General features: G+C 36.7%; 6 protein-coding genes, 2 long non-coding RNA genes and 2 other non-coding genes across 14 annotated transcripts; 4 read left to right on the top strand and 6 right to left on the bottom strand.

Moving 5' to 3' along the window:
• Window positions 1-8,855: 8,855 nt before the first annotated feature.
• LOC122024607 (B-box zinc finger protein 22-like) lies at window positions 8,856-12,133 on the bottom strand. Its single transcript, XM_042583263.1, has 3 exons — window positions 11,852-12,133; window positions 11,392-11,687; window positions 8,856-9,449 (listed from the first exon to the last, which is right to left on the bottom strand). The coding sequence occupies exons 2-3, from the start codon at window positions 11,605-11,607 to the stop codon at window positions 9,045-9,047; spliced, it is 621 nt and encodes a 206-aa protein (XP_042439197.1). The 5' UTR covers window positions 11,608-11,687; window positions 11,852-12,133; the 3' UTR covers window positions 8,856-9,044.
• Window positions 12,134-15,788: 3,655 nt separating this feature from the next.
• LOC122025184 lies at window positions 15,789-19,507 on the bottom strand. The gene is made up of 4 exons (XR_006123615.1): window positions 19,328-19,507; window positions 18,421-18,523; window positions 18,101-18,163; window positions 15,789-16,272 (listed from the first exon to the last, which is right to left on the bottom strand). It is a non-coding gene; the product is annotated as an uncharacterized LOC122025184 (long non-coding RNA).
• LOC122026034 lies at window positions 19,036-19,138 on the bottom strand. The gene has a single exon (XR_006124007.1). It is a non-coding gene; the product is annotated as a U6 spliceosomal RNA (small nuclear RNA).
• A 1,588-nt stretch (window positions 19,508-21,095) lies between the features above and the next one.
• Window positions 21,096-22,963, bottom strand: LOC122025699. The gene is made up of 3 exons (XR_006123811.1): window positions 22,851-22,963; window positions 21,970-22,045; window positions 21,096-21,223 (listed from the first exon to the last, which is right to left on the bottom strand). It is a non-coding gene; the product is annotated as an uncharacterized LOC122025699 (long non-coding RNA).
• A 219-nt stretch (window positions 22,964-23,182) lies between these two features.
• LOC122025270 (zinc finger CCCH domain-containing protein 16) lies at window positions 23,183-31,255 on the top strand. Its single transcript, XM_042584050.1, has 9 exons — window positions 23,183-23,624; window positions 24,293-24,433; window positions 24,523-24,660; window positions 24,791-24,949; window positions 26,839-26,931; window positions 27,800-27,916; window positions 28,071-28,145; window positions 29,340-29,557; window positions 29,844-31,255. The coding sequence occupies exons 1-9, from the start codon at window positions 23,271-23,273 to the stop codon at window positions 30,817-30,819; spliced, it is 2,271 nt and encodes a 756-aa protein (XP_042439984.1). The 5' UTR covers window positions 23,183-23,270; the 3' UTR covers window positions 30,820-31,255.
• A 1,214-nt stretch (window positions 31,256-32,469) lies between these two features.
• TRNAR-UCU lies at window positions 32,470-32,542 on the bottom strand. Its single transcript has one exon. It is a non-coding gene; the product is annotated as a tRNA-Arg (tRNA).
• Window positions 32,543-35,430: 2,888 nt separating this feature from the next.
• On the top strand, window positions 35,431-39,704 carry LOC122024477 (fatty acid amide hydrolase-like). The gene is made up of 20 exons (XM_042583113.1): window positions 35,431-35,727; window positions 35,808-35,917; window positions 35,991-36,051; window positions 36,132-36,319; window positions 36,421-36,550; window positions 36,857-36,934; window positions 37,009-37,156; window positions 37,285-37,397; window positions 37,478-37,553; window positions 37,627-37,698; window positions 37,789-37,837; window positions 37,929-38,000; window positions 38,089-38,169; window positions 38,294-38,397; window positions 38,483-38,575; window positions 38,698-38,766; window positions 38,858-38,922; window positions 39,009-39,070; window positions 39,155-39,250; window positions 39,426-39,704. Exons 1-20 carry the CDS (start codon window positions 35,562-35,564, stop codon window positions 39,486-39,488), a joined length of 1,896 nt encoding a protein of 631 aa, XP_042439047.1. The 5' UTR covers window positions 35,431-35,561; the 3' UTR covers window positions 39,489-39,704.
• A 1,474-nt stretch (window positions 39,705-41,178) lies between these two features.
• LOC122024012 (protein GrpE-like) lies at window positions 41,179-48,888 on the top strand. 4 transcript variants are annotated; one of them, XR_006123286.1, is made up of 4 exons: window positions 41,179-41,456; window positions 42,002-42,499; window positions 45,546-45,885; window positions 46,047-48,348. XR_006123286.1 is itself a non-coding variant. In XM_042582499.1 (3 exons), the coding sequence occupies exons 1-3, from the start codon at window positions 41,250-41,252 to the stop codon at window positions 48,576-48,578; spliced, it is 921 nt and encodes a 306-aa protein (XP_042438433.1). In that variant the 5' UTR covers window positions 41,179-41,249; the 3' UTR covers window positions 48,579-48,888. The 4 variants fall into 4 exon arrangements, 2 of the variants coding, with proteins under 2 accessions (XP_042438433.1, XP_042438434.1); XR_006123285.1 differs by having other exon boundaries at window positions 45,546-47,012; window positions 47,140-48,348; XM_042582499.1 differs by lacking the exons at window positions 45,546-45,885; window positions 46,047-48,348 and adding an exon at window positions 48,363-48,888.
• A 593-nt stretch (window positions 48,889-49,481) lies between these two features.
• LOC122025702 (probable carbohydrate esterase At4g34215) lies at window positions 49,482-52,044 on the top strand. Of its 2 annotated transcripts, none has more exons than XM_042584546.1 (2): window positions 49,482-50,105; window positions 51,615-52,044. In XM_042584546.1, the coding sequence occupies exons 1-2, from the start codon at window positions 49,581-49,583 to the stop codon at window positions 51,810-51,812; spliced, it is 723 nt and encodes a 240-aa protein (XP_042440480.1). In that variant the 5' UTR covers window positions 49,482-49,580; the 3' UTR covers window positions 51,813-52,044. The 2 variants fall into 2 exon arrangements, with proteins under 2 accessions (XP_042440480.1, XP_042440481.1); XM_042584547.1 differs by having other exon boundaries at window positions 49,482-50,109; window positions 51,615-51,920.
• Window positions 52,045-53,353: 1,309 nt separating this feature from the next.
• LOC122023762 (RNA pseudouridine synthase 7-like) lies at window positions 53,354-62,743 on the bottom strand. Its single transcript, XM_042582058.1, has 12 exons — window positions 62,557-62,743; window positions 62,421-62,464; window positions 62,252-62,329; window positions 61,919-62,019; window positions 61,602-61,689; window positions 59,352-59,430; window positions 59,104-59,186; window positions 58,843-58,908; window positions 58,266-58,322; window positions 57,730-57,855; window positions 54,925-55,160; window positions 53,354-53,808 (listed from the first exon to the last, which is right to left on the bottom strand). Exons 1-12 carry the CDS (start codon window positions 62,672-62,674, stop codon window positions 53,706-53,708), a joined length of 1,179 nt encoding a protein of 392 aa, XP_042437992.1. The 5' UTR covers window positions 62,675-62,743; the 3' UTR covers window positions 53,354-53,705.
• Window positions 62,744-69,706: the final 6,963 nt, after the last annotated feature.

Here is a 69,706-nt window from a genome sequence, read left to right as displayed (position 1 = left end):
CACCCCCTTGGCCTCAAGTAGCTACGCCTCTGCTTAAGTACATGGTCAGAATTTAGATTGTAAATATAAATTTAATATCATCTGAAATGTGTTATTTTGGAAGGGCCAGATTCATAGATAAGATACACGATGTTGTTTTCAAGTATTTTTTTTTTTTATTTTGGCAATTTGTAATAAAAGAAGAGTATGAAGGCCTCAAGTATTCAATTTGGGCCATAATTTTCAAAGTTCTAAATTTATTTTTATTCAGTTTTTTTTTACAAAAAAATCCGTTTTAACATTAAAGTATTTTTAATTCATTTGTCGTAGATTTTCTATAATTATTATTTTAATTATATGTTATAACACCTAATCTATTTTTTTTCAATATCTTTCAAAAATCCCAACCATAATCTCATATTTTTTTTTTTATTTTTTGTAAATTTTCAATTTTAACCCATGTGATAACAAAAAGTGATTTACTCACCTCAACACCTGTCAATCTATCCTTAGGTTGATACATAAGAGATAAACTATGGATGCCTATTAATTTTTAGTACAGATAACTAAGATATAAAGAAAGATATACTCAAATAAATTTTCAATTTTACCCAATCAATGTTAAGGCTGAAAATTTTATACCTTTATTATATGATCAATTTTATTATTTCATTTAGTCCTACAACCCTTCCAGAATGGTGGAAATAGCAGCCACACCAGTCTGGAAGATATTTTATCGTGGGCACATCTTTGCTAACTCAGACTCTGAACATAGCTAATAATACTATCACATTTGAATATATCTTAAAAAATCAAGGTAAAAAAAAATTAAAGAGCGCATCTTTGATATTTTATTAAAAAAAAAACACACTCCATCCATATACAATTAACCAATTGTCTTTCACTATAATATTTCTATTATTATATCTTTTATATTTTTCATCTAAATTCTGAATCAAACCAGTATTATAATAATTATAGTTTCATAGTTACTACAACTAAATTATTATACAATTATAGTCGTTACGATTTTATAATTACTACACAGTAAATATTAAGTAAGGTTTGAGAGGTTATAATTTTTGACTTGGATTGAATCACAGGACGTATAATATATCAAATCAAAACACTTTCAGAGATCTACATTCGTTATCATAACAGTTGGTCCAAAAACTATCGTTTAAAGTCTTTTCAGAGGCTTCAAAGAATTTTAGTCCTCTTTATTAAGATTACTTTCTATGTTGTATCAGTTATGAAATCATATCTGTTACAACTGTTATAGTTATAGTAGTTATAAAATCTTATGTGCTATAATTATTATAATTGTAGCAGTTATAAAACCTTAGCTGCTATAACTGTTGTAGTTATAATAGCAATGAAACCTTAGGTGCTACAACTATAAGCTACAACTGTTGCAATTGTAGCAATTATGAGACCATAGTTATTATAACTATTATAACAATTATAATTTTATAACTCTTACAATGCACCTAACCAGTTTAAGATTTAAGTGGGAAATATAAGTATAATAATAATGGAATTAGTACTGAAAGATAGTTGTGTCATTTTATAATAGGATGAAATGTCTTTTTGACTTAAAAGATAAAACGGACACCTCTTTTGATTTTTTACCTAAAAAATTAATTTCATATATAAAGCGAGCAGGGATCCTCTGGTCCACATTTAGCGGACCAGACCTTGCTCCACTACAGTGATTGGAGAGATTTAATGGTCCTCATCTGCTAAACAGCTGGGGACCATTCAATTCCTTCAATCACTGCCCCTGGTCCAGGAGCAAACCAGAGCAGATGGGACCAGAGGATCGCGTCTGATATAAAGCCTTAGCAAAAATAACTAACAACGTTTATTAAACGTCATTGACTATATCACGAAAGTCGATTATTATTGTCGACTATTATTTTAGACGACTCTTCAAATAACATAATCACAATAAATGTTATAACATCGTTACGTTAACAATACCAAACACTCTTCAAATAATATCATCAAACTAGATGTTATAACATTGTCATCTTAACAACACCATTAATTCAATATAACTTGTGATGCAAATATACCACTCGATTGTAGTAAAGATGATTATGATCATCCCAAACATTATTCATAGTCTATCCCTAAGTTATATAATGGAAAATAAATCATGGGGTCAGTTTATAAATGATCGCCAAGCGATTAAGGGGTGAGAGAGATTTTTTTTTTAGGAAACATGCGTCCGTCGGGAATTTACACGTACTATCATAGGCTATCTGTCACCCTCTAGCCAACTGAAAATCCCTATAGAGGCACAAATATATCACTCGAGTACCAACTCAACTACATCCATGGAAATTAATTCAATATAACATAAATGTATCAATCAAAGAGTTGATTGATTTAGGCATCCGGGCACAACACAGTGATAAGTAATAGGACAATTAACGATGCAATAAAGGTTCGATTCTCTAGCAGGACATATATATCATATGTTCGCGGTGTTCGAACTATTGATGATGTTGGGCTTCCATGTTAGAGTCGCTTGCACTTCTGGATTTACTTAGTGGGCGAACCAAAGAGAATGCCGCCCACCTCCAGGAGTAGTCCGACCTAAAGCCTGCTGTTCCAGCCAAAATATTGTGGATGGTTAATTCACCAATCAACGAACCTACCAACATGCATTTCTCCTCAAAGATCATTGGGGAAGATAAAGAAAGGACCTCTATCCGTGAGGGAAACTAGTGAGGTGTTGCTGATGTTGATGAAGTCATCATGATCTAGAGGAAGATAAGGCCAAATTATCCTCTATGTTGATGGAGTCACTATGAGCTGGAGGGAGGTGGGCCCATCGGAGATGCATGCGGAGCTGTAGAAGGGAGTCATCGTGCACTACAAAGAGAGCCGAATTATCTGGAAAGCCCTTGGGGAGTATAAGAGGGTAGGAGAGGGTTAGAATGGAGGTGGGGTGTCCTGTCAATCACCGACAGGGGAGATGAAGAATATGAACTATAGTAAATGCATGTATGTAGTCGTATGTAAAAGTATGTGTACCTTAGCCCACATGAGTGGGATTTGTTAGAGCACTAAGGAGTGGGGTGTACATCAGGGTGTCCAAATAGGGATGACCAAGGCGCTGAGCCAGATGTCCAAATAGTTGACTAGGCTTGAATTGGGTCAAGCTCGAGTCTTGATGTTTGAGTTTCGATGTTTGACAATACATGGAAACAAGACATGGAAATTGCAGGTGCGATTGTTCATGTGGTAAGATTGTGAAGGAGAGTCAAGTAGGTAAAGGGATTGACCGGATACTTGACTGGAAAATCCTGGTATGTGAAGCCAGGTGAAAAGTCCTGGTGAGTGAAGTCAGACAGTTGTGGAAAGTCCTAGTGAGTGAAGCTAGGCAGAAGGGAAGTCCTGGTGAGTGAAGACAGGCAGTTGTGGAAAGTCCTAGTGAGTGAAGCTAGGCAGGTGGAAAGTCTTGGTGAGTGAAGCCAGGCAGAAAGAAAAGTCATGGTGAGTGAAGCTAGGCAGATGGAAAATCCTAGTGAGTGAAGCTAGGCAGAAGGGAAGTCCTAGTGAGTGAAATCAGGCAAGGGAAATCCAGGTGGATCAAGGGTGATTGGACACCTGGTATTGATAAGTCCAAGTGGGTCAAGGATGACAGGACATTTTGCACGAGGAGAAAAGTCCAAGTAGGTCAAAGGGATTGACCGGATACTTGGCACGAGTAAATCCAGATGGGTCAAGGTTGACTAGACATCTGGTGGAAGTCCAAGTGGGTCAAAGGCATTGACCGGACACTTGGTAAGGGAGTCCTAGCAGGACAAGGTGACCAGAAGCTAGGCATGATGTACCGATAGGTCATGGAGGATCGTATATTGGTTTGAGGGATGTTTGGACTTGATTTGGCAAGTCTCACATGGACTGGATCGATCAACGGATCAATTGGCTCATGCCCAATCTATCGGTTGATCGATTGGGTGAGTCCTTTGGAAGGAGAACCTCCCAATCAATCAATGGATCGATTGGGGAGAATCGCCAATCGCACAGAAAGCCTCCCAATCGATCAGCCGATCGATTGGGAGCTGCGATTTCGCGCAATAAGCCTTGGATCGATCGGTCGATCGATCCAGGCAATTCCCAGAGAGCACAGAGTCGCTCTGGATCGATCAGTCGATCTATCCAAAGCCTCCCCAATCGATTGGGAGCAATCCAATCGATTGAGATTCAACCGTTAGCGCAGAATAAAGCCGTTGTCGAGCTCTTTCTCCGCCAACGCTTGCATTGTTCAGCTCCGATCTTCACAGCGATTCCAGAGCTTCTCCACAGAGTTCTCACCGCTAGATCTTGAAGGTTCTTGGAGGTATTTCCAAGTCAAGAGGCGGATCTACAGCAAGAAGAAGAAGCTAGGGTTAGGGTTTCTTGTGTAAACCGTGTAAGCTTCCCTTATATTTGCTTCTTTTTGTTTCTTGTTGTATTGAGAGTGTTGTAGGGCTTCTCCGCCTTCGGTGATTACCGTAAAGAAATGTTTTCATAGTGGAGAGTGCTCGTGTGTGTGGATCCTTGGATTAGTCACCTCATTTTGAGGTGGATACCAAGTAAATCCTTTGTGTTAGCGTTGTATGTATTATTTCTTGTATTTCCGCTGCATATCATTGAACAAAGAAACAAGCAATGAAGAGCATGAGGAGCGCAACGAGCTATTCACCCCCCCCCCCTCTAGCTACATTTTGGTCCCAACAGAAGTAAAAGGCACAAAGTTGGGGGCTGACTAGGCCAATCAAGGATTGTGCCAGAGGTAGGAGGCACAGAGCCAGGGGCCGACTGAAGGCTGGTCAAGGTGTTGAGCTGCAAGTAGGAGGCATGGAGTGAGAGACAATTGGGGGCTAGTCAATGATGCTGAGCCGGAAGTAGGAGGCACGGAGCTAGGGGCCAACAGGGGGCAATCAAGGATGTTGAGCTAGAGGTAGGAGGCAAGAGCTAGGTGCCGATTAGGGAAGTCAAAGGGCACAGAGCGGATGCATGGCAGTGAGTTAGTGGAGGTCGTGGAGGTGCTTGATGGAGAGCTCCTCGAGGAGGCATCCTTGGAGAACAACATCGATGCTCTGTGCGCCTAAGCTATAGGAGTCGATTGATAGTTTATGGGGGCTGAGCAGCGACCGAAGGCGATCATGTCTGCCTCGGTTAGGTTGCGGCAAGCCCAGAGCTTGAGGAGGTTGAGGCTGAGGAAATTGTAGCACCAGGAGGTGATGAGCGCGAGGGCATAATTGTCGATGCTTCAAGAGCGATGGCTTGAGAGAGACATAGGCTTGGAGGGAGAAGTGCGTGCGGGGGCGACTGTTGACGAGGACTCATCGGCTATAAATGAGGGTGAGGCATCCGTTGGGGAGGTTAATGGTTGGCAGTGTGGAGGGCGGCATCATCGTTGTCGACGTTCCTAGAGGCTCCAATGGGGAGAGATGTGTGGCCGGCTGAGGCGATGCTTGGAGGAGAGGAGAGGGAGGAGATTTGGCAGTGACAGAGATGAGGCAGTGTGAGGGAGAAGGCAATGGCATCTGGTTCATGGTGTGAGAAGAGAGGAGGCGACGTCGTTGTCGTGGAGCACTAGTGCAGAGGTCCGCGAGGAAGACGACATGGGGAAGAGGGAGATTGCCTCCTCTTCCCTGAGGGAGCGGCATCTTCGAGGAGGAGGCTACGGTGTCATGACAAATCCTGGCATTGCCGACTCTCGCATGGGGAGTCCTAGCGCCGCCGGTCCTTGTGTGGGTTGTGGAGCGACGTCGACCTTTACATGGGCTGTGGGGCAACGTCGGCGATCGGGCGTGGTAAGGGAGAAGGAGGAGAGGCGAGGCGATGACGATCTAGGGCACCCACGTGATGCGAGAAATGGTGAATGACAGAGAGGAGCATGGGGCTACGAAGGATGGTGGTGGCATCCTCAAGTGAGGGAGATCGCCTCCCCTATGTTGGAGGAGGTGGAAAAGACCAAAAAGCCCTCTCGCCACATGACTTGCTTATATACCTGCATCATTTCCATACCTGAATTATCCCAAAAAAAAATGCTCATTGATTATGTGTTTAAGTTAACCTATCCTTTTCCTTCGGACAACCTAACACCGAGGAAAGTACTGTTATAAATAAATGGAAAGGAAGAAGGCAGTTTCATTGTGAATGAGACTTTTAGTTTCACATTGGAAATCTCATGGCAAGCTTATTGGTTTAAATTGTTGCACATGCAATGATGATGTGAACAGATGCATAGGGAGAAACTCTCTCTTACCTGTGGGTGTGCAGGGGTACAGATCTAGATCTTGGATTGTACTGAGCCATATTGACTTGTGTACGAGCATGACCTGCATGCGTCGAATGTCGAACCGGTCAATTAATTGAGATTAATTTCATCGGATTGAAATTGATGAGGAGTAATGGCTGGCGAGTAATTGTAAGATCGGTGCAGTTGAGAAGGGAGGGTGAATCTTGATTCATTACTTTCTTTTCATTTTGTCATATGTTTGTTCTATCAGAGTTAGTATGCAGCAGAATATATAAATAAAATAATAAGATAGAACACATGGAATTTACTTGGTTCCCAACCCCAAGGTTAGTACATTCAAGGCCTAAACACGGGAGGCGTCCATCCACTAGTGGTCTCCTTTCCGGAACTTTCTGGAGGCGAAGAAATCCGTCTTACAGATTAGAGTACAAGCACAGATAAGATATAAAAAAATAAGCACAACCTGTAAACAGAAAATGCAAATAAATTATTATGTTTGATCTAGAAGTCATGAGCGCAACACACCCTTCTTTGAGCTTCCCCAGTCGTAAAGCTTCATAGTACATTATTTTGAGCGCAGCGATGAAGAGTAGAATAAAGAATGAATTTCTTAAACATAGAGTCTTCGTCTCCTTTTATAGAGTTGGATCATATCCTTATCTGGATCAACTTTTATCTGGATGAAGTCTTATCTGAATAAAGTCTTATCTCTATCTATATTATCTGGCTTATCCTTATCCTCATCCGAATCATAAAGATGAACTAGATCTTTTGCCATATTATCTTCTATGTCAACATTTCATAACTCAATAATTAAGACCGAACCGAGTAGGTCGACCAAACCGCTGGTTCAGTTTACTGAACCAGTTTAGGTCCAGTTCTATCCGAGTCAAATCCCGTTCACCCATTTGCGTCTTTCTGCTCTCTGTTTTGCTTCCAACCCCAAGTTCCTGCAAAACAACTATACAAAATATAAACATGCAACCTAGCATATATCTGTAAGTTTACCTAATTTACTAGGCTTACCTTTTGCTTAGAGGTCCCTCCTCCAAGTCTACCACTTAAAGGTCAATCCCTTAGAATCAAGTCGCACTCATGTAAGTATATCTAACCTACTAAGCTTACCTTTTACTTGGAGGTCCCTCCTCCAAGTCTATCATCTAAGGGTCAATCCTTTAGTATTAAGTCGTACTCCTGTAAGTCTACCTGACCTACTATACTTCATGCTTCGAGTTTACTCCTCCTAGACTTCTCATTACCTAATGTTACCTTCCCTAGGATTTTCCACTGTCTAGCTTTACTCACTAGGACTTTCACCACTTTGCTTTACTTACTAGGGTCTACGTTTACTCATTAGGACTTTCACTGTCTATCTTCATTTACTAGGACTTCCATCACCTAACTTCACTCACTAGAGCTTCTATTGTCTGACTTCACTTACCCAGGCTTCCCCTTGCTTAACCTCTAGTCCTAACTAGATTTCTCTCTTCCAAATATCAAGTCTTGTTTGGATCAACCCTTGCTCAAACTGACTAGATTTAGGTACATTGTCAAACATCAAAACCTTGGAAGCTAATTGCACCAACAGTAATGACATTAAATGACTTTTATTCGACCATTTACTACTACTAAAGGCTAAGCTCCTTTATAAGGAGGTCATTAGCGGAGAACACAGAGCAAACACTTAAACAAATCTTTCCATCTTCGTTCCCCATTTTTTCTCTCTGTCATGCACTCACTTGGCATATTCACCTGTGATAGCAATCGAGTATGTCCTCAATGCCCCATGACCATTAGTACTTGGTGGAGATCATAGTCTGCCATTGTATCATGAGAAATAGACAACTCAAGAGAACTTCGAAGTACAACCGAAGGTTAGGCGAATCTATTTCAAGAAAACTGCTTGAAAGTAGGTCTCGACATCTTCATTTCCCAACTCGACAATCCGGACCCTTCTTCCACTCAAGGGCACTTGGCTTCCGCTTGACATCCACTCAGGAGTACTTGGTGACATACACTCGGGAGCACTCGACGACGCCCACTTGGGAGCATTCGACGTCCACTCGAGAGTACTCATCTTTCACTCGGCGTCCATTCGAGAGCACTCAGCTTCCACTCGGCATCCACTCGAGAGCACTCAACTTCTGCTCGACATTCACTCGGACAACTTGCATCCAGACTCGACACTCAGAGCATTCGACTAACTTGACTTACAACTCGAACTTGACTGGGACTCGACGATACAAATCAACCATATTCTGAAAAACCTAATATCTCGGCCTACCTTTCAACTCGACATTCACTCGGACAACTTGCATCTAGACTCGACATTCAGAGCATTCGGCTAACTTGACTTACAACTCAAACTCGACTGAGACTCAACGATACAAATCAACCATCTTCCGAAAAACCTAATAGCTCGGTCTAACTTTCAAGACAAACAACCTAAGATTATATATGCTCAGATCATCTCACTAGATAAGCTAATATTAATTTTATGTAATTTCTATTTAGCTAAAAATCTCTAATTATCTCCCATGGATTGTCCAACAAATACCTAACCTAGTAAGTCAACCTAAATCATTGTAGATCGACCAAACTTAGTATAGAGGGTCAATAAATCATCAGTTTGAGTCACCAGTATTCGAATTTACCGATATCAACCATGAGAATCAACAAGACAATGACGTTAAATAGAACAATCTTAGACGAACACTTTAATATGCCTGTCACTCGGCTATCACTCTTATTTTACTTGCTGAAGGAAACCGAGGAATGAATTGTTCCTCAATCAATTTCAACTTGAGGAACCGGGCTCTGAAAACCCGTAAGGATCGAATTCAAAGTTGTCGAGAAGGTCATTCCATGGCCATTGCGGCCTTGAACCCTCCTCCACAGCGTACCCTGGTGTGGCCTCCGGAAGCTTCTTGTTGGCACTGGAATCGGCTGAGGCCGAGACCACTGGTGTTCGCGGGATGCTGTTGCTGTTGCTGTTACTGTTGCTACTCGTGTTGTTGCCATTGCTGCAGCTGCTGTTCTTGTTACCATCACTAGCAAGATGGTGTTCAAGTGCAACTCTCACACCGGTGATCAGTAAACGCTGATGCGATGACACGTAAGGGCTGGCTGTGTGGATGCCCACGTCGCACTGCCGGCACAGCAGTGCTCGGTCCTCCAAGCAGAAGAAGTACCCGGGTTTCTCCTGCAATGCAATACCAAAAGTTAGTAGTTTCAGTGATAAAAGCCAAATGTTCTTTCATATGTAGTTCCATCTGCCACGACAAAATTAAGAGTAGTGCCGATACAGAAACAACTAACAGAATTGCAAGAAAGTTAACAACTAACAAAAGTATAAGGGGAATCAAATAACCATCATGGAACATTCAACATGGTGTTGAACACATCGCCTAAGAAAAGGTAGTTTGTGCTGACAACAATAAGCTATACCAGTATGAACTCTTAGGGTCTACCACATTTGGATCTCGAAGAAAATTTAGTTTATATAAACTAGAATTTCCTTTGGTCTCCTATGTCTCACATTGCCTTTAGTGGATTCAACTGATCAATATAATGTATTGGTTGCATATTTCAGCATGGTCATACCATCTCAATTATTCTCTTAAATATGATCAATCGAAGTTGCAGTAACTGTTCTTTGTTAGTAATATCACCAACACAAAAATGAAAATTGAGCAGATGCTTTCGCCAAGAAGGTAGTCGAGTTATGCAACCTTTTGTCAACGGTATTTATGAAGGCTTATTTCTGCCAACTGCCTATCTAGACACAGGACAGTATTTACGAAGCCACTTGCTGTCATGAACAGCTTTAATAGACCCTTATTTTCCTTTTCTTATTTCATTTCTGATTAACTCATCTAAATTCAACATGGCACATTGAATTTTTAACTATGTTTTAGTCTACCGCAAGTTCATGTCTGAAAACAAAATCAGCCTAAATAGGTTTACTTATATGTTATCAGTAACTATCTTAGAACTTCCATAAGCTTAATATCATCACGCAAAGGAATTCATGTTTTCCTTTCAAAGGAAAATATTTAGATTTTAAAACGTGAAGGCTGATTGCCTCTTTGTAGCGAGCCAAAAGAATTGTACTTGAGGTTTAAAAGGAGACGAAGACCTATCAATCAAAGAGGCTAGGCAAATGACTTCTTACCTACCACACCAAAATGAAGTAACCTCGAAAATAAAGAGCATGCAAAGAACATGGCTGAAAATCCTGATCTTAGCTGATAAATATTGAACTTTAACATCCTCAAAGACGAGTTGCCTAACATTATCAAGGTACGAGTCATAAGACAAAACATCCATCCAAGTACATTGGATAATTAAAAAAGAGAAAACAGGAAAAATATCAAGAATGAAGGCTGAATCTTTGCAAAAGATGGAAGCATCTAAGTTTTTTTTGAAGGAATATATAAATACATGCACTGTTACACCAAATAAATTGTTTCTTCTAAAAAATAATTAAGAAACAGTTCGATTTTCTTAAAAATAAAACCGAAATAAAATGAGAAACCAAACATATCAAAATTTTAAATGCTGTCTTGCCACAAGTGCAAGATTAGCACATACAAACACTTCTGATCCACATGACTAGTGGGGCATGATGAGGGAGAGCGAGATTAGAGGAGTTAAAGAACTAGAAATACTAAGTTACCTAGAATTTTAAGAGCAAGTCATGCAAAATGCGATAGGGAAGGGGAGAAAAATACTCACTCCATCTCTGCCCCGCCCCACCGACAATTATGATTATTACATCCCATCCACTTCATGTGGGTGGCATGGGACAGGGTAATGTGGGTCTCTATCGAAGTAGTTTAAATTGGTACAACATAACTCTTTGGCAAAGGATGTCAAAAGGACCATTAAGCATGACTAGAGGAAAAAGTCTTAACAAAGGATGATATGAAACAATGAAGTTTGATTAAGCAAAGTTATCACTTCAAGGAAAGAAACCAAGATAATTTTGTTTTAAGAAAATCGATAGATATCAAACTAAAAAATATGCAATGTAAAGCACCAAATTAGCACTTGCCAAACTAGAGAACTCTGCGCCAAAGGCATGGAGAATAACCATCGATCATGACTGTGGCAAATAGCAAAATATTGAGAGATCAACCAACCTGACAGATATCACAAGTCGGGATTCGCAAAGGTGAATTAGAAGAAGACAAATCAGAGTTGGAGCTGGAGAAGAGCAGAGGCACTCGCTGGTGCTTCCCGGCGAGCTTGTTGGCGGCATGGACCTTCTCGTCGCAGTTCCAACAGAGCGCTGCCTCGTCCGCGCAGCAAACTACTGCCGCGGCCGCCCTCTCGCATACATCGCACAGTACCTTCATGGAAGACCTCTCTCCTCCTCCTCCTCCCCTCCGCCCGACCAACCAAGCATCACCTTCCTGGCGATCGACGCTTTCTTAGCCTGACCAACAAGCAAGTAGATCCATAAAAAAATAAAAACGATTTTTTTTCCGGATCAGCAGATCAAAATACGATTTTTAGTTTCCGTTGCAAGAATCCTTTCACTTTGGAAATAATCTTTCAACTGAAGAAGAAGAGGAAGAAGAAAAAGAAAACGAGAAAAACCTAGCAAAGATATTGCGCCTCGCGCACTGCTCTGCTGCTCTTCCTTCAGCCAAATCAAACCAAAGGAGAACTGAAATCGGTTCCAGACCACGAAGCAAGCAGGCCTCCACACCTCATAATCACAGCTCTGGTCTGCGAGAACTCCAATGCCTCCAACGTCCCACCGTCAGCCAACAGCCTTGCGGCGATGTCGAGGAGGCCGGGCTAGGGATTGGAAGAAAAAGAGGAGTTATAGCGTCGATTTGGGTGGGGAAGGAAGAGACTGGCGACTGTGAAAAAGGAAGCGACAAAAAAGTAAGAGATTTTTTCGAGCGACAGGGAAAGTAACGGTGAGAGTCGGTCACCGATGCCGTTTTTTCCCTTCACTTAATTTTATTTAATTAAATAAATAAGATTACAACAGAATTTTCTTCACTTTATTATTTAATTAATTTTCTACAGATAGTTTTTTTTTTAAAAAAAATCCTTCATTATCCATATCTATTAAAAGCATTGTTCATTTTAAAATTATTAAAATAACATCTTATATTTTAAACTACTATTTATTAAAATTGTTTAATAGAATAAAAAATATTTTAATAATATAAATAAAACGTGTTCTTTTAATTTATGTATTTTTTCTCATTTTGTTATTTAATTATTTAGTTAATAAAATCACCATGTGATTAAAAAAAACAGTGCACGAGTATTACTATTTCTCGTGGGGCATGTTTTCTTTCCAAAAATGATAGGTAATTTTTTTATTTTCATTTTCCCCTTATGAAATTATTCGTATAATCACATGACAGCTAAAATTTATGGATTGTGTGGGCCCCACTTTTCATAATTTATTAATTTTGTTTTCTTCCGCTTAACATTTGTCTTTGAACCGTTTAAGAAAACCCCATTAGAATTGATGTATTTTTTTTTTAAAAAAAAGAAAATAAATACAATTTTTGAAAATTTATTAGAATTTAGCTTCTCTTTGTAACGACTTATAAATTATTTATAGGTTCCCGGGGTCACGATGTCACGATAAGATATTCAAATAGTCACTTAAATATTCACGATTTGAACTTCAATTACGATGTATTTGTAAAAAAATTTCCTCCAAATGGAGGGCGTAATCAAAGAATGTTGGATTTCTGAATTGACGTGCGCTTCCCGATTTATCCTGGTGGTCGGTGGAAAACTTTCGTGGGATCAAACTGATCACTCCAGAAATAATTAATGAGACTAATTAAGATTATTATTATTTTTAATTATTTATAGAATGTTATAAGCACCTCTAATATTGCCGTAGCTAAAGAATGCTCGCTTCATATTGCAATTAGAGGTGTCAGTTTAGGTGATTAAGGCTCTGTTTACTTGGGAGAGTGGAAAGTAAAACTAAGGAAAAGTTTCCACGGTGGAAAAGTTTCTGTCGTTTACTTCATTAAAATTTTCCGAAGGAAAAGTAATGTAATCCATCCGCGGATAATTTTGGAGCCAAAATCAATCACCTCAAAATCGGATGGAAAGCAACGGATGGAAAAAAAAATGACGCATGTATCCCTTTTACATTCACAAAATTACACCATATACAAAAAAAAAATGACGCATGTATCCTTTTTAACTCACAAAATTACACTATGTACCAAAAAAAATGACGCGTGCACCCTTTTTTATTTACAAAATTACATCATAAGTATTCACCTTCCTCTATCAAGATAAACAAGTGTGCAAAGGAAAAGATTTCTTCACCCTTTCTTTTCTTTTCCTCCAAAGATAACTTTCTATCATTGATTCCTTTCCTTTCCTCATCCACCCTCTAGAGTAAACATAGCCCAAGTGAATTAGGAGAATATTATATTAAAAAAATTCAATCTGAATTTAATTTAACACAATCTAAAAATCTAAAATCCGAATAATCCAACTGATCTGATTTATTATTATTATTATTATTTTTATAATTCTTTAATTTATGTCAATATTTTATTATTATTATTATCATATTAACCTTCAACCCTAACTTGATTCGATTCTGATCATATTAACGTACAAGCCTTTTAATTTCTAAACAAAATTTGATTCGATTCTGAAAAAAACTTCTAAATTTTAAATTAATCCGAAATCAATCCGATCCTAACACAACTCAAAAATACTTAATCTAAATCTAAAAACTTTCAACCCTGACTTGATATTGTCTAGATCGACTTGGATCAGATTAATCGATCGGATTGATTTTTGACATCGTTATATTCAATTTATTACTTTAATTGCATATTTATAAATTAGATCGGTCCAGAGAAAGGATCAAATGAACCGTGTCACGTACTTACGAACATGAAGGTATTGTTAGTTTTAATTGATATTTGATATTATTAGTCTTATACTTCTGTAAAATTGATTGTAATTTAACCCTTTGTTTAGATGGAATGAGCGAAAGTTTATTATTAGAAGGGGAATAGAAGAAAATGAAGGAGAAGTAAAGTATTTATATTCTTTTTATTTGGGAGGGAGAGAAGGTTCATTAATATAACATGTATATTCGTGTTTGGAAGTAAGTGAGTGTAATGAAGGTTAAATATATAAAGATAAAATTATCATCACTTTTGTTAAAAACTTACGCGTTCAATAACCTAATATATTTTAAATACATTTATCGGTTAAGACTTACATGTTCAAGTAATTATAATTCATTTTTTAAAATTGGAGTTGGTTTTGATATCGAAATCAACATCGACGTTGAAGTTGATATAGGCATCGAAGTTGACATCAAAATCGACGTCGACGTCGACATTAAAGTCGATATCAAAGTCGACATCGACGAAGTGCGACTGTTTTTCGTCACAACACAAAAAATAACTAAAATAATCATTTTTAGAATTAATATAATAAAACAAGGATAAAATTTAAAAATATTTTTTTTCCTCTTACCCTTTCTTACCCTCCAAATTAGAGTATAAAAAATTCTTTCATATCATGGATAAGGAAGATTAAAGTTTATCCTTCCTTATTTTTTTTTTCCCATAGCTTACTTTCTTCTAAATAGGATTTCAAATCATAAGAAACTAATCATCTAAGAGATTTGCGAATTTAAGTAACTATCTTATTAACTTCCCCTTTCATCATCGCAATCCCAACATCACTCTCCACAAGGCTCATTGCAAATGCTTTACTTAAAACAACTTCGTTAAATACAAAATAATAATTGATCAAAAGACACATTTAAAATTATAAAATTCTCAAAAGGCATACTTAACTTTCAAATTTCTTCAAAAGACATAGTTTTCATTTTATCATGATTAGTCTATAACTGTTCTATTTCATTGTAGTAATTACACAGAAATGTCTTATGTCAAACCTTTTGGGACCATCGTATTATATGGCCACTATGACAGTACAGGATGGGCTGTGGGCATGGCTGTTTCTTGGAGTTAAGGGAGATCCTTTTCCTAGAGAGAGACTGGTGGTTAGGCATGACCTCGGTGGACTATCAAAAGAAAGCTCCAACACTCTCCTGGACTCTGACTGCTTCGTTTGTGTGGCTGCTAGGTTTTGCATGCCCTAGGAGTTTTCTTGGATAGCTTACCATCCTTCTTTTTATCAGTTTTGTCTTTCAGTGTTCCTCGTGATTTGCCTGCCTACCGAATAAATTTATAGCACGATCTATTCGCCCTCGGAAATTGACTTTCAAAACATATCGCATTTGAAATTTGAACTCTGATCTTCTTATTGAGTGCTTTACTAGTACACCACATCCAACATCTATCAGCGAAGATGCTCTTGTGGAACTTCAATTCCTACTCGGCGAAGATGCTAAATTTGTTTTCAATTCCACTTGATTCAGAAGCTTGTTAAGTTGAACATAAATTCATCAAGAACACCTTATGTGTTCATCAAATTTTCACGATAACTTAATTGACTCTCTCATTAGCCATAGCCATAACCCATCAGAGCCTCAACTATAGAAGGAATCCATGAAGCAATAGTGCCAAAATCATAAAACAAATATAGGCAAAATCCGACGTCTCATCGAACACTTTGTTCATCAAAACACACCATTGGAAAAACAAAGGTTTCGCGACAGAATCAAGCAACTATTATATTGGTGAGTTGAGGCAGTGACTTCAAAGCAAAAACCATTTTGAGAACTGCCGCAAGAGAAAGCATGATCTCTGCTGTATAACTAAAAGCCGACGATGCTACAAATCGTCAATTGAGTATCAGGTGGACTAGGTAAGTGATAGGGATAGTCCATAGCACAAATTTATAAGCAACAGAGTGATGCCTAAGGAAATCATGTTCACATCGGATTTCCCTCCATTTGATTTCGTTGCACCATTCAATATGGAGTTGCCTGATGATAGACAGTGAATCAATAGGGCAAAGCCGAAAAGAATTTGCCGAATATAGTGTCCAGTGATGGCCTCCTAGGTGACATACTACTCCGATCTTATCTGCTCATAGTTAACAGAGATTTAGTTACCATATTAAGAAAAGAAAGATGCTAGAAAACTAGGAACAATAATAAAGCCATTGAGATTAACTAAAACAGCAATTTAATTAAAGCAAAGCGACCTTAAAGTCGATCGTAATTAGCACTCCACGCTCTCAACTTGTAAGTATGCATCTGCCACTAATGTTGATCTTAGTATCACCTTTGCAAGTAGGTCTTTTAAAGTTATTGAATGATTTAGGAATTGTAAAATCTATTCTGTTTGAGTTACAGAACTTCTACTCAGAGTGACTGATTGCTGCCGTGAATCGTGATGAATAATGCAATGCATGCTTAACTTGGACGCAGACAAAAATGTGAATCTTATTCCCTTGCTTGCAACTGTCGAGCTTGATGTTTGTTTTGGTTAGGGTTTGCTTATGGTTTAAATGCACACATTTGCAACCAGTAAAAAAAATTCTGTAATTGTATGCTAAAGTAGAGAATTCAGCCCTTGTCATGCATGAGAGCCTGCTCGGTACCTGATTTACTTCTTCCCAATGGCTAAATGTATCATCAAATTAAACCTCCTAACTTGATTGACTCCTTTGTATCATTCATTCAATTGAGCCATTTGCCTAGTAAAAGCTAGTTGATATATATTATTACCATTCATGTAGCATAAGCAATCAATTAATGGATTACATCTAGTAGAAGCTAGAAAAGTAGAGCTTTTAAGTAGTGACTAAACTAAGGGAGCAATAAGTTCATCCTTCTTGATATTCAATCAACCACTCCTAGTTTCAATATCAAATCATACACATTCCTATAGAGAAAGCATTAGTTTGGAGATTGGATCAAGGATCTGTTGATTTGATGGTTTAATCGGTCGAGCAAGAGAATATCATAAATAAAATTCACACTTTTAGAAGTATCAAATATTTCAAAGAATTTTAACGAGCTAGTCACTTGGAGCTTTTCAGTTAAACTTTCTGGTCCAATTTTTGACACTATGGACATAACAAATTGGTCAGAGAGTAATAACATACAACCACCGTGTGCGCGCGCGGAAAGGTAAAATTTAGAGCAGTTAAACAGAGCTTCGCTTTCCTTTTTAGATCAACAATGTACTTCAAGTTTAAGTCATCTTCACGCCTGGCCTGATATGGTATACTGATTTCTTGAATCCAAACATGTTCCAGAACCCCTATAGTCCTAGTTGAATAGATGTTTGTTCATAAACTAGTAGACGCAACATTAAACATGGTGGCAAAAGGCGCCAAACCGTCCCAGGATCAACACGGAGGAGGTAAATAACGGGCGGCTACTAGCAGACGCAACATTAAACATGCACATTGACTAAATAAGAAATCTTCATATCAGTACTCCGATAAAACAAAACTGATCTTGATGCTTTCGTATCGGCTGCCTTTGCATGTGTTATTGAAGCTACTAACAGATAGTTAAGTCCCAGTTTGCTCCAAGTTTATAGACAGACACGTATGAACATCATTAACATTCAATCTATGCTAGAATGATGCTACAGCTATAGATCATAAAATCAAATATGAGAGAACTCCATAAATCTGGATTAAAGATCGCTAACCAAGATAACCTCAGTTGCAAGAAATACTTGCTTAATTAACAACGACAAAAATAATGGGAAAATGATGAAGATCAACTTATTAATTGCAGCTCAATGGAAGAATCCAGTATAAATGGCGGCCGGTAAGCTAAAATTCACGAACAACTAAAAAAAGAGTGCTTTCGGCTCCCACGGGTGGTAAAATATTTAGGGGAACAAATAAGAGGGACTAGAGTTTGAATCCATAAGTTGGTTCCGGATTTACCTGGTAGGCCAACTAGGGAGAAGGTCGTCTACCTCCAGAATTAATCGGGCAAAACTTGGACACCTGAATTATCAAAAAAAAAAAAAAAAGAAAGAGTACTTTCATCTAAGAAAGTCTCTCTTAAGCGAGTTAAAAGTCTCTTTATTCATTCAATCCATTTTTTTATTTTTGATATTAGGTTGACCTTTCTCTTGATTCACTATCGATAAATATCATTTTTTTTTAGTTTCTTTTTCTTATTTCATTACTTGGCAGTTGGCTGGCATGAACTAAATGAAACAATTTCTGAAATCAAATATTCATTCCCAATTAAAATTCACCTTTTAATAAGTCCCTTGGAAGAGATGCAATGAGTTTCCAAATCTGAGTGGTCCTGCAGCTTCTATTTCAAATGAACTACAAATGATCACCAGCTTTTACAATCTGTCATAAGAAAAACAAGAATTTAACTATAAGTAATTCAGCTCATTTGATAGATACAAACATAATCTATTAGAAATTTGGAAGCAAACAAAATATGAATATACTTCATGTTTCACATGAGATTCAGTTTTTTTTTCTTCTTCTTGGTTTGGTCTGTTTTTAGTTATTTATCAGTCATTGGTGACATTATATAAAGATATAATTCTAAAGCACACAATCTACTTCTTCCATATTCCAATTAGACTTTGCTATTGTAAAACGAACTCAAGAAAAGGATCCAAGAATAAGAATCAGAAAGCACAACAATGATGAAAAAGAACACACAAGGTAGGGTTTTGAACTCAAAAAGAAGGATGATCCAATCTAAATAGAAACAACAAAACATCGAAGAAACACGAGGAAAAAAAATCTACGATTGCAGGTTAGAAAAAAAAAATTTGAAACAACAAAACATGGAAGAAACAGGGGGGGAAAAAATCTAGGGTTCAGGGGCCGATTGCAGGTTAGGAAAAAAAAATTTGGACCATTTCTCGATTTATGCGTGTCATCCTTGCGCAGGGGCCATGCTAATCTTCTCTGTATCGTTCCAATTTTATCGGATGTCTCCGAAGAGACAACTCTTGGTGAACGAACGAAGTATACAATGGATCGAAGTTAGTTTGAATCTTCCGATGTGGGACTAAACTGCACTCGATTTTCAAATAGCACCTGCCCGAACCTCTTACTTCCGAAATGAAGAAAAAGGGCACGAGAACGATTCCCACAAGACGGAGACGACGAGAAACACTGCCGGCAATGAGATACCTGGAACAACATAGGAATAACGATGAAGCGGAGGAGAGCTACGTATGCGTTGACAGCATCGCCGGCGGCCTGAGATCGGCGAAGAAGGGCCCGTTGGAGTGTTCAAAAAGGTCAGCTTGAATCCCTAACCCTAATCGGCCAAACCCATTCACACTCTCCTTCTCACACAAACTTAGCTACTTAGTTATCACTTATGATCGATATTTATCATTTTAAAAAAGATTTCAATATTCAACAATCAAAAAAAAAAAAAACTTCGGAATAAGTGCCAAATAAAATTTACTTAAAAAATTTTAGGTGTTTTTTTAAAATATCCAGAGAATTATGTAGAAATTGTTCAAGAAATATGCACAAATAGCTTTTTAAATATAAATACAGGACAAATAACTTTAACCCCTCTCTCTATTTTCTATCTCGTAGTCTTTTATTCTTGTATTTTAAAAATAATATTTAATCTTCTTTTATCAAAGTCAAATGTGAAAAATAATAATAATAAATAATCATATCTTTAACTTTCTGATTTTTTTTTTTTGATAATTTTAAGAGGAAAAAATATATTGAATTTATTAATAACGTCACTTCTTTTTCTTTATTAATATCTGAACTAATTCTAGACAATTCAAAATCCTATTTGATATTTTTAATAAGTACATGACTATTGATTTATTACGTATTCGCCTTTTACCATAATGACTGTTGAAATTAATAAATTATATGTAACATTGAACAATTTATAAAGAATAATACTTAATTATACTAATAAAATAAAATTAAGTAGTTTAAAATATATATTTTTATCGTCCCGGCGACCGCCTCCCCTCAAATTTTAAGTATAAGAAATGTATGGGGTATAGGAATAGGGAATGAAAGAGAAATGAATTTGAGGCAACGACATGGTCGCCTCCCCTCAACGTAAACATATACAATATATAATAATTATTTTTTCCATTTCCTCTTAAATTTAAAATTTTAGATCCACTCCTATCCATGATTATATAAGGTTCTCTGAAAATAAGTGAAGATATAATTTTATTTTCTTACGCGTAGATAAATTTTCTTCGTCTTCTTTGAGTTCTTTTACTTTCTCATACATGCACGTGAGTCTTACATTTCAATTCATCACTCACTTGACCATCAAAAGGATAACATCGACAATGCCAACCCTCATATAACAAGTTTTACTTTGCATACGTACCGACATCAACCATAGATCCAAGCGAGTGACAAAGAATACTATCACTAGATGTTTTTTATATTTTTTTTTATCCTTTTATATATATATTTCTTCCTTACATCATCGATCCAATTAATTAATAATTAAAAAGTCAACCCAACCTAATTAATTATTTTCTACATCAATCCAATATCAATATGTTTCCTTCTAAATATTATCAAAAAAAAAAATTAAAAAACATAATTATATTTTATATATTTTTTTTCATATTTGACTTTGATGAAAGTAGATTAAGTATTATTTTTTAAATACAAGGAGATAAAATACTACTCCATAGAAAATAGAGAGGGTTAATTAAGGTATTTTCCCCATAAATATATTTGTCCATTAAAAAGGATATTATGTAAATTACGTGAGTAATCCCCTTTTGCAATCTTTCGTTGAAACAAGTTATACATACAAATTAAACCCATGTGATATTTTATGTACCCCAAAGGAAAATGAATGGATGTTAAATGAGGTTCACTGCAACAAGCATTATCTTACAACATATTAAATTAGATGAGAAAAAGAGCTTCTTGTTCTAGTTGGGCAATAAAATAAATGCAATCACGAAGAACATCTCGAAATGCTGATAGTAACAAGCACTTTCCAGCTCTTCCCTCTACCTGCTTCAGACTTTTCGACAAATAATTCGGTAAAGAATTCTTTTGTGTGCTCATCTGAGATAAGGAAAAAAAAAACCAAACCGGTTAGCATTGTGAGCAGAATATAATTTGAACTCATTTGGAAAGTATTGGTTTTTTGCTTGATATATAACCTAATGTTTTAGTGGAAGGAAAGCATCCAATAGATGTTCAAATCGATATACAATAAGTATGTTGCCTTCCTACACTGTTCCATTGTCAATCTATAAGATGGCTTATACTTGATACCAAGAATTTTTTATCCCTTGGTAGACTAATCCATATGATTCTTAGTTGCACACAGAAACAAAATTAAAACATAACTAGGTAACATGAAGAGATCGTAAGATTAATTGTCATATCCTCTATCATTATTTTGAGAATTGCCCTTCTTCAACTAGATGGAGCCTCTAATACTCAGACCTGATTTATGCTCCACGCATCAGACACAGCGCTCGAGGTGACACCGAATTGGACAAATAGATTGATATTTCGTCAGATACTCCTAATAGAATCCAACATAGGTCGGAGAATGATGCATACTCTGCTAATTTCTTTAACCAGGTTTATAAGATAACATAGATATAGATCTCTCGAACAGTCTAATACTAGAATATTTTGTTTGTATGTGATCAAAACTTAAGCACGGATGCTACTATGAATTGCATGCACCATTGTCTATAATTACTAAAATCTTAAAGAAATATACCAAAATAGAATTAAGCGCATGGAGATTAAAATAAAGAGGACAGGAAACAATTATTTTCATAGAAGCAACTTACATGAGAATTGAAAAGTCAACATTGCCCTATTGTCATCCATACTCTTGTCACCCTTTGCCAATATTAGTATCTTCACCTAGTCAACAAAGAAATCGCTAGCAAACACTATACAAAGATCACTCTAAATTAATGAGAAAAGATGAACCAGTTCCAACATTAAGGCAATAACTAGTGAGGTCATCCAATTTGTTATGCCGAGAAAAAAAAATCTTGGTTCCCATTTTGCAACATAAGACACGGGAGACAAAAACATGGGTCTTTCACATATAAACCACCCTTAATGTCTCTGCTAATTGAATGGGATTTATATAATTATATGGCAAGACAAGTGTTCTCTCTTCATACTGGTGGCTTTCATAACTTAAGAGACGCATGTAAAAATGTAAAAGCTGCTAAATCTCTTAATTTTCAGTTTTCACCTCTATTTCCACTCTAGATGTTACATTACTGAGCACCTCTGCTATGCTTACCACCTCTTGCAGCTTTCTTTGCTTGAGCAGTAGCAACTGCCTAAGTCCTTAATTACCAATTTTCTAATGATGTAAAAGTCAATTAACATTGGCATGGTTGGTTCTTCTTGCAAATATGTGATGGATCTGATTCTTGATCGATATACCTGAAATAAATTAACTAAGAAACCACATCTTCCAAGCTTATAGACAGTATGAGTGATCCCCACCAACAAACGATAATGAATGACACACAAGTGGTCATGATTATGTAGTGACGAACATGGTACCATATCCTACATCATAAACATGTATTTGTTGAATTTGCAAAACTATGATTGTTTTGAAGTTTCAAGGGGGGGGATAGGATAGTAAGGGAGGATTCTACCACTAGATGATGATATATCAATATTGGAACTTCGAAATACATACCTCCTGGCTTTGATCTGTGAGTTTCATGATCTATGGTGCAATGAAATATTGCACCGTAGTTGCGATCATGATAACTAGATCTTCACCAGGGCCGCTGATCCTTCTCCATGGCTGGGCGACGGGACCCACCTTTTGCACAATTCTTTACTGAAGAAACTCTGAATCACCCTCCACAGAACCCTAGAGGAAGAGGTAGAGAACATTTCAAGTATACCAGTGAAAATAAGGTTGGATCGGTCCAATTAAACCACCAAAAGGCTGATCGGCCCAATTGCTAACAGGCCGGCTCGGCCTAATTAAGCTGCCAAAGGCTGGCTCGGTTTCATAACCAAGACCCAATCATCGCCCAATCATCGATCTCGGCTACGCTCGTACCTTCCAACCCTACCCGATCGGTCTTTCGTTGATCATTCCACTCCGATGGCGGAGCAAAGCGCCGGCACAGGATCGGCGGTGCTTGATGATGCACTGGCATCTGCGAACTGCTGTCAGACTAGGAAGGACAGAAGGAAAACAGTGAAGAAGCTGAAGCGGAAGCAGTTGCGAAGGGAGGCTGCAATCAGGGAGAAGGAGGAGGAGGAGGCGCGGCTCGCTGATCCGGAAGAGCTGCGCAGGTTGCGCCTCAGGGAGGAGGAAGAAGCTGAGATAGCGGAGAGGGAGCGGGCGGTGTTCGAGGAGAGGGAGAGGCAATGGCTGGAGGCCGCCGCTGCGAGGAAGGCGGCTGAGGAGGAAGAGCAGAGGAAGAAGCTTCTGGAGAAAGCGCAGGAACAGAAGGTTTTTCTTTTCTCCATTCTATTTGGTAATATTATGCTTTTAGATTCTGCTTCGGCTGGAGACTGTGTAAACTTCTTTGGACTTCTTTGTTTCTATTTGTTCAGTTTGTCTTACTGCACCATACTGTGTTCAATGTGTTTATCGCTGCACTCCCAACTGAATTCAATATGTTACCTACTCAACTAGAGGAAATTGATACAAATTGTTTAGCCAAAATTCATTAAAGAAAATTGAAACCTATCCTGTTTATCTATTCATTGAAATCATCACTTATAGTTAGACCTTTAGAATTTGTTTGTAGATTTTTTTTTGCTAATACTGTGTACTAATTGTACAATGCTCAAACGGACTCGATAAACTTCTAAATCAAGTTTTTGATCTTCCTTGTATATAATTTTACTGTAAAGAACTACTTGAGTGCCCTTTTTATACAAGCCTTTCTGAATTGACTATGTAACTTGTATGCTTTGATGTATTCATTTGACTAACATATCAAACTTCAATGCTATATTTAATAGTGTACTGGATTGTTAAACATGCATATGAACGATCATATAAATGAAAACTACACTCTTTAAGACTGACGGAAGTTGTATTCATGAACAATGTGGCTAAACTTTTCTTAAGCCTTTAATATTATACTTGAAAATAATCATCACTATGCACAGGAAAATGAGTTGGATGAAGACAACGAATGGGATTACATTGAAGAAGGGCCTGCTGAAATCATTTGGCAAGGAAATGAGATCATAGTCAAGAAGAAAAGAGTTAAAGTTGCAAAGGGAACTTGCAAAAAGCAACCCGAAGAGGTCAGTGACTTAGTTCATCTCCAATTGTTTAGTAGTTTGTTGTGATTGGTATTACTGTTTATTTTTTTGAAAGCTTCACTATATTATAGGATGATAACCGACCAACATCCAATCCACTACCACCACAATCTGTGGCTTTTGCTTCATACATGGATGGCTCATCAGTTTCTGCTCAAGAAGTGCTTGAAAAAGTTGCCCAAGAGGTTCCAAACTTTGGTACAGAGCAGGTATGCATGCTGAATAATTCCCTATGGTTTGTTCAGCATCTATTAATTTCTGAAAATAATTTATAATTTTTTATAGTATATATATTAGGATTTGACTGTCATTCTGGACTTACTTTTTTTTTCTTTCTAGGACAAGGCTCATTGCCCATTTCACCTTAAGACAGGGGCTTGTCGATTTGGATCACGATGTAGTAGAGTTCACTTTCACCCTGATAAATCTTGCACATTGCTCATCAAAAATATGTACAATGGTCCTGGACTTTCCTGGGAGCAAGATGAGGGGCTAGAGGTTTGTAAGATCATCCACTCTTGTGGATAATGTGGTATCCTCATTATGCTATTTGTTTGATCTTCAAGTTATCATTTACTACAATTTCATAGTCTGTTTCTTTTATTATCATAGAAGTATAGTTGGGAATAATCGCACCATCTTTTATGTGTTCTAACTTGTCTAGTTTTTAATCCATTAATGTGGCAATTGATTTGTCCTTGAATCAGTTAATACTCATCTAAGAACCCTTCTTAGGCAACAGGCTGAGAAGATTTTACCAAATTAATAAAATTAGTATCAGTAAATTATTTTCCAATAAACAGTGTGAGGTATTTTCTGCTTAAAAAGAATTTAAGTCATTGTGATAATATTTGTTGATGTTTTCTCCTTTATATATCTAAATGGCTGGTTTCTTTCTAGTGAGTGTGGTAAATCCATTATCTTTTTAAATATATAACATGATTGTATTCTCTTTGACGATATCGCATCAGAGGTTCGTCTTGATGTATGCTCGAATGGAGGTTCAAGGTTATTACTTTTGTTGAAGCTGGAAAGTTTAATTGTCCTCAGTATCCTACTTCATTGATTCTGTAGCTATTATTTCATCATGTTCAATATTTTATCACACACTGTGAATTCCTATCTTCAGGACTTTGTGACCCATTCACACCTTCTCTCATCTGTTTATTTTTGAGATCAATGCATATATTGCCAAATTTATTTGCTACCTGATTAGTTGACTCCATGCATGCACATCATCCATTTCTTATATTTGATCTATTAATGTTTGGTTGAAGATTTTTCTTTGCAGGTGATGATATCCTTTTTTACATATAGTGAAGTTTTTTTGTTAATCACACTTTGAAGAACCTCGGAGTACTAACTCCTAGTAGAGTATTAATTTATAGGTTATAAATGCCGCAGGTGTACTTCTGATTCACTTGAAATTAAATTTCTGAATTTGTGAGTCTGGTAAGAGTAGTATTGATTGTTAATACTGAAAATTTTGAGTTAGAATGTGTGTAAATAATCAGTATTTGGATATTCAATTGCCACAATGATGATACATAAATCTGAATACATAATTTTTTATTTAACATATAAATTTGAAATGTTGCTTTTGCATAAATGTGAGATATCCTTGGTCAGATTAGTTGGCTTGGTTAAATTTAACTAGCCATAAGCCTTTTCAAGTGGATCGTGCATTAGTATTGGTGCATTATGTTGTAACATAAATCCATCAAAAGTAAAGAACTATAAATAAATTTTTATTCATGCAGATTTCCTACATGTGGATCTCAGGTGTCATTCTTGATTCATGGAGATTAATCATCCTTGTTATTTTGACTAAACTAAAGATAAGTGTCGTAGACTGTTTGATGCTTCAGAAGAGCCATATTTGTGGGGGAGCATGTTAATTTTGAGTTAGTCCTATAACCAAGCAGGAAAATAATTTTTTGCAATTCTTATTTGTGAATGGTGAGGACCTGGTTGCCACGAACACTAAAAATGGTGTTTGGATTAAAATAATGGGCACCTTCAATTTATCTAGATGACCTGGAGCGTTACTGGTCATAGAATTAAAGTAGAAATAAGTTCCATGTAGTCGGCCCTAAATTGTCAGTATACCCTATGGTTGTTTTTGTATGCTGTGAATTTGTTAGAATGAAGTAGTATGCGAGTTTTGTAAAACAAAAGAACAATAATTCCTGTATTTTTATAAATTATATTAAAAGGTTGATATTTTGAGTTTATCTAGAATCAAGTAGGCTGTGAGTTTGGCATATATTTGTTCTGATGTTTTGTTCCATTTTATAGGTGCTTCTCAGGAAGTAGATTTTTGTTCTTAATTTTTACTTAATTGTCTTGTGACCTTAACATACTACCTTAACCTATGCATATGTCAGTATACTGATGAAGAGGTGGACCATTGTTATGAAGAATTTTATGAAGATGTACATACAGAGTTCCTGAAGTTTGGTGAACTTGTAAATTTCAAGGTTGCCTGATGCCTTTTTTGTCAAATTTTTTATGCAAAAGTTTTGTGGCCACCAGAATAACGTTCATAATTGTGATAGAGAGGTGTTGCCACCATAATTGTGATAGAGAATATAAATGAATTTATGTAAATACTGGTTGGTTCAGCTGCATCCTGCCGATCAATATAACCAATACATTTCATCAGTTTTAAAAGTCTCAATCAGATTCCCTATGTTAAAATTGTCTTTCAATTGGAATTGGCATAAAACAGGAGCTATTTGTCACCCATGCTAATCATGCTCCTTAATTTTTATTTTTCTGCTAGCAGAATTGAATCGTGCTGGTTAATTTATTAATAGTGATCATTTCAAATCTGCAAAAAAAGGTGTTGCTAATGCCTAACAATATGTGCTTTGGTCAGTGGTTGCTGTACTTTCCTGCTCTGGCCCTTCTTATATTTAATTCCATCTATGCAAACTATTCTGCAATTACTTTTGACGCATGTCTGGATGCAATTTGCAATATTGTTCTCATAGTTCAATTATCATTTCTTTATGACCTTTAATACCAAACAAAAATATTGTTGAAGGAGATTTCTCCATTTTGTGCAACTAAATGGTGGTTTTATGGCTTTTGAATCCATTCACAATCCTGAAAATGGTCCATCTTATGTGCACACTGTTCTACATATGTAACTTAATAACACTTGGATATGATTTTTGAGAATTTCATTACCTTTTGATTCTTCACCATCTGCATTCTGCATGTTTGCTAGTCACATTAATGCCTATAAATATTTCTGTGATTTTAGTGTTTAGAAATTGCACTTTTTGCATGTTAATGTTATTTTAACCAACCAAGTTCTTAAATTTTTATTCCTATGATTAGGTGTGCAATAATGGTTCCTATCATCTGCGTGGGAATGTATATGTGCACTACAAGTCCTTGGATTCGGCTGTACTTGCATATAATAATATTAATGGTCGTTATTTTGCTGGAAAACAGGTACTTGCCAAAGTTATTTGGCTTCAAATCTCATGTTTGGATAGTTTCTATATTTTTTCCTTGGAAAAATCAGGGAAAATAATAAATTTTGTACCCAATCTTGTATTCTTACTGATACATAACTGTCAAAGCTCTAACATGGTTGTTGAATTAGATGACATGTGAATTTGTCAGTGTTACAAGATGGAAGGTTGCTATATGTGGTGAGTACATGAAGTCAAAGTTTAAGGTATGTCAATGTGTTTATCTTTTCGCACATCCCTATAGAAGCAAACATCATATCACTTATGAGCTAGATCAATGATTGATTTTTGTATTTTGCCACAAATTTTGTTTGTATATCATATCCCTACAAATTGACCTCACAAATATGTCTTTATAGTTACCGTTCACTGTTTCATTATTAGCATAACTGTCACTTAGCAATAGGAAAGTTGTAAATAAATATGTTAAAGTTTATTAATAAAGAATATAAATATTTTCATTATTCATTATTTATTATTATATCTAAGACAGTATTTATTGTGAGTAACTTCAATTTGATTAAGTTTATTGAAAATAATGTAAGCTAAATTTTAATTTCATAAATTTTATATATTACTATTGAAATGCTTATTAAATATTTTATTTTTTTAAGTATTACAATAATAATTGGCATGCATTTTAGCACTTATTGCAATGTAGCATATATGATTGATATGGAATTTTGCAGAAATTTATATTTTAGCATATAAGGAATGCATTCTACCACTAGTGACATATATAAAACATTTAAGAAATTTTATCATAATGGATGCAGTCTACCACTAGTGCCATACATAAAACGTTAAGAAGTTCATAGGGACATACTGAAGTTATTTTGGTATGACATAGCTTTCTGACTATGGATTAATTTTTTGTGGGTAATACCTAATATGGCAGTATGCACCTTCTTGACCTCTCACCTATTACGAACCTGTGTACCTTGTTGACCTCTCACCTGAAGTTATGCACCTTGTTGACCTCTCACCTGTTATGAAGCTGTGTATATAGGCACTTGAAGTCCCTATTGATCATATATTCATGTTTTTTAGAAACAACTGTTATCATACTTGGGTCTGCATCTATGGCAAATATTGACACCCGAGTTGGCATGGGAAAAAATATATTTGTCTCAGCTGTGTGCTGCATTAAACTAGTCATGTGTTGCAAGCATCTGTCATGACCAGTATCGGTTAAAATTGAGTATGGTGACTAGTTGGTCCAACGACTACTATTCTTTAGGAAGGGAGAAGCAATATAGTTGATGTTTAAACATATGCTTAAGTTTTCTGTCATTATCATAATATGTGAATGTTTTTGGCTAGTTATGATATTTTCTAGTTCATCTGAACAGTCATAGTATGTTGACTCATCTTGTTTATATCTCCATTACTTTATTCAGACATGTTCCCATGGTACTGCTTGCAATTTCATTCACTGCTTCCGCAACCCTGGAGGAGATTATGAATGGGCGGATTGGGATAACCCTCCTCCCAAATACTGGATTAAAAGAATGATTGCTTTGTTTGGTACTTCAACTGAATGCCAGTATGACAAGCTGGTCGATTACAGAGAATCCGAGAGGTTTCGGCGTTCAGATAGAACACCAAGCAAAAAAAGGTATGTTGTTTCATGTCTAGTAACAAAGAAGTTATTTGATTAAAAAAATCTTAATATATAGTGTAGGCAAATAATTCGATAACACTGATACAATAGTTTATAGAGGGACTATTGGATTCGTTTTGCTTTTGTCCTTTGGGATCCTTTCATGAGTAGGCATGCTTGGATCAGAGAGAATGATTGCATGCTTTTATGTTGTACCTATTAAATCTCTCTCATTTTTTTTTTCATGGCTTACTGCAGTTGCTTGACCACAGCTAAGTTTTTATTTTTATTTTAATACTAGGTTCCACTCTCGAAGGTCTGACAGTGGTGGTTCTCCTACCAAAGAGTCAGATACTACAAGAGATCCATATAGTCATAGTTCAATCAGGAGAGAGCAGTTCAGTAGTAGGAGAGAAGAATATGCAGCTTTAACTGAAAAGCATGACAGAGACAGAGGACATGGCAAATTTGTCAAGAGTGGGAGAACGCGAAATTGTGATTCTGCTGAAGGTAACTACAAGGAGAACAACAGGGTTTCTCTGAAAAACCATCATAAATACGAAGATAACTATTATGATGATCAGGAAAGGCACAAGATGAAACACAAGGAATACTCGCTGAGGCGAAAGAGAGGGAAAAATTATTCCATTGAGTATGCAGAGAATAAATCAAGATTTCATGAAAAGGGAGATGTGCAATCTTCAGACTACACTGATGACGACAGACAGTTTAGTGATGACCAATCCACTAGCCTGTCAGGTGAGAAGTCTAGTCACAAGGATACTTTCGATGAAGAACGATACAATGGAAGGCCTAGTATGGATGAAGAGCATTACGAAGGAATTGGTCCAGAGGATCTTGGTTCCAACACACAGCACAGTGAGTGCCCCGCTAAAAGGGCAGACTATAATAAGTACAGGTCATCCCGATCTGATCTACATAGCGACAATCGAAAAAGGAAACATGAAAGTAGTAGTAGAAAGAGAACACATTACCACCAAAAGGATGATAACGGTGATAGCAGCTGTGAAGAGCTTAGCAACTTAGAGTGTGGTCATGAAGAGTCAGGCAGGGGGAAGCACCAAAGAAACATGAGTCGACATACAAGTGATGGTAGTAGTAGAAAGAGAAGACATTACCATCAAAAGGATGATAACCATGATAGCAGCAGTGAAGAGCTTAGCAACTTAGAGTATGGTCATCAAGAGTTAGGCAAGGGGAAGCACCGGAGAGACACGAATCGACATGCAAGCAGTCAGAGGAGGGAAATTGGTTAATCAAAGTAGTTAAGATTCATCACCATATGCCTTCTTAATCCTAAATGCAAAGATGGTTCTCTTTGGCCTCCGTTCTCTGTATCATGCTGTCTTGTATTCGCTTTTAACATTTCTCTAGTACTTGCTGGGAGCATCAGAATTTGACCGGGCACTGTCTTGTGTGATTGGACGACTGGCTTGGACTATTTGATTTCGCAGAATGCTTGTGTTAACAAGTTAGGTTACTGCCGTTTACTTTGCAAGGAAGGTCATGTTTGGTTGTGCATGTAAACAAGCTCAAAAAGGCAATCTTGGTGTTTTGGGTTTCGAGAAAGCTTTTATGGCCTTGGTGGATGGTATAAAAGGGCCCGAATTTACTCACAACACAACCATCTCATTGTCACAAAAAATTGGATTCCATCTTTTTGAAGTGCTAGGTGTTTTTGTATTTTGATGATCCTCCATGTTGTGTTGTATCATTGCTGAACTTTGCGATCCGCCGATATTCCAGATTAGTTGATAGTGAACTCCACTTCCACTGTAAAGAATTATAAAAATATTTGTTAGCACAATAACTTAGATTGTACTCCATAGTAGGCATTGTTGTGAAGCACAACAGATTGGTATCAAGCAACTTACGAGAATGTTGCATTACAACCAGATCAGTATTTAGGAGAGGAGAAAAAAATAGAAGAAAATGAAAAAGAACAAACAAAAAGAAGTGAAGAACTTGATGGTCAGCTGAATGTGTCACAGAAGATGGTCCTCACCAAGATATGGTTGGCTGCGGAGAAGCATGAGATCTTCTAGGACAGGGTTTTATTAGATGAGGGGGAATGTTGATTCCGATTCAAGAGGAAATGTTGGATTTCATTCTAGTTTGATAGATGCCCAACCAAATAGAGGAATGACTCTAAAGAGAAGTGAACCATTCCATCTAGCCTTTGCCTTTTCAATCTGAATGAGTTTCAGGGAGAGACTACTGGAAAAACGGAAAAATACCGAAAAATATATCATCGCAAATAAGACATCGTAATGGAATATTACTCATGGCTAATAACTCCAAATGGAACAAAAAGTATCGTAAACTTAAGATGAAAAGTGGGTATGTAAAGCCAACAAAATATATGAAGAACCAAACTTGTAAAATAAATTTCACATTTATAAGCAATCTGAAGAAACAATGCCACATGAGTTTATATTTTTGTTATTATTATTTTACTAAAATACTCTTGAGTCTTGATTGGTTTTAAATTGCAAATTGTTTGATTTGTTGTTGGAAAAACAATTGATCCACCCCATCCGGCTTGACCCATGACACGGTTGTTGTGTCTGCCAAACATGATTCAGATTGTGTCAAATTAGACTGGGTCAGTCACATACAACTTGACCCATTTCACACTCTCGAGACCAATATCGATTTAATTTAGTTGATTTATTGTTTTTATAATTCAGATTTTAATTGAATCATGAGATTCATTTTTCTTGCTAATTTAATTTATAAGAGACACATAAATAAATAATTAGGATAGCAAAAACTTACGAAGACCTTTTAGATTGTAGTTGATCCTGCGATCCTTTTTTTTCTCGTTAATTTGATTTATAAAAGTCAAATAGTATATATATATATATATATATATATATATATATATATATAGCAAAAACTACTGACACGCCCGGTGGGACTCGAACCCACAATCGCCTGATTAGAAGTCAGACGCCTTATCCATTAGGCCACGGGCGCTTTGTCGAGAATAAACTAACAAGTTTAGATAATTATTTTAATTATTTTTATTATAGTCACATGTTGCTAAATTCATGTGATATCCTCATCATCGCTTAGCGACACTTTCGTGGACTTTTGAATCCTTTTCTCGTGGCATATGGCCATCTCAATGTTGGTTCTCAGGTGTGTCCAAATCTATAACTTTGCATAATCCACTATTGTCCAAAATCCATAATTCATTCATCTCAATTTTTTCTTTCCTTTCATGTTTAACAAAACCGATAATCAACAAAGACAGGCCTCCGAGCCATCGAGTTTAATCCATCCAAACAACTCGATCAAATCGAGTCACCAAGTTCCACATGCTCCGCGTGCATTCAAGTACCCAAATCTAATTTAAACCCTACTCCGTTATCCTTGCTCCTAACAAGATCAACTATGAGCAATACTCATAAGATAATTAGAAGAAGAATCCACAAAAGGGCAAACGCATTTTGCCGAGCATCAATTAGACCGCAACTCTCCGTAAAATGCCAAGGGCAACCGATCGGACCGACACCTTTGCCGCTCAATCGGCCACAAAAACAATGAAACTAGCTAATTAATTTGTGTTTTCTAGCTAACTCCGTACTTTTCGCCATGGCAGAAGTTTTCTCTAAAGTAACTTTTATACAACAAAGTCCACACACAACAGCTTGGCCTCATTGAGGGTCACCACGTTGGTCACACGTTTGCAATCACTGTTTTCCTTTCCTTGCTCAAGCATCGTATCGTAACTTCTCAAGGAAACAAGGGCAAGGAAAATTTAAAAGCAACACTCATTATTAAAGTAAATCAGTTCGGTAATTTTTTTAAAAAATAATTTAATTAAAACTATTGCATATGAAAGATTTTTATATTAAAATATTATTTATTAACTCTGTTAAATTAAAATTACTACATTTTCTACGGATCGCTATGGCCTGCCCTCTTGGTGAGTTCATGTCATTTTTTTAATTTTTTAATATAATGTATTTTTTTCTTTAGTTCTTGCCAAAATTACTCGTCGTGCTCACCGTTCCTCCTCGCCCGCCAGCCACCTGCCCGACCGCCTTCCCAATGTCGGCGATCGCCTGGGCCCATCCCAACTATAGACCGAGGGGAAGGTGAACCGTTGAGGGATCGTGGCATGGATTCCGACCGCGATCCGGCTCGGTCACTGTTGGATTCCAGTCGTGATCCAGTGTGATCGCAGTCAGAATCCGGTCGCTGCCAGACCTCGGCTAATTTGCAGCCGGATTGCAGTCGGAATCCGATTGAAATCCGGCCGCGATCCGGCCATTAGGTTAGCGACCGCAATCGTGGCCAGATTTGGGTCGGATTATCGTCGAGATTCTAGCTACAATCCAAACGGAATCCCAACGAGGTAGGCGTGGTGGGCAGGCGGCCGACGAGTGGCCGACGGTGAGGAGGCACGATTGGCACACGGTGAGCTTTTTTGACGAGGAGAGAATGGGAAAAAACACAAGAAATAAAAAAATTGAAAAAAGATTATATTTAAAAATTAAAAAAATGTGGCATGGCATAACCATGAGAGTAGCCTGTAATAATAAATTATCCGTAGCGTTAATACTATTATAATAATAATAATAATAATAATAATAATAATAATAATTATTATTATTATTAAAGGGGCACTTATGATTTTCACTTGGAAATGAAGCATCAAACGATTATAAATGAATTAAATGTTTATAAAAAAATTTAATGTTCACTTGATAAAATTTTATTTATGTTCATTAAATATACATAAAATTAATTAAATGAATAAATATATATATATATATATATATATTAGTTCATTATTATTCATGAATAATATTCGACAATAAAATTTATAAATAATATTTATGAGTAATATTCAAGAACAAAATTTTTAAATGATGTTCATTAATAAAATTCTCATCAATATCATGAATAATTAAATAAACTTTTTAAATAAATATATAAGCTTACATTTATATTATAAGCTTAATACTATAAAATTTTCAAACAATCACATAAATTTCAAATTACAAACTCGATAATAACTAAACTAACTAAATTCAAGTCAGCTCAAACTCATAAAAGAAATCAACCCAAATTAAAACAATCATTCCAATTTATCAAATAAATTTAAATATCACAAAGTTTGGCTAGAATGGGTTGGTTTAGTTCCCACAGGAGTATCATGATAACTTTATTACAATAAAGTAAAAGGTCAATTTTGATATCTAAAACAAAAAAACTCATTCCATCCTCAAATCTAATCATCAATGTACTAACATTGAATCTCAGCAAAACTAAAGAAAAAGTCTTTTCCGTATTAGTCCATTATAATTTTTTCAATTTATCTCCTTATAAATCATAGGACCGACTATGTAAAACTACTATGGAGACAAATTTCACCTTCTGCTATAATTTACTATAACAGAATGGGTTGGTTTATAGAGTTCTACCTAAAGGCCTTAAATGGCCGTTTTTATTAGTAAGCAAATGGCCGCTGAGTGATGCTCCACCCCCATTAATCCCCCACCTCCATGGTCGGTGGGTGCGCGGGCCCCTCAAAACTTGTCAAGATTCGGATCCTCGGATCCATCCAGCACAGTGCCAACTTGCTCCGTTCGGCGTTTTGCACACGAGTCGGCAGGAAACCGACCGATCGATCGATCGATCGAGCTGCGGCCGTGGGTTGCCGATCATGGAAGCTTTCATGCTCTGGAGGAGGAACAGTAGCAAATCAGCCATTGCGGCCAATTCTGCAACTTTATAATTAACATTATATATTATTATTCAAATGGAGACAAAATTCCTGCCCAACTCCAGCTCTCGACGTGAAGAAAAAGGACATGGTTTACCGTTGCACTCACGAATAATCCAAACGACGACAACTAGGACCACCCTGTTTTTCCCTCCCTTCCCTTCCCTTTCCTCCTTCACGAGAACTCCACAATTCGCTTTTTGGCTGCACCGCACTGCAATTTAGCCACCCTCTATAAATCTGTACGCACCTCGGCACATGCCGAGCAAGTGCTGTGGCAGTCTCTTTCAGTTCGTCGATCGACTTGTTGGTGGCAATTCAGCGATGGGGATCTTGAGGGACGCCGGGAAGTGCTACAGGCCGGTCGCCGACGTCGATCTCGGCCCGAACAGCGACGAGTTCTATATCCTTGCCGATGTCAAAGGTTTTCTTCTTGTTTTTTTTTTCTCTTCTTCTTCTTCGATTGGTGGAGTTGCAAGGAAGAAGCTTAATTTCGATCTGCAGCTCCGCGAGTGGCTGGCCTTCTCGTGAAGATATTCGTGTGGATTCTGGAGTCGTGGATCCTCGGCCCCATCGTGGTCTACTTCCTCAAGAAGGACAACAAAGTTCAGAGGGTATGAATAAATTTCAATTGGAATTTTGAGTTTCTGAATTAACGATACACTCAGTATCGTCCTTCTACTGCAGCTCGTCTCAAACGCTGTAATTCAAGAGCCGCCGCTCTTCGTTCCTGATCATGATAACCAAGGTCAATTTCATAATGTCTTCTGAAAGCAATTCTTTTAAGAACTCATCCGTCTTCTCATCGGCCGCCGGTGACATTTTCAGACGTCGCGGAGCAAAGCGTTAGCCTAGTTAAGCCTAATCTGTCGCCGGCCGAACGAGTTCAGGAGGCCGCAGGCTGCCTTCCTGCAAGTTTGGAATCCAGTTTGCATGGTTCACCTTGCCAATTCAGACGTTGGACTATCCGAGACTTCGCGAGAGCTTACAGATCAGGAGAAACGACTCCTCTTGCAGTATTATTGCCGTCTCACTACTTTGTGTTCATCTTAGTTTTCCTTTTTTTTGGCTCTTGAACATGAATTCAGTGATTAGCCTTATGGCCATGCAATTGAAGGTTGCAAAGAGGTTCTTGGCTGCTGTTAAAGAGTCCGAAGATCCCAAACTCCAAATGGCTTTCTTCATTAACTTCAGCCCTGATGATATTATCAGGCAGGCAGAAGAATCAGCACAAAGATTCCAAATAGGTATTCAAATAGTTTACATGATCGAAACGGACAGGCCAACCAACATAAATAATTGTCTATCCCATTTCCTTTGTGTCTCAATCATTGAATTGCTTCAAATATTCCCAAGGACTAGAAATCAATGGCATGTTATGTTTCTACAAAAGGGCACTTAAACTCACCATATCTTGAAATTCAATAAAGACAAAAGGATCAAACCTATCATGTACATAGATTAAGAATTTAACTGAATTACTTGTGAGATATATACATAGATTTCACTTTATCTTTGTTTCAGACTAACTTATGCATTTGGATCTGCCATAGGAGCTCCAATTTCGATCATGGATGGAATTCTTGTAGCTATAAAGGATGAGATCGACTGCCTGCCTTATCCTACAACTGGTAGAGTTTCTAAGTTTGTGTCTGATTCATCTCAAGAATGGTTGAAAGGAAAATGACAGGTAATTGGTGAGCAGGAGGGACTACATGGCTGCACAAGTCCAGGCCATGCATTGATGATGCAAGCTGTGTGAGGCAATTGAGGTCATGTGGTGCCATCCTTGTGGGGAAGACCAACATGCATGAGCTTGGAGCCGGGACCAGTGGCATCAATCCACACTACGGGTAGCTGCTCCATGTTTCACTCTTGTTTTCTTGCTCTTAAATTTGGTTTTTCACCTTGTGGGCGCACGGCTGTAGAATTTGAATTTGAAACTGCAATCTGAGTTCTTTCTCTGCATTCAATTTCAAAGCGCTACGAGGAACCCCTGCGACATCAACAAGGTTTCTGGAGGTTCATCGAGTGGATCGGCCGCAGTAGTGTGTGCTGGATTGTGTCCTGTTGCTCTCGGAGTTGATGGAGGGGGTAAGAAGTTAATTAGCTTCCTCTTCCAATGTTGTGCTTAATGATTGATAGCATTTGAAACTTTTAATCCAACTATTCAGGGTCTGTGAGAATGCCCGCAGCTTTGTGTGGTGTTGTTGGATTCAAACCAACTTCAAGTCGCTTATCGAATTCAGGGTAACAACATAGCCTTATCTAGTCTTCTTTGCTGTTTGTACCAAATCTGAATGCATTTGCATTGTTTTATCAGGGTTCTTCCATTGAATTGGACTGTCGGAATGCCTGGAATATTAGCAACGACCGTCGAGGATGCTCTTTTAACGTCGGTTTTGTGAAAAAATTTGTATGCATTTTCTAGTTCCCTTCATCTGTTATGAGATAAAACTTACCACTGGTTCTATTCTTGTTCCAGTTATGCTGCTATTTGTAGTGATCCTCCAAATCGACCAACACTTTTACAAGTGAGAAGATGATAATTTGCTACATTTTATGTTACAAATTTATAGATTGAGACAGAAAATCTAACCTCTTATACATTCCTTCTGATTTCAGCCTTCACTCAACTTTCCCCTACTCAACTCGGCGCAGCCCCTCACCGACATAAAGTTAGCCAAATCTTCCAAGGTTGATACATAACATAGATATGTTTTTAAAAGTTAAGTTTGATAGTTTCTCTCATATTGATTGTTCGTATCTGAACTTTGTCAAACAGTGGTTTAATGATAGCACAATTGATGTAAGGAACTGTTGTGACCGAGCTATAAGTATGCTATGCAAGCAGTATGGATGGAAGGTAATGCTGATATTTACTTTCCACACACAAATGAGTTCTGTTCTAGTTCCAAATAAGATTACTTAGTATCGAATAGGCTCATCATAATGAAACCGTAAATTGCTTTGTTCCTCTATGAAAAAAGGTTCTGGATGTGACCGTTCCCGAGATCGAAGAGATGAGGCTTGCTCACTATGTCACAATTGGATCAGAATGCACTGCTTCATTGGCTCCTCATCTCTCAAAACTGTAATCAGCTCACACAAAAATGCTTAATCCAGTTCTCTCATATTTTTCATTCAAACTAATTTTATAGCTGGTTGCTTTAAGGTAGTGATCGTGCGGAAATAGGCTGGGATGCACGAGTTGCGCTCTCCGTGTATGGTTCATTCACAAGCAAAGACTATTTGAATGCACAAAGAATCAGGTAACTGAAAATTAAGCACCATATCAAGTTATCAAGTCACTTCTAGTTTCACATCTGATACAATGCTAGTTTGCTGAAACATTGAAATGCTAACTAACACATTCTTCTTTATGTACTTACAGGAACCGACAAACGCAATTCCATAGAGAGATTTTTAAGAAGGCTGATGTGATTGTCACACCGACCACAGGGTATCGAGCTTTACCTTCAGTGACATTATCAATCAGATGCCACTGTTTGCATTGGCACCAAGTATTTTAAGCTTGCTCTCTTTATTTTCAGTGTTACTGCATACCCATTACTAAGTGATGCTTTGAGCACCGGTGAACTCGACTACATAAATGGAGGTTGAAGAACTTATCTTGAATTAGTTTCTGTCTTTCTCTCTTTTCGCTATGCTGAAGAACTTAGCATCCTTTTTTCTTTGTTGCAGCCGCACTTGTGAGATACTCCATAGCAGGAAACTTCCTTGGATTGCCTGCAATTACTGTCATGGTCTGATTCTTTAACTAACTTTTATCTTCTATTGGATTTTCTTTTGTTTTTGCTGCTTTGTATGCTAAATTCTTGAGTTAATAGGTCGGCTATGACACGGGAGGCTTACCAATCGGCCTACAATTTATCGGAAGACCATGGTCGGAAGCAACTCTACTCCATTTAGCATTTGCAATGCAGGTAGAAGACAATTTTATGATCTAAATAGCATGCTATCTTGATTCATGCTTATCACTAGTGCAAAAAAGGATTCTTTCAAGTAGTTACATAAAGTGATCAACAAAGTATCATTAATCTGTTCCCAATAGATCCCTTACCTTTTTTGTTTCAATTGGTTGCTTTAATTTGATGGCAGACAATTTGCATCAAAAGCTACAAGAAGCCCCAAGTGTTCTACAATCTCCTTGAGACGAAGTAAGAAGACGAGACAATGTTCTTCCCCTCCGAATCTATGAAGGTTCCATCAACACTGGCATTAGATACTTCTTTGGAGTAAAACTAAGATCGATTGTGGGGATTAGAACCGACGTAAGGGCCTACTTACTCAATTGTAGTTTTGCAATGTATTGGTAGCTTCGCAAATGTATCATGTGATATCATTGAATCTTGTTACTAAGAAACTTCAATTTGAATATCTTTGTTGTTCCACAAATGTTAAGAGGTTTCTCTTCAAATCATGCTGCTTGCGCTCACACTCTCTTTGTTATATATGCAAAATATCCTTTGTGCCTTCACTCTCCATAGGAATTCATCCATGCTCTCACATCGACGATTTAACCATCTTAGATTCATTGAGGTGGTTTGGTTAAATCAACTTGATGGATCTAGGAGGGTCAAAAATTAGGGGTGTAAATGAATCGAGTTGGCTCGTGAGCTTTTCGACCTAGTTCAAATAATATTGGATTAGTATTCAAAATTATCAAATTTGAACCGAACTCAAACATGTTCAAACAATTTTTCGAACCAAATTCAAATCTATCATATTTTGTTCTAGTGTTCATGAGTCACTTGTGAGCTTCTGTTTAATTTCATTATACATTTATTATTTTCTATTTTGAATTAACATCACTAGAGTATTGATTTTTGAAATGTAGAACTATGATTCTGATTTGAATAATTAAGATTCGAATAATTCAAATCGAACTCGAATTTAAGTCATTTCAAACTAAAATTCAATTACGTTCGAATTAAAGTTTAAATAATTCGAATCGAATTCGAACTTGAATTTTATTTCGAATCGAGCTTAAGCTTGAATTTGAATATCAATATTTTCATATTGTTCGATTCGATTCGGTTCGTTTGCACCCCTAGTTAAAATATACACGTATAGTATGATCAATGTGTTCTAGATGCTTTTGAGAAGTCATCCATGTAACTTTGTAGTGTTTGTTTAGCCCCTGGGGCTATGGTGCAACGGTAAGGGTCCTCAGTTGTCTCCCAGGTATTCACGGTTTAATTCTCAACTATGACGTATTTGCAGGAATTTTTCCTCTAACTAAGACTTACACTAAGAGATGTTGGCTTGTGCTTTTCGATTTACCCTAGGTCGATAGAAAACTTCTATGGAACCAAACCAATCACTTCAGGCTCAATATTACCCAATCTAATTAATCATTTTTTTAACGTCTATCTATATTTTAATAGATTAATATGTAAGTCAATTAGATGGAGAATTTACTAGATACATGATTTGGATGATAAAATATTATTAGAAAATTTTCAATCAATTGAAATATTTTTATAATCTTTTAATTAAAATATTTTTATTTATTTAAAATGTAAGTTTCACATGGTATTTTTGGAATTTTAACAAAATTTTCAAGTGAAGGAACAAAATAAAAACACAATCATTTACAAAAATACGATGATATAACACAACAAGATAAATGAAAAAAAAACTATATAATATTATTTTTTAAAATAATTAAATATAATTTAATTAAATGTTTATCAAGTACCAAAATATATTATATAAATTCTAAATTCATATTAGAGATTTTAAATCGAGAATAATTTATGATCTTATTTTTTATATTTAATTATTTTTTTAAAAGAATTTTAAAATAGTTTGTTTTTTATCTTTTAAAAATTATAATCTCGATAAAATGGAAGAGCATTCGAGAAGGAAGGAGAGAAACCCTCGGAAGCCGCAGTGTGCGCTGGCCTATCGTTCTTCGCCATGGCTGCAATTGCCAGCCACTCCCTCTTCCCTTCGCTCCGCCCCCTGACCTCCTCAAAATCTCTCAAAACCTCCAGATCGACATCCGTCTCTGCCCGCCGGAACCCTAGCGCCAAATTTTCAGCGATCTCCACATCCCTCATCTCTTCCTGTCCTCCCCGGAGATCATTTAAGGGGCACGTCAATGTCGCAGATTCAACCTCAAAGGTGCTACTTTTTCTTTTTGATAATATGTATCTGTATATTCGTTCTTCTCCCTTGTTTTTCCCCTTCATCAATTTAATTATTTAATCCCCGTCTAAATCGATTCTTGAATCTAATATACTGCAAAAAAAATTGATTTTTTCTGTGCTGAATATTTTCAGTCATGATGCTCCAAAGTTGCTTTTGTCATGGATAATTCTGCAAGTTTGGTTTTGCTTTTTTGTAGTTGATTTTAAGTTATGGCTGAAGTAGCCTAGTTATGTTAGCCAAGTGCTGGGAGCTTAGTTGCTTCTAATTTAATAATTAACTGCAGAATCAATGAATAAAAGTAAATGTCTCATTTGTTTTGAATTTGTTCTTAGTTGGTTTCTTCCTAAATGGTCGTCTTGTCATAGCTGCCCAACTATTGTGCTTAGTGTAACAGTGTTTTAAGCTCATGATTTTTTCCGTGTTTTAGGCCAAAAAATGTTAGAAATTCCAGATTACATAATATCAATCCTACGGATTGAAACAACTTATTAGATTATTGTTGATTTAATTTTCTCCAGACAATTAGTGGTGAAGAAGAGAACCAGATATCAGAAAGCATCAATCAAAAAGACCTGCCATCTATGGGGAGTCTTATCCAAGCTTACAAGGAGGCTATCATAGCAGGAGATGAAACAACGGCTCAAGAAATTGAGACTCTAATATGTACTGTGGAGAATCAGAAAACTGTTCTATCTGCAAAATTTGCAGAGATAACAACTTTGTTAGCAACTGACAAGGACCAATATCTCCGGATGAAAGCTGATTTTGAGAATTTTAGGAAAAAAACTGAGAAGCACCGCCTTAACTTTACATCAGATATTCGAGGGGATGTAATTGAGAGTTTATTGCCTATGGTTGACAGTTTTGAGAAGACAATAAAGGAGATAAAGCCAGAAACAGAGAAGGAAAAGAAGATTGAGTTTAGCTATCAGGGCATATACAAGCAGTTTGTGGAGGTCATGAGAAGCTTTGGCGTCTCTGTAGTAGAGACGGTTGGCAAACCATTTGATCCTTCTGTAAGTTGTCAAAATGCTTCCTTTCTCAGATTTCCTTTGCTTGCTTGTTTATTTTCATGATAAGCATGGAAGAACAGGGGAAGAATACTTGGCATAAAGTTTTGACCCTTTCATGTAACCCTTGGAAAAACATAATTAATAAGTTGATTAAAAGTCCCAGAATGTTGTTGTATGCATTGAAACTTAATAAGGTTTTGAGACTTCTTCATGTGTTCTTTTTTTTCCCTTGAAACTTCAACTAGAAACAATGATTATTTGCTTCTTATTATATAAATATCTTGCTAAAGTGACAGATGCATCCTTTTGTTTGTCATATAAACAAACTCCATTTTTTCATGATATGTGGTGGTATTTGATTATTGTTAAGAGTTAGTATCAGTTTAGTCTCAAATGGGATATTTAGTTGTACCATGTCAAGGTCCCATGTATGTAGATGTATACCTTGTTGCGATTATAGATAAATTTTCCTATCAACTTCATTCTTTGCACTTATATAGGAGGCTCCCCACTAGGGTTAGAATTTTTGTCTTCCCATACCTCCTGAGGAAGGCATCTAGTTGAATGTAGTCCAATCTCCCCTCCTCTCCTATACTCTTTTCAACCAAGAACTAACTTCTCTTCACCAATCTCCTATTGCTAATCTCAACTTTCTTCTTCCTTGTGACCCTCAACAACCAAAGGGGACATGCATTGGGCCCTCTTTGGTAGTATTCCCTTCAGATGTTTATCATCGTTTAAAAAAGTGGATATGCAAATGTCTAGGGTCTTATCTATATTCGTAAATGCTGACTTTTGAATAAAATAATTTTTCCTCTCAACTTGATGTTATAGCGAAATTTCCTCTATGGTTAGAGTTCTTGTCTTTTCAAACCTCTCCATGGAGTTTTCTCATTCAATGTATGTAGTCTTCCCTCTAGCTCCACACTCTTCTTAAATCTTAACTACTCATACTAACTTCTCTTCTCCAATCAACTACTGACATTTACAGCTTTTTTCTTCTGGCCAAGAAGCACCTTGCTGACCTCCTTTCTTGGTAGTTCTCTTTCATGCATTGTCATTGTTCAAAAAGTGGGTATGGAAATGACTAGGTGTATGCTGCAGACAACCACATTACATAAAGCTTATTCGTCCCTTATTTATGATTGACTTTGATATGGAGGATCAAATGGTTTGTGCAGCAATATATATGGTTTCTTTGACCACATGTGGCATATGCGATCAACATATGCAGATAATTGAAATTTGAAAATTGTTCTTTATTGGAACAAAGCTTGATCAAACCAAATCAAATAATACTTACTGCATCTACCACATGTATGGCCCACATATGTTGACAAACAATAAACCAAATTTGTGGTTCGTTTGAACAAGTTTGCATTGAACCAAACCAAATAAATAACCTGCATATTGATTATTACTTGCTCTCAAATATATGATACTTGGACTCTTGAGCTACTTGTTTGCACCCATGTTGACTATCAACACTCTGACACCAACCATGTGACAATTGGTAATGTCTAAAATTTTAAAAATACATGTGTCACACATTTGGATCCACACACATTTGGAATCTCGTACTCGGGTATGAGTAATATATTTTGAATAATAAGGGATTTTATTATGTGTTTTCAGGAGAGTATTAGTTCTTGTGACAACACTTGCATAAGTTAAGTTTTGGGTGCTTGTAAGTATTAATTTGAACACTCGTTTTACAAGTGTTCTAGTATATACATGTTAATTTCGTTATATATTTTACATCATCAATCATAATTATTATATAATACATATTCTATTTTACATTGTATAATTACATATATTATTTTTTAAAAGGGAGAATTGATTGGATATTTTACTTTGTGCACTTTGTCATATTTATGTTAAATATTTTTGTCAATATAGGAAGGGGAGCCTTGGCGCAACGGTAAAGTTGTTGCCATGTAACCAAAAAGGTCACGGGTTCGAATCCTGGAAACAACCTCTTGCAAAAAATAGGGTAAGACTGTGTACAATGGATCCTTCCCCGGGACCCCGCATGGCGGGAGCTTTGTGTACCGGGATGCCCTTTATTTTTGTCAATATAGAAGATTATCAAAGTTTTCTTTAATATGCCCTCACATATTGCATGTGTTATGCTTTTGACACAGGACGGGATAGCGATTATCCTACGGGTTGTATTGACTCTGTTGGTTTTACTACGAATGATTGTAAAACCTGTTGATTTAGAAGAATACCAGGAAATAAGAAAATAAAGGGCAATGTCAAAAAATATTATTAATCCAAAAAAACTCTCCCCTTAAACATCAACTAACAAGACGCAAGACGCTTATATATACCTAAAATCCTAACTTGTAAATGAAGGAAAAAAAATAGAAAAGAAAAATTCTTAACAGTCTAAAAATCAAAAATATCCTAAACGGACTCAAAATGCAAAAGAGGAAAATAACTCTAAAAAATAAAAATAAAATCTTTAGATCCTTCTGCATCAGTCGCCTCTAGTTAAAAAAACTTGTGCTTGAGTTTAAAGCCAGATGGTAACCTAGGAGGAAGATCCTCTTGTAACAAGTCGGCAAAATCTACTAGCAGCTTGACTTCATCTTCTTTTGTAGCCATTATCTTGATCTCTGCTACTTTCAGAGTCACTTATTTTTTCCATGTCTGTCTTCATCGTGGCAATTTTCTTCTTTGATCTTTGAATAGAAATTAAGAAATCAAGAGCTTTCAAGTTCTACTCAGATACAAAATTTTCAATCACCATTTCAAATCTTTCAAGAGCATCTTGAAGTCAGACACGCTCATGTTTGGACTTCTTCAACGTTTCCTCATGATTTTCTTGATTCTTCATAATAGTCATCTTCAAGTCCTCAATCTGAGCATGGGAATCCTCGACCTCTACTTGTTTACATAAGAATCTTTCTAGTGTTGCATGTGCTTGTGTGGATACTTCATGCAGTGTTGAAGCCAAGCCTTCCATTGCCTTGTTAGCTTTGTCAAGTTTACACCGAGTTATATCTAGCTCATTTTCCAAGTTTTTCTTTGGCTTTATCAGGCTTTCAATATTTGAGTTGGCTACCTTCTCACTATTCAAGGCCTGATATGTTGTCACCTCCACAAGCTGAAGGTCAGATTTTAAAAGTGCGATCGTTTTATCCAGTATCTCTTCCTTTGCGTGTTTCTTTCTTCTTGACTTGTCACTGCTCGAAGCTTTTGCCAAACCATTTTGGGAAATTCTGTTCGCTTCATTCTGCATTGCCTCGTGTAGATCAGACATCTTCTTGGAGCGTTTGTCTCAATAGCCAAGCAATATCATATTGAAGATTTTCCGACCTGACCTCCCCTTCAGAGAACACAGCCGACTGTTTATTGCTCCTGCCCTCGATCAAGTCCAGGTCCTTTCTATTTGCACTCTATTGAACTCTAGAAATATTAATCAAAGGATCCTTCTTCTTTGCCCCCGCCTTGAAATCAAACAGCTGACCGTCTTTTGTCTGCATTTGAGATGCTGAAACACAATTAGACTTTGAGCTAATTCCCAACTTATCATTGCTAGGTAGAAACTTTTGTGCCTCTTCGACTCCGCTCTTGAAGTGCAAAGAAGGAATGCTCTGAAAAAATAGGTCAGGAGATAAAGCAACGTGATTAAATTGATCCTCAAAACTATCTAAGCTGCTGGAAGAACTTGACAAAGTTTGAGGAGAATAATCAACAGATGCCGGACGAGAACACAACCGTTGTTGTTATGAGGAATCACTACCAGAACCATTGTTTCTGCTATTAGAACTTGCTAAAATATGGTCGACATCAAGCAGTGGCCAAGGGGACGGAGGGTACTTCTGGCCAAGGGGACTCTTCCTTGTAAGAACGGACTTCTTCGTCTATATCCTCTACGACAAGGTCTTCCTCGTCAAAAGCTTTGACATCTTCTACTATTTGCAACATGTCCAGTTCATTAACTTCTTCTGGGTCAAATTCCTCCTCTAAATCATCTTTGAATCCATCCAAGTCATCTCGGACATTGAAGCTATCGTTTTTCATGGCAAAACCTAATCGTCCCTAGAACAAAGTTTGAGTGTAACCAAAGGGAAGAAAATGACTTTTCATCTTTTTCATCTTCTCTGTGATCTTGGCTTTGCCTTGTCTGCATAAGCATCGCAATTGCTCCCACAATATTGATGCTCGACCTTTGAGTATGATGGCAACTAGTTTAATTTTCACAGATCGGGCACTTCCTCATAATAAAAAATTCTCTCGACTTCATTAAGCCAATCAATGAATTTCTCATTTTGTGACGTACCAGAAAACTCGGGAAGATCAACTGGAAACCGATATCTCCACATCGCTCCTTTTGGCCATGGCTTTTGCGATTGGGATACAAGTTTTCAAAATTGGAAATTTCAGACTATTTCAGGAAGTAAATAATGATTGTGCGGATCTCGGGATTTCGGACTATTTCAGGAAATAAATAACAATCGCGCGGATCTAGGGACACGTGGAGAGCATAGGAAACAAGTGTCAGGTACGTGAACATCCCCTTTTCGTTCTCATTCCTCCACCTCCGTTGACACTTGAGTGTGGAGTGACTACGTCGGGGAATCCCCCTGGCCGTTATTCGAACCCTTATTCTTTCATTTTCTTCTATCTAGGCTCCAGCCGATCTCCCCACCAATCACCGTTGTCACTAGGTAATTGGCGACCAAGGTGGCTTCTATGCCTATTCGCCGGTGGTTTATTCGTCTGCGTTCTCAGATCAGCTTATATACAATTTTCAAAACATTGGCAATAAGCAGATATTTAGTATCACTATAGCATAAATTTTCAACTTTTTGTTTTACTTCATCCTCTTTATCTCTAGTGTTCTGAAATGTTGTCTAGGTGGGCTTATATAAATCTGCCTAGGCATTTTAGACAAGGGATCATATATTGCTAAGGCAGTTGAGTACCTAAGTTGCCTAGGCAGGCACTTTTGGAAGTCAAGTAGGTCACTTTGATAGCTAAGCAGGCCTTCTTTTTTGTTAGAAGGAAACAAATTTGTTCTGTTTATTTAATGATAAAAAAAGGACCCTTGTGATTATTTTTCCATTAAACAAGACAATTTCTTATGATTGTGTAACAATAAACAAAGTCTTAATGTGTAGCACATAATGGTGAATGTTAACTTAAATATTTGTTTTGTAAGTGACATGCACTTTATATATTAATTAAATACATAATACTAGTGCATATGAGATTGTGTTTTTGGAGATTGATAGTGAAGATGGTTTCTTTATTTGGTGCAATTATTTATAGTATTAGTGCTTTACTGTTATTTCAAGTTTCAATTTTTTTAAAGGCGTAACCGTAGTTTAGTTTTATTGATTATCTTCCTTAAGATGCCATCAATAACATGTTTTATCTAATTCTCATAAAAGCACGTTACAACAATACTTATTTTCTGGATGCTATGTGTTAATCAAGCAGCCAAACTCTTAGCTAATAGTAAGTTTTTTTTTATTATTGTTATAGAAATTAAGATGTAGGATCTCATGTTTGATGGTTAATGGCGTGAAATATGAAAGGTTCATCCATCTGTTGTCAACTATCTTAAGAATTTGTGAAAATCTCTGGTAGGAAGTAAACTAGTTGTAGAAATGAAAGAATCATTATTGTAGGCGCTTCTGTTTTTCAGATACGACTCATTTGTTTTGTGATCACTTTTTTTTTTCATTCAAAGCAACACATATAGTGCAACTTTTAGTCTCAGAAGGATTACCGTTGCATTTAATTGTCATGCTTGTTCCTTGGAATCTTGAATCTTAGGATCACATTCCTGTTTAATCTTTTGTCGAAGTTCTCGATTTCTTTCTCATTTCCCTCTTTTGTTTTTAAGATTCATGAGGCTATTGCAAGGGAAGAATCCCAAGAGTTTCAAGCAGGCATCATCACCCAAGAACTTCGTCGCGGATTTCTTCTCAGCGGCCAACTCCTTAGAACAGCGACTGTCAAAGTGTCAGCTGGGCCTGTCCAAGTGAAAGCCAATTCTGTCCAAGAAGTAGAAGTTAAATCACCTGAGGATTTGACCTCAACAGCAAGCAACAGCGACTAGATTTCAATACACCGACTACATATTCAAATTCCGAATTCCTCCCAAGGAATTTATTGTTCATTGATGTAGAACCACAGTCGATGCCGACTCCTTTTAGCCCATGGCTTTTTGCCACAGCTATATTTCTATTTGAAATATTTATTAAAAGAATAGATTGCACAATAGAATACAATGCATTTGTTCTTGTTCTCATCCCTCTTCGATCGAAATCCTCATTTCTTTTCAGATCAATCTACTTTTGAGTTGTATCAAAACTAGAGACGTTTGTTATTGATTCTGAAAGATTGAATTGTATCATCTCTTTTATGTATCTGATCTTTTAGTAAACTAGTTTAGATCCAGTTTAATTGTGAAAGGTTGAATTGTTCCAAAAGTTGTCTATGGATTCCACTTTTCTTTAGTAGATCGGTTTCTGTCCACTTTGATTGAGGCATATTAATGAGTTTGATAGGGAAAGTTTTATTTTTTGTCAACGAAATATATTTATTATTGAGATTTATTCATAAAGTTTCATTCTTAGGATATCTTAACATGGTAATTTATTGATCTTGTCATGCTTGAGGATCACTTGTAAGAAAGAGATGAAAATTATTTTAAAAAAATGGCAAACTTATTTAGCTGAATCGATTCAAATTTAATTGTATTCAAATTTATTTATTTATGTTCAAATTTATTTATTAATAATTTTATCAAGAGTGGGAGTCCAGACTTTTTATGGAGCTCAACTAAGAGCATTATTGTCCTTAAAAATTAATTAAACGATTATCAAATTTCATCAGATTTATATTATTTTTTATTCTTAATAATTTTAGATTATACAAATTTATATATTTGAATAAAAAATTATAATTAAAATTTATTTAAAGTAATAAATAAGTTTATCTCAAAATTTTAGTTACTTATTTGAAGCGATGTAGAATTCTGCTTAAGAAGCGATCGAATCGATCCATCTCGAGCAGAAGCCTGCAGGCGGAAGAGGGCGATCGGCGTCAACGTTCGAGAATGGGGAAGCAGATCTTCATCCTGTCGGGGCAGAGCAACATGTCTGGCCGAGGCGGCGTTCTCCACCGCCGCTGGGACGGCGTCGTGCCCCCGGCGTGCTGCCCCAATCCCTCCGTCCTCCGTTTCGCCGCCGCATCGCTGTGGGAAGAGGCCCGCGACCCTCTCCACGCCGACATCGACGCCGCCAAGGTGTGTGGCGTCGGACCCGGAATGGCCTTTGCCAATGCCCTCCTCCCGCGCCTCCCGGCCGACGCCGTCATCGGCCTGGTCCCCTGCGCCATCGGCGGGACCCCTATTAGGGAGTGGGAGCGCGGGTGTCATCTCTACGAGAAGATGGTGCGGAGAGCTCGGGAGGCAGCCGAGGGGAGCGGCGGCGGCGGAGGGGAGATCAAGGCCGTGCTTTGGTACCAGGGGGAGAGTGACACGTCGTCGCGCGATGCTGCTGAGGCGTACGGGGCGAAAATGGAGAGCTTGATTCGAGATTTACGGTCGGATCTCCAATTGCCTTCTCTGCCCTTCATCCAGGCAAGTTCGTTCCTGGCTCATCTGCATTTTCTTTATCGAACCATGCCAATTTTGGTCCTGCTTTTCAATCTTCCAAAATCGCTTTCTTGCCATTAAAGCGAGTGAGAAATTTAACAGATAAAAAATTATTATTTCTTGCAGCTGTTTGTTTATCTACTCTGCTCAATCTTGCTGAATCACTGTTCTTGGTATAATTTAAAGCAAGAGATTGAACACATCAAGAGAAACTGAAGAAGTATTATCTCTAGAACTTGTTTATCTAGCTACTAGTTAATCATTTCGACTTACATTATCTATCTGTTCTTGTTTGACCTGCTAACCATTTAGGCAATCAAGTGTAAGTTTGGTAGTCAGTGAGAACAGGATTTTTGGTAAACAAATGCTGTTTACAAAAAATTCTGTTTGTATTTGATTTTTCTAGAGATGTCTTGAGCTGAAAAGAAGAATTTGTTTTGTGAAGAATTTCTCTTTTTGAAAACACTTCCCTTTCTTTTTAGGATACCATGTTCCGATTCCTGATATGCACCTACCTTAACATGTACCTTCTTATCTGACTTAGTGTCGAATCAACTACTCGTGATGCAAGAAGGACAGCGAGGGAAGGAACGACACAACCTTAGAGCTTCCCTCGTTTTCTTTTAGGATGCCACCACTTTTAGGTCTTCAACCTTGTCCTCCTTAAGTGGAGTGTTCTTCCTCTTTGTGCTAGAGTGATGTGGAAGAAGACAATCCTCGTCCAACGTAAATCGATCACGGGCAATGAGGAGCTTCTGATCTTGATTCAAAGTACAATTAAATCCAAGCAGATTTTGTAAAATTGCACCACTGGTTGTAAGTTCTATCTATTAAACATGCGTCGAACTCCAGCTACGGCGTATTTGCAGAAATTTTTCCTCCAAATGAAAGACGTAATCAAAGGATGCTGGGCTTCTAGGCTGACCGCTACGTGCGTTTTCCGATTTACCCTTGTGGGCGGTGGGAAATTTTCGCGGGACCGGGCCGGTCACCCCAGGCTCGACGTTACCCAGCCTGGTTAATTTTATTTATTTATTTATTTATTTTTATCTATTAAACATGCGATCAAGTGACTCAAAGTGCGTTTAAATCATGTTTACATTGGCATTTTCTACACTGATGGTTGTGATTATGGAACTCTTTATTGCACTTAAGCACCTCTAAAATTTATTACAGAACTCATAAGCCCTGCTTCACGGCTAGCTAGGACTGCCCTTAACTTGCACCTACCTTCTTTTCTGACTTAATGTTGAATCAATTACCTATGATGCTATCTTCAAGTGGTGCAGACATAGAGTTTGTTTCGCTGTTTTGGAACAATATATATAGTTTTTAAGGTTCCATCTGACTCGATGTTGAACCAATTGATTTCTCCTTTGCACTCAAAATTTGGGTCTGGTTATTCATTGTAAATACCTCAGCATACATGAAGCCATCACAACATGACATGGCGAAACCTATACCGATTTAAAACCTCAAGTTTTGTGCCTCCAGGTTGCAATTGCATCAGGCGACAAGCCCTACATGGATGTGGTAAGGGAGGCTCAGCTGCAACTTAATCTGCCAAATGTTGTGTGTGTGGATGCCATTGGCTTACCGCTGAATTCTGATCACTTGCATCTGAGCACCGAAGCCCAAGTCTTGCTAGGCGAAATGCTTGCGGAAACTTATGTCGAACACTACCTGGCGTGAGTTGCCTCTTACAATCTTGGAAATGTGTCAGCCATGTTGTAGTAACTAGAATTATTGTTGCTGGAACCTAAATATTTATCTATGTTATGTCCCGTTATTGTCGATTCATATTGCTAAGAGAAATGCATGTAGAAACTTGTGTCAAACACCTCCTGACATGAGTTGCTAACTATGTTATGTCCCAGTACTGTCGATTCATATTCGCAATAATGTTGGGCTACGATTAATATCATTTTTCTCTAGTTGATTAGTAAAATTTAGGCTATGATTAACTTATTTATTAAAATTTTATCAACTAACAGTATACAATTATTATATTTTTATATATTCTGCAAATTACCAAATAGTGAAGTTTCAAAATATCTAAATCGCATATCCAAATTTTAAAATTATCAAATCACATATCCTATATCCATTTTACTCCTTTGCATTTACCCAATTGATTGTTGTAGTATAGAAATCGACTCGGGATATCATTCATCAACACAGTAAGAACTTTAGATTATTATTATTATTATTTTAAAATGACCAGTATGTATTAAAAAATTATTATTCTTAATATAGTTTGTTAGATGTTTGAAGACATAAATATAATTAGAATAACTTGACGAATACATAAGAGCTAGTTCCATGTCATTTCAATCTTTTTAGATTCATTAGTTGATTTTGATCAAAGCTAACTGATGGACCTAAAAAACTTAGAATAATAAATTAGATTCTGTGTTTATCTAGTTCTCATGATTATATTTATGTCCTCGAATATCAATTTAATATACTATATTGAGAGCGATGATTTTTTTAATACAAATTGATTATTTTAAAAAAAAAACTTAATCGATTGCTACAATATCAATCGGCAGGACATTACTATGCTAATGAACAGTATCCCGAATCAATTGCTAAAATGTAGCCATCGATTAAAAATATCAACTTATGTTCAAAAAATCATCGCTTTTAATATATTATGTCAAATTAATATTTGAAAACATGAATATAATCAGGAAAATTAGACAAACACATTCTCTAGATCTCTCAACCAATTTTGGCCTAGGATCGAGTTCATGAACTACTTGATGAACTTAGAAAACTTAGAATGACATGGAACCATATTCTAGAAAGCTCAGAATGACATGAAACCATATTCTAGAAAGCTCAGAACGACATGGAACTAGATCATGTGTTCATTTAATTTTTTTTAATTATATTCATACCTTTAAATATTAATTTGACCTACTATATTAAAAAAACAGTAATTTTTTTAATACAAATCAGATTTTAAAATTTAAAGTTTAGATCACAAAATTATTCACAATCGATTAGTAAATTTAAACTTTATCAACAATTAATACACTATCACAATCGATTAATAGATCCACCAATGGATTGTGAACACTACCAAGGATTGTGACCAATAAAGAGGTAAAATAGATACTTAATAATTTTAAAATTTAAATACGTGATTTATATATTTCGAAACTTTGACTACGTGATTTAATATTTTGTCGTTATATATTTGATAGGAACAAATATTCTGACAAATATATCTCCCTGACACTGCAAGTCATTTCATTAAAACAATAAAAACATTAACTGTACAAGATTCTTAACAGAATACAAAAATGATAAATGCAACTTTTTCATGGCTAATTGAACATTACCTTTAGTCTATAAATATACAATGGAAAAACGGCTAAGAATCTTCAGAAAAGATGTTTAAAACTGTAGTAAACTCTAAGAGTTAAGGTAGTGAAGTCAAGCTAAAACACTGGTAGTGATCTTCAGCCAAGAAAATGTTCTTCCAATATAATTGTACAGAACAGGGCGGCCAAATAACTGATAAGGTGCCCCTCAAGTATGACAAAGATGCGCTTCAAGTTCGTCCAGTGTCGTCGGTCAGCTGAGATGAGCCCACTCAGGGTAAGGGCATCCATAACTCCAATCAGGTCCTGAATAACGGACGCAATGTAGCCACATGCCCTCCTCATTTCCATCATATCTGCAACAAAGAATAGAACGGGAGCGCCATCAATGAGATAATTCCATTTAGAGCAAGAGGTCATATGATAGGAATTTTGTTTCTTGTGAAAGGAAAAAATCACAATGATAATTCATCAAAACATCAAAATTTGCCTGCTACTTTGCAGCCCTACAGATCCCCTCATATTCTAGGATACAACACTAATAAAATCTTCTCCCTAATTTCCTCTAATTTCTATAGTCGATGGCCAGAATGAAATTGTTTCAATCCGTGCCAACAAATAGTGTCGGTCAGATGCGAAGGAGAGGAAAGAACAAGAGAAAGAAATGAGAAAGCTTACTTTGGGTGGAGAGACATCATCAAATGGTGGAGAATCGGGAGTTGTGAAACACAATATGGTGTTGGAGAAACATGAGTAGCCTGTACTAGAGGAAACTAAGGTTTCGGCTGCAGGATGGTTCGACACAGAGGAGTCGGCGGAGCTTCTTGCATTGCGACTTCTTGTGTGAATAAGCCAATGCAGAACAAATAATAATGCGACAGGAACAATTCAAATCTTCTTATATGATCTTTCGATTAGGGAAGCGACACAGTGAACTATCTGAAGAAGTCGAAGCTTTCTGCAGAATATGTCGAAGAAGAAAGCATTTCAGCATGCTGCAGGCAGCAATGAGAACAAATGCACCTTGGGAGAATATGGGGAGATGAATCCTACAACGTGCCAAAGGTGCAAGCGGAGAATTATTCCTTGACTCATCTTAATTATAAAAAGGGATGGTCCACAAGTTTATGGGACGGAAAGCCAACTCCACTCACAGTTTATCATTTTAGAACAATGAATCTCTCTCTCTCTCTCTCTCTCTCTAAACACCCAAATTAGTTCAAAGATATGGGACCATAAACACATGGAAGCACAATATTTTGAGTCAAATTTCAAATGTCAGCATGGCAAGAAGTGATTTTAATCCTTGTTTCAAGTGGCCCACTTTCCTAACAACTTGTTTTTGCAACAAGGCAAGAAACTTCTAATAATTTTTCAGGAACATTTTCATACATAAATTAAAACCAAGGAAAGTAGGCAATCGAAAAAAAATGTACTGAATTTGCAATGGCAAATACATCAAGATACTATACCCATTGGGAGGCAGATTTGGACAGTTAGTGCACATGGGATCGATGCTGAACTCTTCACCAGAAGCATCTTCAGCACAAGGATCATCCTTAGCAGGCTCAGGTATTGGTAGTTCACATGTTTGTATGGCAGCTCTATCTGCGCAAACTCCTTTAGCAGAACGAAGAGGGGCATCTTTGGAGAGGTATAAACCATCATTAGCTATAGGATGGCCTGCATGTTGGAGATGTACACGAATCTGCATAATTTTGATATTATGTAGAGAACAAACAAATATCTAATTGTGAAACAGAATGATAAAAAAATCTAGATTACTTGCTCAGATCAGTAAAAAAAATAAACACATGAACTATTAGCATCCAATGAGAAAATTGAGGTATTCTCTAATATGTTGTCCCAAATTGCAGGTATGTAATCTAGTTTTATTAGTCATATGTTTGTAATACATGACAACTGAAAAGGAGAATTTAAAATATGGCAATACTTGGGTAGAAAGCAAAGAGTGGGAGGAAAATGTTGAAATTATACACACACATATTAGAAGAAGTTATATAATGACCGGCCCCTATTGTTAAAAGGTGCACATAGACACTAAGACACTATGTGCCACACCTTAGGAAAATTTAGTAGTTGAGATAAAGAGACTGACATTACCATACCACAAGAAACTACCAATGGATATTCCTTTTCACGAAGTCCATCACTCCATCCTACAAAAAAGACACCAGAAAGGATATTGCCTATTGTTGGGGGCTTCCATATGCATGTAAAAGATAGCTAGAGTTGTCCCTTGGTGTTTCCTTCATGATCCATGACAAGACAAAAGAAGAGAGAACAATAAAGTTAGAACGTTTAAGCATGGATTAAAAGGTTATGTTGTTTCAGTCAGCATTGCCGAAACATCTGTGTCCACCAACTGATTGAAATATGCAAAAGCTCGACATAATGAGGGACATAATGAGGGAGAACGCAGGAGCCATGCAACATCTGATTCTAGGCTCTAGGCTCCATCAGTTCTAACTAGGATTTTGGTTCACATCTTCCTTGTCAAGACAAAATGTGACACTTGATTCTTTTTGTCATTTTCTCAACGCAGCAAATTGCCAGCTAGTAACATGTGATCCTTCTCCTCCTCAACTTCCTTTTCAAAACCAAACATGGCGGTATCAGGTCACTAGCACACTGCACACCATTCTACCCCATGTTGTCTTCCTCTTCGAGACACGGCAGCATGGGTAAGTGAGACAGATACTTCTTTCTCACATCTTCCATCTCCTCCAACTCTTCCTACTCTTTTTTTTTTTCTTTCTCTCTTGCTACTTCGTCTTCACTCCTTGATTCTTCCTCCTTTTTTTTCTTTCTCTCTTGCTACTTCGTCTTCACTCTTCCTCCTTTCCATCAATGTCGACTAGCACCATGAGCACCAAATATTTCCAACTGAGGACAAAACTTGGGCACAAAACAAGACTTTAAACCTTGCATATAAAGATTCTAAACTTTTGCCTACTAAGGATGATAATCAATTATTTCAGATAGTTTAAAGTTTCAGTATTATATAGCTAATTGTGGTGATACTTGTGCGTAGTGACATCATATGATATTTGTAGACATTGTTATATTATTCAATGATTATGTAATTTATTTATTTTATAATTATTTACTTACAAATAACTAATTTTGTCCTGCATTAGTGTGCCTTATGGGTTACAATAGGTGTACTTCATATATACTGCAAACAAATTATATAAGCTTGATATATGCATGTGTGTGCCTGTTCCTACAATCTACAGCCTCTGAGTGCCTAGCTACATCTATTTCCTTTAAAAAAACAGAGCATAGAGAAAAATTAAAATAATCACTTTGAATGTAACTTATTGTAATTTAAAGATCATTGATGATTCCAAAAAATACTAGATCCTAATCCTTGTCACTATGTCTTGTGAATCAATTGTAGTTTCATAATTGAAGGTGCAAGGATATGGGAGAGTACAAAATAGACAATTATAATCTAAGCAAGCAAAGTACTACTAGAGATGGCCTTAGAGATCAGTGGTCACAATGCAGTTTGCTCTTGTTGTACTATAACTTGTTTCGTGGTGAGCCCAAATTACTGGGGCCCATAATTTGTTGTACTATAACTTGTCTTGTGGGATTTAGAAAGGTAAACATTACACTAAATCAAGAGTTGACTGTAACCTTTATTCTCTTTCTAAATAATGACCACTAGAATGTTGATGATCTGATACAAGAAAAAAGTTTTAGAACGCCAGTGATATTGATCTGTAAATAGGTTTCGACAACAAGCACATTAGAATAAGTTCCAAGTTTCTTGGATGACAAAGATGATATGGTAATTGATAGGCATCAAGCATTATTCCCTGTTGGATAATGTTGATGCATTTGCACTTGTTTGATTGTGTTTCGAAACTTATTAGCCCAGACTACTTGTATTTTGTTGGGCACAAGTAACTCTTACTCTAAGTTCCTTTTTTCACTTCATAACTATTAAAAAGAAACAAGGTAGAAGTACAAGCATGCATTTTAATTACAAAAAACCAAAGAGTTGGAGATCGCAAGTTATGCAGTAGATAAAAGTATAATTAAAAAAAATGAATAGACAACTTCACTGAAAAAATTATCAACATTCAAGTAGGCATTAAAAAAAACTCCATCTTAATAGAAATAAAAAATCATGCAAGTAAAATATTAAGTTACTTCTAGTAGTTTCAACAGGTGAGTTGATGTTAAGCCTTACAGTTACTAGCATGGGGAAAAAAATCACTATATAAATTTTAGCTGCCCTGTACCTGATGGGTACGTCCAGTAACAGGTTGGCACAAAACTAGACTATATTTCCCATTGGTACTGATCCGTGTAAACTTTGTGCATGCAGTCTTTCCTCTCAAAGCTTTATCAAGATGGCAATCATCAATCTGTACAAAATAATATTGACATATTATCCATACCTGAATATTCTGTAGTGTTAAAGACAAAATGCAAGCTTGCACAGAAATATAGACAAGGTACAAATACAATAGAGAAACTATATAATCACAGACAATATTATCCATACCTTGGAAGTTGGAAGCATATTCTATCTTATCTCTTTTACTTGTAAGCTAATCATGTATATATATTGATTATTGACATTAAATGCATTAGCTAGGGGAAATCATCTGTCAGTTTTCATTCACAAGCATTATAAGTCACAAACAAGAAATTAGCAATCAATGGAAGAATGACAGATCAAACATTTTGGTGACCGGGGAATGTGCAGTGGATCACAGAGTTTGTTGTATATTAGATCAAACAAAAACTCAATTAATGGAAAAGAATGTCATACCTCCACATAACTTCTCCCTTCTCGTGCGTTATAGCTGATATTTGCGTCAACAACTACCTGAAAAGAAAAGAAAAAAAAAACAAAACAATGAGAAAGCATACCATTAACCCTAAAGATTGAATAAAGCAAAAGGTTTACTCTGTTAAACTCATCCCAATAATGGAAATTATGTTTATTACAATAAAAATTACATGCGGTGGATCTCAATCTCCTTTCTTAATAAGTATTAAATTATTATAAAATAAAAAGGTAGATTTGAGAATTTTCTTCAGTGGAGAAACTGAAGATCTTCTCAAAAGCTATACTTGATGACATTCTTTATTGAACTTGTGCTACAAAGGCTTGGAAGCTAATGAGGAGAAAATAGAAGTTTCAGATAGATAGAATAAAGCTAGATAGCATAACTAAGAAAATATCATTTAATAGCAAAAGTAAACATGAAAATCAGATCTCTATGGTAAATTGACTTTTCTAAAAAAACAGATCTGCCATACTCCCATTAACATAAGCAATACAATTATTCTACCTTCCTTAATTTCTATAGCTACAAATGATGATGGTAATTATCTTGAAGTACCTCTTCATTGGGAAACACACCAATCACCTTAGCAATGTACTCTTTTCGTAATAACCCAGCCTCAATCTATAAGACAAACAATGATATTACACATCTAGAGAGAGAAAGTTCTTTGATAATATTCATGAAGGAGCAGCAAACTTTCCAAGGTACGGTAATAAAAAAGAATCTGGTGTTTTGCTTCAAAATGAGAGAAGACCACTACCAGAATTTTTAGATAATATATACAACCAGAAGCTTTAATAAAAAAATCCAGACCACCTGTTGTCTTAAGCAATCTGCTTTATCAGCACTTTTTGCAAAGATAAGAAGACCAGAAACAAGACGGTCTAATCGATGCACAGCTGTCAAAATTAGTCAGTTAGTCAAGGAAAATGCTGAAATATGCAGAAAAGAAGGCTTACCAAGTGGCATCCAAGCATGAAACTGTACAAGTATAAACAAATAAACAAGACTAAGAAATTTCAAATCAATTTAGTAGAAAATATAAAATTTACAATCAAGGATACGGTACAGTGGTGTTAAGTTGTGTTCAGCCTGCAGTATGCCAACAATGGTATTCTTGCGATACTGACCGCATGGATGTACCTGTATTTAAAAAATTTTAAGAAATATTTACCAACAATTGCTTAATTAGAAAAACTAGCATTTTTTCTAAGTCAAAATATAGGAAGAAGACAACTTCTAGAATCTGATGGATTTCAAATGAGTCCAAATGTAGAAACAAAGTGTTAAAAGATGACAGATCCTAACTGCAAAATGCAGGGGAAAAAATTATAGTTAAAGCCAATAAAGCACTTCAAGCTATAATATAGATTTAAGAACTAGAACCATAGTTGGCAAAAGCGCAAGACGCAAAAAGACGCTCAAGGGTCTTGGGACTTAAAGCACAAAGCGAAGCGCACGTTTTATGGAAAAAACATAATAAACAAAAGGACTATTATATAAAACAGTAAAAAAAATATCAGTATATAAATCTAATTTATCATTTATATGAATTAATAAAATCTATTAGATTTTTTTTTAATTTTAAATATAAAATTATGAATATAAATCTGATTTATATGAATCAATAAAATTTATTAAAAAATTTTTAATTATAAAATTATTAGAATATAAATCTGATTTATATGAATTAATACAATTTATTAGATTTTTTAAATTTTAAATATAAAATTGTCAGAATATAAATGAATTAATAAAATTTATTAGAATATTTTTAATTTTAAATATAAATTTATCAAAATATGTAAAATTATCAGAATAAAAATGAATTATTAATATTTATTAAAAAATAATTTTAAATAAAAAATTTCAGAATATAAATGAATTAATAAAACTTATTAATTTTTTTAATTTAAAATATGTTTTTTATATTTTATTGAGATAATTTAATTAGGCTTTAAAAAAGCATATTCGAACTTTCCTATTTAAGTTAGGAATTGATTGAATTAATCAAATTGAAAAATCAGGAGAAAAAAAACCATCCACAGTAACCCGGCATTGCGACAGTTCCCTATCACGAGATGCCTCCGACAGCGTCGGACGTGCCGTGAGACGCCTCCAGCGGTGCCGAACACGTCATGGGGTGCTTCCGGCGGCGTCAAAAGTGTCCCAAGGCACCTTCGGGACGTCGGAAAAATGCACTACAATAAAAACAATTAACATAAAGAAATTCTTACCAATGATCGAGTCGTCGCTTCCGGCAGCGAGAAGCAGACGATCCGACGGTGAGAGGCAGACCAATAATGATAGATTTAGGGCTTTAAACAGAAAAAAAGGGAAATTTATGTGCTACGCACAAAGAAAGCGCTTCGTGCGCTTTTGACAACTATGACTAGAACTAATACACCAAATTGTAACTCAAGGAAAATCATGTGTCATACTCCAAGTATCTCTAATACTAGTAATATTATTATCATATGCATCTTTTATCACATCAACTCAACTACTAGATTTTTTTTTTTTTTTGAAACTTCACCATAATCAATGCTCTATGGATTTGATCATAAACTTCACTAAATATAAAAATCATAAACAAATCTTCTAATTTTCACTATATTTTTTTCATTAGTTATCAAATAAATAACATATATGGTTGATCTACTAAACATAAAAACAGACTGAACTTTGGAAATGATAATCTCATCTTTTATTCTCCTCTAAATTATTCTCAAAGATTTAAGATGTTGAATCCTCAACTTTATACCTCTGTAATTAGAACATTATATATCACTTTTATTTTTATAGATAGATACTAAAAACTTTCCTCTATTGTTTGGCTTAATTTTTCAAGATAGATACAAATTTTAATAGAATAGAATCCAGTCCTACACTTTTCCTTTTCTTTACCTTTAATTTCTTTAAAGCTTGTTTAACTTCACTTGATCTAATTTGCAAAGAAGTGTATAATTCATAAATCTACCATAATTTTTAATCTCTAAAACCAAATTTTCTATAGTGCTCATTAAATAGTTTATACAAATAATTTCTCCACTTTTCCTTGATTGCAATATCATTAATAAGAAGAACCTTTTGATTATCATCTTGTAAAGATGTAATATTCTCAAGTCTCCACATTTTCTTTGAATAGCTTTTGTAGTCACATAAATAGGACCAGCATTGGTAGGCACATAAATACAGAAGAAATTCACACAATAAGATTATGCTCAAGGAAGATTCAAAACCATAATAGGTAAAATCAACAAATTAAGCTGAGAAAGATTAACAAAAAACATTGAAGATCCAAATGTACTTGCCGGAATTGATGCTGGCTTGCAAATTGTTACTATATCAGTTTCATTTTGCAGGATTTGTACATCTTCAGCTAATACAGGCGGCTCATGCCTGTACAACAACCTTTTCATTAGTTGCTCATCAAATAATTGTAAAGAGGCAATTGACTCATGCACCAAGTTTGATTTTGATCAAAATTGGCGATGTATGTACCAAATATTAGTTTTTAATAAATTCAAATTGGTCACATGATATGATTCACAGTACAAAGAAGTAACAAAATCTTCCTCATTTCAAAGAAAGAGCATAATGCAACCAGAACAATACCAAACAAGCATACCTATGAAGAAAGTGGCTAATCTTTTGAGACGACTGCACAACATATAAAGTGTTGACCATCTTATCATCCACTTGGATCCTTCCACACTTCACAGCATTTACCTATCCAAAGTAAGCAAGGTTCACACCTCACCATGAAAAATCATAATTTATAGCAGTAGAAGAACAAACGCTTCCTCATCAACAACACTGATAGGGCTTCACAAAATTTAGTCACGAACCCTAACTAACAGTCAAAAAAGAGAAGGAAACTCATTCTGCTTGTCATCATCAGAAAGCAACCGCATGTATAAGAACAAGAAGACAAAAAAAAAACATTTTTTTTGCGACATACATAATAGTCGTAAGGGCGCCCTTTGAACTCCTCCGCAAAGAGATCCACAATAGTCTTGCCGGCCCACCTGTTCTTAACCTATATTGACTCAAGCGTTAGCTCAAACTTACGGGAAGCATCAAAACGAAAGAATCGAGTGAAGAAAAGGAGACAGGTCTATTTTGTTTACGTGGGAGATGAACTCAAAGTAGTAGGGCCTCACGTATCGCTTCCCTGTGTCGAAGCTCCCGATCAATCAGGCATGTTGAAGCGCGAGGAAAGCAGACGAAAATAGGGCGAGGAATGCAAAAACGTTTAGGATTTACCTCTGCGGAAGATGTAATCACTGGCTTCGGGAGGATTGGCTGGGGTTTGCCACACTATCGCCTCCATATCCACTCCGTCGCGGCCGCCGACGCCGTCGCGTTTCCTCTTGCCGCTCATGGATCGTGACTTCTTGCAACAGCCATTAACCCAGCCATTGATTGGTCCGAACTGTAACAAATTAGTAGGGCGGCAAGCTGCACGGCCCACAGGCAGCCTGGCCCGGCGGCATGGCCGTCAGATGCAAAAGCTGCGGGCCAAGCTGGGTGGCAGTCGCTCGGCCTGTGGGCTATACCAACCTCAGCTAGAAGGTTAGCTGGAAGAAAGGACAGACCTTTAATCTAGAAGGCTTCCTCCTTTCCGTAAAGTAAAAATTTATTCTTTGAAATAGATGTTTCTTTTTATTGTTCACCGTAGAAAAATATCCAAATTTCCCGATTTCGCTGTTATATTTTTATTGAGAAACTCTAAGGCTCCGTTTAATTTGTTTTATTTGCATGATCAGGTAAGATTATATTTTTTTAAAAAAATTAATCAAATATTAATAGAGTTGATTAGCGGTAGGATCATAAATGATTAAGGATAAAATTTATAGTACCTTAATCTAAAGGAGAATTATTTATCTTACCTTTAATTCTATCCTAATTAATCTAATCTTATTGTATCATGCATGTCAAAAGGAGTCATTTGAATTCAAACTCTCTATATTGTTACTCTCAGGTAATTTATTTGGCAAAAACTAAAAGAATGTTTTTTTGTTTTTATTGGAATTGTTAAAGAAGTGCCCTTGATTTATTTATCATAAAAGAGTGCTCTATTACTTATATATTTTTTTCTAATTTTTTAAATGTTATTATAGCAACTATGAAAATTACAATATGTATGGTTAGACTTTGATTAATATTAATAAACCGTGTTGACAAAAGGAAAGCTTAGGGTGCATTTGGTACGCGTGTTTTCCATTTTCATTTTTTAGAAAACGCATGTTTTCTGAAAAATGATGTTTGGTTTGCGTTTTTCGTGCTTGTTTTCTAAAAAAAATAGCTAGCGTTTTCTAGAAAAACAGAAAATGACAAAAAGTCGTTTTCTGTTTTCTAGAAAACGCGCGTTTTCCAGAAAATGAAAATGAAAAACGCGCATACCAAATGCACCCTTACATATTTCTACCATTGAGATGCTTATCGTGTTGGTCCCCGTGGGTGTTTTGATGTGATCAACCAAGTTAGTTAGGTCCTGCTTTGTTTGATCCCTGTGTCTGAGTGTGCAGGAGCTTAGGAGCGCAGGAAGTCGAGCAGAAGACGCAGCTAGCGAGAAGGACTGTACGGGAAGGGAGGCGACGGGCTCGGTGCGTCCGAAGGACGAGAGAGCTGCGGAAGAGTACACCGATGGGCGAGAAGAATGTGTGCGGCGTTCGAGGGACGTTAAGCCGGGGAGGAAGGCTGCTCGAGGAGAAGGCCGGGAATTGAGTTCGGGTGAGCCCTATTCCAGTTCGCCGCAATCACCCAAAAGATCGGAGTGTCGGAAGTCAAAACAAAAGAAGAATCAGGCTGGAAACCAAGCTCAAGGCGCCCTCAATAAGTAATGGAGGCACCTTAAAGCTTGTTGAAGGCGCCTCCACCTTGGAGGCGCCTTCAACAAGGTTTAAGGCGCCTTAAGCCTGGTCAAAACGACCGTTGAGCTGCGGATAGAGTTCTATCCGACCACTTACCTGGAGGCGTCTTGGGCCCTTGTTGGAGGCGTCTTGGGCCCTTGTTGGAGGCGCCCTGGACCCTTGTTGGAGGCGCCCTGGACCCTCGAGATCATATTTCCAGAGACTATTTAAAGGCCTCTGGAATTAGGAATTCAAAACAACTCAAGTAATCAATTGTATAGTCTTTCCTAGCAATAGTTCTAAGCTTCAAAGTGTAAAAGGCTTCTCCGCCTTCAGCAAAAGGAGATCTTCTACTGCGCTTTTGTTACTGCTCTGAATTAACAACCCTTTTGGTTATAACCAGGTTAAATTCCAGTCTTCTGCTTAATTTCGATTTCTTTATTTATTATTATTTTACTATTACTTTTCTGAGTTGAAATCCGAGGAGAGTATAGTTTTAATTTTTGTTTCAGCAATTCACCCCTCTTGCCGGCCTTCGCTGCACCTACAATTGATATCAGAGTCAGACCGCCTCAGAAGGACTAACCGCCGACTGAAGCACAACGATCAAGACGATGGCCGGAGCAAATATTCATCCTCCAAAGTTCGAGGGAGATTTTGCCACATGGAAGCGAAAAATGGAGGTATTTTTTAGAACGAATTTTGATATTCTTATTACAATGAAATATGGTTTTGCAACGCCGAAAGATAAAGAAGAAAACACATGGAGCAAAAAAGAGCAAACCGATTTCGTCGCCAACGGAAAGGCTGAGTAGGGTTGTAAATGAATCAAACGTTCATGAACAAGCTTGGTGTTCGGCTTGGTAAGAGCTTGTTTATGTTCGTTCAATATACATAAGATTAATTAAACAAACAAGCTTGAACGGCTCGTTAAGCTAAACAAACAAGCTTGAACACATATGTGTTCAGCTCGTTAACGTTCGTGAACAACGTTCGTGAACAATGTTCATGAATCATATTTATTAATAAAATTCTTTTCAATATGTTAAATAAATAATAAAATAAAATAAGTAAATAAATAAATTTAAATTATCAATTTTAATAACCAATCAAACAATTAAAAATTTCAAACAATCAAACAAGCTTGAATTGAGAGCTTGATAACATCTAAACGAACCAAGGTCAAACCAAGCTCAAGCCAAGCTCGAACCAAGCTCAAGCCAAGTTTGAATTGAGAACTTGATAACATCTAAACGAACCAAGCTCAAGCCAAGCTTCAAACAAGCTCAAGCTCATAAAAAATAAACCAAGCCAAGCTTGAACACTCATTTCAAAAGCTTGGTTCATTTTAAGCTCGGCTCGGCTCGACTCGGTTATCTTATCAAACAAGCTTGAACACCCCAAAGCTCGGCTCGTTTACAGCCCTAAGGCCGAGTTCCATCTACTCAGTGTACTGCCACCTCAGGAGGTAAATCGGATCGGAAGCTATGACTCCGCGAAAGATCTCTGGGAGAAATTCCTGGAGCTTCACGGAGGTACCTCCGAAGCGAAGCTAGCCAGGCGCGATATCCTTCGGACCCAGTTGACGAACCTCCGGATGAACCAAGGCGAGAAGGTAGCGCAACTCCAAGCAAGGATCAAAGAGCTGATCACGCAACTAACCAATCTTAGAGAAGAAGTAACGAACCGGGACTCGATCCGATACGCGCTCAACACCTTCCCCAGAACTCTAGAGTGGGCCTCCTTAGTAGATGTGTACTACATCTCTAAGGACTTCGAGGTAAGTACTCTAGAACAACTATTTTCCACTTTTGAACTTCACGAATCTCGAGTTTTAGAGCCCAATGGAGTAGAGAAGAGCAGTTAGAATATTGCCTTAAAGGCAAAAATGAACAGTTTTGACTCCGAAGCCTTGGTTGACGAATCAGAAGCGGCACTACTAGTAAGACGCTTCAATAAATTTTTTAAATCTAACAAATTTAGATCGCAAAGGCATGAGAGAAAAAGAAGAACGACTCGTTGCTACAACTACAACAAAGAATGGCACATCAAGGATGACTGCCCTAAATTGAAGAGCAAGCAAAAGGAGAAGGCAAAGACCAAGTACAAGAAACCAGATTCCTCCAAACACAAGAACCTAAAGGCCACTTGGTCAGACTCATCCTCCGAATCAGACGTCGAAGAATTCTTGGGGATAGCTCTAATAGCTAACCATCAGCTGGAAGAAGAGTCAAGCTCAGAGATGAGTATCGATGAAGGGGGAGGAACATCAGAAGAGGAAAGCTGCAGTGAAGGGGGAGCCTCACCGAGTCAGGTAAGTCAGGTACGAAATCTAACCCCGACTCAGTCTTTTCGCTTTATTAAATCACTTTCTAAAGACTTATTCGAATTAGAAAAAGAAAAATAAAGAATTGAAAATGAAATTAGCAAAAGCATGTCCACTTGAGATGTATGATAGCATAAAATCAGAAAATGATAAATTAAAATTAGAAATTGTGAAATTGAAATCTGATGCATATTTAAATATAAATAAATTTCCAAACTCAAAATTAAAAATTTATGGAAATTTGAATTGGTACATTAGAAACCATCAGGGTCAACTTAAAAGAGTACCCAAGAACTATGTACCCTCGAAATTTTTGAATAACCCTGTAGGAAGGAACCTCTATTGGGTTCCGAAATCTGTGCTAAATTAATTCATTTAAAAGCTTACAGTAAGAAAATTAAACTTTGAAATTTTTATGGAAGCTTTGTCTATGGAAGTGGTTGTTGCTCCAATAACCAAGAAGGTCTAGTGCCTCGCCACGACCTGGAAGCCGAAATATCGAAATGAAAATGTTTAATTAACTTTCTGATAAAAGCATTAAAATTGGAATTAAATAATGCTTTGAAAAGTTTTTAAACATTTCCTTAGAAATTCATTTTTAGAAAAATATCTCTTGAAAGCTTTGCTTAGAATTTCTTTTCTAAAAATCAATTTTTTACTTAGAAATTATTTTGAAAAATCCAAACAAATTATTGTGGTTAGAATTTTTTTTTTCACTTAGAAATTTTACTTAGAATTTTTTCCACAAAAAACTTCATTTTACTTAGAAATATCTTTGAAATTTCATCTTAAATTAGAAAATTTTCTAACTTAAAAATTTATGCTAAAATTTTTTTTTTATTACCCCATTTTTGCTGTGATCAAAGGGGAGAAGTACATATTTAAGGGGAGAGATTTTTTTAAAATTAAAAGTATTCTTTTTGTAGTTGCAATTTTATTTATTGCAAACTAATGAATAAAATGTGAGTTTAATAATTTTCTTTTAAAAATTACTTTTCTGTCTATTTTTACCCTAACTTGAACTTGGGTTGATGCACATCAAAAAGGGGGAGATTGTTGGTCCCCGTGAGTGTTTTGATGTGATCAACCAAGTTGGTTAGGTCCTGCTTTGTTTGATCCCTGTGTCTAAGTGTGCAGGATCTTAGGAGCGCAGGAAGTCGAGCGGAAGACGCAGCTAGCGAGAAGGACTGCACGGGAAGGGAGCCGACGGGCTCGGTGCATTTGAAGGACGAGAGAGCTGCGGAAGAGTACACCGATGGGTGAAAAGAACGTGTGCGGCGTTCGAAGGACGTTAAGCCGGGGAGGAAGGCTGCTCGAGGAGAAGGCCGGGAATTGGGTTCGGGTGAGCCCTATTCCGGTTGGCCGCAATCACTCAAAAGATCGGAGCATCGGAAGTCAAAACAAAGGAAGAATCAGGCTGGAAACCGAGCTCAAGGCACCCTCAACAAGTAATGGAGGCACCTCCAACTTGGAGGCACCTTAAAGCTTGTTGAAGGCGCCTCCACCTTGGAGGCACCTTCAACAAGTTTTAAGGCGCCTTAAGCCTGGTCAAAACGATCGTTGAGCTGCGGATAGAGTTCTATCCGACCACTTACCTGGAGACGCCTTGGACCCTTGTTGGAGGCGCCCTGGACCCTCGAGATCATATTTCCAGAGGCTATTTAAAGGCCCCTGGAATTAGGAATTCAAAACAACTCGAGCAATCAATTGTATAGTCTTTCCTAGCAATAGTTCTAAACTTCAAAGTGTAAAAGGCTTCTCCGCCTTCAGCAAAAGGAGATCTTCTACTGTGCTTTTGTTACTGCCCTGGATTAACAACTCTCTTGGTTGTAACCAGGTTAAATTCCTGTCTTCTGCTTAATTTTGATTTATTTATTTATTATTATTTTACTATTGCTTTTCTGAGTTGAAATCCGAGGAGGGTATAGTTTTAATTTTTGTTTCAGCAATTCACCCCCTCTTGCCGGCCTCCGCTGCACCTACATATCGATCACCGTGATAATTCAAAAAGTACAGATGAACCACGAGGGACAGCCCAATACCATGAATGGTTTGAGAATCAAACCCTCATTGTTTGATAAACTCATTCATCTACTTACCATTTTACCAAGCCCTCGAGGCTAATAAATTGTGTTATATATGGTAAAAGGTGATTTACTCACCCCTAGTACCCCTGTCAATCCGTTCCTAAGCCGACATAAAGAAGGTAAATCACGGATGGCTAATAACTATTAGTGTAATGACCAAGGTATGAGAGAAGACATAATCGGACACACCGAGTTTTGATAATAATAAATCGTGTTATAGTAACTATAGCTCAAGCTCTTGTAATATGTACGCTTTATCTTTGATAAACATTGATCAATACAGGTCAACATCATGTTATATCAACTCCGAATCATTACTGTTATAATATACACAATTTATTTTTATCAATACTAGTTAGTCAATATTACGTTGTAGTAGTTACGATTCCATAACTACTATAATTATGTAATAGCAATGAGATTGTAGCTGCTATAATTTTGTATAAATTATGATATTGTAGCTGTTATGATAACGTTTTGATGCAAGATGAACTTAGAATGACGCTTTGAACTTCAAACTATTATAACTTTTGACTTAGAACTTAGAACTTAGAACTTAGAATCAGGTTCTGTCGGTGGTCACATGTGTAGAATTTAAAAATATACATTTGTTATCGGGTATCCGTAATTATCAATTTTTAGGTCCTAATTCTATCATTTAGACCCTCATTCGAGCCTTCACAGATTTTATTATTATTTTCAATAATTTTCATTTTTATGATATTTAGGGTATTTTTTATATTCTTGATAATTATGGATTATAATTAATCCTAAACAGAGTCATGTTTAGTTTCCTTTATTTTTGGCTTTCTCTCTTCTTGAGCTCTCCTCCAATATCCTCTCTCATTAGCTTGTAAGATAATTACCTTGCCTCGCTTCACGTTTGTTTCTATCTGAGAACGTAGTCTGGTGAGTCAACAATGGGCAACTGTCATGGAGAAAGATGCAAGTGACACGAGGGCAAGGGGGGCTCATGAGTTCCTACAAACATCCAACAAGAGATTAGAATGGTGTCGAGATTGAACTCGACGTGACCACTCCGACGCTTAAATTAGCACAAGAGGTTACAGAAGGGTGCAAAAGTAATGGAGTAGTAGAATGATTGGAAAGTTAGATGGTTGTGTGCACATATCTATGCTCGTTAGAGG

The sequence above is a fragment of the Zingiber officinale genome, chromosome 9B (genome assembly GCF_018446385.1).
Source record: "Zingiber officinale cultivar Zhangliang chromosome 9B, Zo_v1.1, whole genome shotgun sequence".
In the NCBI taxonomy this organism is placed as follows: domain Eukaryota; kingdom Viridiplantae; phylum Streptophyta; class Magnoliopsida; order Zingiberales; family Zingiberaceae; genus Zingiber; species Zingiber officinale.
The sequence above is the reverse complement of the archived record's forward strand: the minus strand, read 5'-3'. Positions and strand labels throughout refer to the sequence as shown.

What these genes read in the sequence shown, in the direction of transcription:
- LOC122025270 (XM_042584050.1), top strand. Translation starts at nt 23,271, where the DNA reads ATGGCGGAGCAAAGCGCCGGCACAGGATCGGCGGTGCTTGATGATGCA. An exon ending in GTGAACTTGTAAATTTCAAG is followed by an intron (nt 26,932 to 27,799) that starts GTTGCCTGATGC and finishes TCCTATGATTAG; the next exon opens with GTGTGCAATAATGGTTCCTA. An exon ending in GTTATTTTGCTGGAAAACAG is followed by an intron (nt 27,917 to 28,070) that starts GTACTTGCCAAA and finishes TTGTTGAATTAG; the next exon opens with ATGACATGTGAATTTGTCAG.
- LOC122024607 (XM_042583263.1), bottom strand. Translation starts at nt 11,607, where the DNA reads ATGAAGGTACTGTGCGATGTATGCGAGAGGGCGGCCGCGGCAGTAGTT. An exon ending in CGACTTGTGATATCTGTCAG is followed by an intron (nt 9,450 to 11,391) that starts GTTGGTTGATCT and finishes ATTGCATTGCAG; the next exon opens with GAGAAACCCGGGTACTTCTT.
- LOC122025702 (XM_042584546.1), top strand. Translation starts at nt 49,581, where the DNA reads ATGGGGAAGCAGATCTTCATCCTGTCGGGGCAGAGCAACATGTCTGGC. An exon ending in CTTCTCTGCCCTTCATCCAG is followed by an intron (nt 50,106 to 51,614) that starts GCAAGTTCGTTC and finishes TTGTGCCTCCAG; the next exon opens with GTTGCAATTGCATCAGGCGA.
- LOC122024012 (XM_042582499.1), top strand. Translation starts at nt 41,250, where the DNA reads ATGGCTGCAATTGCCAGCCACTCCCTCTTCCCTTCGCTCCGCCCCCTG. An exon ending in TCGCAGATTCAACCTCAAAG is followed by an intron (nt 41,457 to 42,001) that starts GTGCTACTTTTT and finishes AATTTTCTCCAG; the next exon opens with ACAATTAGTGGTGAAGAAGA. An exon ending in GCAAACCATTTGATCCTTCT is followed by an intron (nt 42,500 to 48,362) that starts GTAAGTTGTCAA and finishes TTTGTTTTTAAG; the next exon opens with ATTCATGAGGCTATTGCAAG.
- LOC122024477 (XM_042583113.1), top strand. Translation starts at nt 35,562, where the DNA reads ATGCCGAGCAAGTGCTGTGGCAGTCTCTTTCAGTTCGTCGATCGACTT. An exon ending in ATCGACCAACACTTTTACAA is followed by an intron (nt 37,838 to 37,928) that starts GTGAGAAGATGA and finishes TTCTGATTTCAG; the next exon opens with CCTTCACTCAACTTTCCCCT. An exon ending in GCTCCTCATCTCTCAAAACT is followed by an intron (nt 38,398 to 38,482) that starts GTAATCAGCTCA and finishes GCTTTAAGGTAG; the next exon opens with TGATCGTGCGGAAATAGGCT.
- LOC122023762 (XM_042582058.1), bottom strand. Translation starts at nt 62,674, where the DNA reads ATGAGCGGCAAGAGGAAACGCGACGGCGTCGGCGGCCGCGACGGAGTG. An exon ending in CAGATTGCTTAAGACAACAG is followed by an intron (nt 58,909 to 59,103) that starts GTGGTCTGGATT and finishes TTTGTCTTATAG; the next exon opens with ATTGAGGCTGGGTTATTACG. An exon ending in GTGTGTTTCCCAATGAAGAG is followed by an intron (nt 58,323 to 58,842) that starts GTACTTCAAGAT and finishes TTTTCTTTTCAG; the next exon opens with GTAGTTGTTGACGCAAATAT.